Source organism: Gossypium hirsutum, chromosome D08 (genome assembly GCF_007990345.1).
Source record: "Gossypium hirsutum isolate 1008001.06 chromosome D08, Gossypium_hirsutum_v2.1, whole genome shotgun sequence".
Classification (NCBI taxonomy): Eukaryota; Viridiplantae; Streptophyta; class Magnoliopsida; order Malvales; family Malvaceae; genus Gossypium; species Gossypium hirsutum.
Genome location: NC_053444.1, coordinates 58,385,017 through 58,457,105, shown reverse-complemented (window position 1 = coordinate 58,457,105; position 72,089 = coordinate 58,385,017). Strand labels below are relative to the sequence as shown.

The window sequence follows — 72,089 nt, the reverse complement described above, 5'->3', positions numbered from 1 at the left end:
AAATAAAGCTTTCCCACAAAATTCTCACCAAAGAAAAAGTCTCTACTCCCCCCTCCTCGATCCCTATGATAGTCAACCTATTTGAACTAATGAGATTCAATAAATACCCAAATGGGAAACTTGGATACAACTTCAAGGGTTCAATAGATTTGCCATTTTCAGGTTTGATTAATGAAAAATGGTGGGTTTGTTGCAGAATAAGTGAAGGACTAAGTTTTGAGAGATACGATGAATGTTTTGACTTGATTTGTCATCAAATTTGAAATTTTTATGTAGAAGAAAGGTAAAAGAAAGTGAGCTCGAAACCATGAAAGGAAATTACAGAAAGTTGGGCATAAGGGAATAACATGAAGTAGAAGATTTGCCATTTTCTTTTAGGATATATATTTTTTTAAATTTTTTATAGTTTTTTAAATTTTTATTCTTTTATTTGAACAATTCCAATTTGTTTGTTAACATCTTTACATGGTGATAGTAAATTGCACACAAACCAGGGTTTAATTTAGTTGCTTTCCCAACTATTCTTAATTCGTGGCATCTGATAATTACAAAGTCCACAATATCTACAAACCATTTTCTTATTCTAAAATTATGTTATCTATATGTCAACAATAAAAAAAATGGTAGATTAGACTAATCCAAAGGCAGAGGCATCTCCCAATCTTGAAATATTTAAGGAAGGTCCATCCAACTTTAATCTTGAAAAGGTTGCTAAGTTGTTTGAATCAAAAGAAAAATCACATAAACAAGGAATTTATTCAACAATCACAAAATTACACCAAATAAACTACCCTTTAATGCTTTTAATCGGTTTGCCAATGATCCAATCTAATAAATTTATATGACTGAAACTTTTGGTACCTTGAAGCATGTCTGGTGTACAAAATTGTCGGATGGTAAAAAAAAGAATCACGTGAAAATTTGTAAATTTAGATTTTGTGCACCAATTGGGGTATTTGCAACTCCTCGTAATCATCCACAACAACCTGATTTCGAAATTTCAAGTTGGTTAATATCCTCCGTTACCATTTATCAAAATAATTTTATTTAGAAAAAATAAAAGTGATTGGTCCGTAGTACCTCGTATCTATCACCGCAGTAAGTGTACTCAACATGTAATTGTTTAGGTTCCCCAGGGCAAGGATCGCAGAAGCCCATAATGTCTAACTTCTTTACACCACCATGAAGTTGTGTCCATACAAATGATAAGTTATGGTACTGGGATCTATCGATTTTCAGATGCACGTGAAGCCAATAAACAAACTACAATGTATCCATAATCAAATTATCCAATTGGCTTCTATATTTACAAAATACATGTTTCAAGAGTCTTAAAATTGAAAGAACCCATGTTGGATGGTTTCTGGTGCACAACTTCCATAGCTTATTGAGTGGGAATTTTGTCTGCCAAATTTCTTGAGTTATTGGCTAATTAAACACAATGCATTATCACAGTAAACCAGATGACATACATTATCATATAGTCAAAGAAACAAACCTTAAGTTGCCTTAAATCGTTAACGAGGAAATTTAGAGATAATGTTACATTCAACATTTGTAAGACTAATTCATCGTTTGCTTCTCTCAGCTCATCTCATTTCTTTAAAGCTTTACGATTTCTATAGATTGCGTTAGTAATAACAAGTCCACATGTTTCTTGTTGCTTATTTCTTTTTCTGTTGGCCACATTCTCTAACAACTGCTAAGCTTTTGCAGCTGTTTTCCTTGCCTATCGGACCTTTATACACATCAAGTAAAAATATATTTTTAAAATCATTTGAACACGACTCATTAACTTATAAAAAAGTATGCAACACCAACATTTAATCTCAAAATTGTTATATGCACCACCTTCTTGTCGAAACATCAAGGAATTCAATCATGGCTTTGAAAATTATGGTGAAAGACAACGTGGATTACATCTCAACTTTCATTATATGAGAAATACTATGACCAACTACATAAGCATATAACTAGAAATAAGTTACATAGTAATATACAACAAAAAAAGATTTCAAGTATTTAGATGAAAGTAATAAAGAGGCCAAAAGGCAATAAAATTAGGAATCCTAATGCATTCGGATAAAAATACCTCGGTGGCAGTCCTTTCCATATTTTCTAGGTAATATGGTTTAAAAACAAATTTCTACATGTGTACATATAAAAATAGTCATTTATGTAAAAACAAATAAAATTACAAAAGATAAAAGCAAGAAAATATAGAGACATAACTAGTTTATCCTCTGTAGATGATATTTAGCTTGAATTGGGTACAAAATAACTTCTAAAATAATAGTTCTTATACAAGAATTAAGAGTATATCCATGCACCTAATATCTAAATAACTTATTCAATTTATCCTACAGGAAATGGAAATAAAGAACACTATTCAAACTGCATAAGCAATTGGCCTAAATTGTAAGGAGAAATAGAAGTGGTTACCTTTAGTATAAATTAAATTGATGTTGGCATTACAAATGCCCTAGTACCTAACACATAGTTAAAGTGCCTAGAAAGCAAAATTTGCACATAACAAAATAAGCCACAAATTAAAATGCAAGACTTTTAATCACTACGAAAGATCAATCTTTATTAAAAATATCTCAACAATAAAAACTAAATTTCTGAAGTTATTCCTTGCAAAAAGTCTACAACTTCTTTTACTTAAACCATACTTAGGTACAACATTTGGTTAACAGTTAATATGCTTCAGTACACGGATATAAAAGTTCATCTATATACACATTTGTGTGTAACCCATAGCATATCATGTCATAACATGTATAATTTCCTAGTGATATATTACTCAAGTGTACACCATTTGATTCTAATTCACCTAGTAGAAAATTAAGTCATATACACTTGCAATTACATATTTTAATTTCTACTACATATTAACAACCAGAATTATAATTTCTATTACACATCGACAGCTAGACAAAATTTTCTAAACAATAATATCATAAAGTTACATAACATAGTTGCTGGTTCAATTTTAAAGCATTTAAGTTCCGAGAACTGAAAATAGTGCAAAGATAGACTATTATATCCCATATGAAATTCTACACAAGCACAAATTCCAATTTCGAACCAATCCTTGTTAAACTCTGCACTAGAAGAAAAGTGCCACACATCAAAGTGTCAAACAAAAAAAATATCTATGATCTTTTAAAAAGGTAATTTTATGCTTCAGATAGAAAAAAACTCGTGAAATATGTAAAAGGACATCAATATTCTTACAGGAATAATTAACTTTTGACTTCCACGACGCAACTCTAATTTCCAAAAAATACCCTGGGCAACAAAAGAAAAGATTTAATGACCTTTATGATTTTTGCCCTATATGACAATTTTATCATACATATAAAGCATGAACTAACTAGACAAGTATATATAACACAATAGTGCCAACAAAATGATAACCCTTGGTTTGGTGTAGGAACACAATATTTCGTCATTGCTATAATTACTAATAAGTAGGACTTTACCAAATTATGGCATTATAATATGCAAGAAAAAAGAAATTACCCGGATCCCAATTGTATACAACATGCGAATAGTGCTAAAATTCAACACTTTCCTCCCACCACTAATTTCAACCTCAAGAGAAGTGCTGGAGAGAAAACAAAAGTCAGTGTAGATTTTTATGCTTAGCAACCACCGTTCTAACTACCTAAACAAAAATAGTTACTCAATTTAAAAAGTAAATTTGAATTCTTCAAGGTGCTACAGCTAAGTGAGAGCATTAAACAACTTGGTATCTTGGTGTATAAAGGGAATGTTAGTAATAATACACTTTATGGCTTTTTTGTATTCCATTAAAGTTGTTAAGTATGACTCCTATTTTAGTCAAATTTGAGAAATAACCTTCTAGTTAAACTTTGTTTATTTGTTTCAATCAAACTCTGATTAGTCTAGATTATTTTATTATTATTTGACCTATGAATTTAACCTATAAATATGCTCTTTTACGACATTAGAAAATACACCCATTAGATATTAGAACTCATAACACATTTAGAGAATTTTGTGTTTACATTTTGAGGGTTCTTCGTTTTTGGGTTTTCGGGGTTTAGTTTTTATCTCCATCTTTTGTACTATTCGTTCTTTTGCCATATTGTAAAATTATCTTTACCCGTGGTGTTTTATCCTATTTGGAGGTTTTTTTCACGTTAAATTTATGTGTTCAATTTCTCAATTTATTCCGCTATTTTTTACTTATTGCTTAATCCGGTCGATCCCAACAAGTGGTATCAGAGCTAGTTTAATTTTCATAGATCAGCCCATTTAGAGATGGTAGCAACAAGGTTTGAAATTGAGAAGTTCGATGGTGAGATAAATTTCAATCTATAGGAAGTTCGGATGATGACAATTTTAGTTCAATCCAGCTTGAAAAAGGTTGTTACCAGGAAAAAGCTTGAAAATTTAAATAAAACAGAATTGGACGAACTTGATAAAAAGGCTTTGTCTACAATCCAGTTGTGCCTCGCGAATACGGTATTACAGGAGATATTGAAGGAGAAGACCTTATCCGCATTGTAGAAAATGTTAGAAACTCTTTATACAACTAAGTATCTGGCTAACCGTTTAGTGTTGAAACAACGTCTATTTACATTTCGGATGAACGAATGTGAGCTTCTTAGAGATCACATCAGTCAATTCATTCCTCTTTTAAATGATTTAAAAAATGTTGAGGTTTAGACTGACGATGAAGATCAGGTTATGTTGTTATTGTGCTCTTTACCCCATTCATACAAGTCTTTCAGGGAGACCTTGATTTATGACAGAGACAAACTCTCGTTCGAAGATGTGAATGGTCATTTGTTGAGTAGAGACAAACTCGAAAATGAGTTTGGTTTTGATAGCAAGGAAGATAGGCAAGCTTCCGTATTGGTAGCATCAAAGAAACGTAGACAAAATGTGTCACTATTGTAAAAAGTTAGATCACATCAAAGCAGATTATTATAAACTGCGAAATAAAAGAGTTGCTGAGAGTAACGAGAAAGATGTAGCTGGTGCTAATTTGGCCGATGAAAGTGGTGATGATTCTTGTTAGTGTCAACGAGCGATAACTCCAAGCTTAAGTCCGAGTGGATTCTAGATTTGGATTGTTCTTTCCACATGTGTCTCTATAAAGAATGATTCTCCACATACAGTTCGATTGAAGGTGGAGTTATGCGCATGAGAAACAATTCATCCAGTAAGGTAATTGGTATTGGTACTGTTAAAATTAGGATACACAATGAGACGATTAAGACACTCTCATATGGCAAGTATGTACCTGATTTACGAAAGAATCTCATCTCCTTAAGTATTTTAGACTTGAAAGGATGCAAAATCAACATCGAGTCGAGCGACATTAAGGTATCTCGTGGAGCTCTTGTTTTGTTAAAAGGTAAAATGACCGACAGTCTTTATTCTGGAAGGTTCTACAGTGGCCGGTGAAATCGAACGTCCCTCGTCCGCTATGGAGTCAAAGTCAACTTGTTCGGAGTGGAGACATCTTAGTTATAGGAGGGAAAATGTATGACTATTTCATTGAAGAGGGGTTCTCTTTTGGATGTAGGTTTTGAAAAGTTAGGGCAGTGTATTCGTGAACATCAAACTCGAGTTAGTTTTGATTTTGACAGTGTACAAGTTGAATGCTAGAAGTCTTCTAGTTTCTAAGCACAATTTCGACTCAGTTAATTCCCTGCATAGTTCAAGATATGCTCGTGGCGGGATTTGACAAAGATGGCGTTGTGGAAATATGAGTCAATGTGGAGATTTGTTAAGTATGACTCTTATTTCAATCAAATTTGAGAAATAATCTTCTAGTTAAACTCTATTTATTTGTTTCAATCAAACTCTGATTAGTTTATATTATTTTATTATTATTTGACCTATGAATTTAACCTATAAATATACTCTTTTACAACCTTGGAAAATACACCTATTAAAGATTAGAACTTATAACACATTTATAGAATTTTGTGTTTAAGTTTTGAGGGTTCTTTATTTTCGGGTTTTCGGGGTTTAGTTTTTATCTTCATCTTTTGTACTCTTCGTTCTTTTTCCATTATAGTAAAATTATATTTACCCGTGGTTTTTTTTATCTTCTTTGGAGGGTTTTTTCACGTTAAATTTATGTGTTCAATTTCTCAATATCTTTTGCTATTTTTACTTGTTCGCTGCTTAACCGAATTGATTCCCAATAAAAGTATTTGGAATAAGCACATATTTGAAAGCCTACTTACTTTATGCTGATTTGTTAGTTTGCTTAACATATGCAGATAAGCAAACTAATCATTTAGGTTGGAGTTAAGCACATCTCAACAACTTTATTGAGTTTACAAATAAATTAAGCAAACATGACAAGTGTACATTGACTTCAAACTGTGTTTCAATTATTTTAGCCTAGTTATTATCGAACGCCCATGATACTTTCTCCTTCTCATATTGGGAAGCATCCCTTTTAAATGTATGATTTTAAAAGAACTATTAAACCACTTATCCACTTCCAGTGGAATGACAATAGGGGAATTGTTTCTATCTGCTATTGGGACAGCATTCTGCAAGAAAATGACACTTATGCAAAAGATTTTAATATACATTTGTTGAGTATCGTCCTTATTACAATATTGAATACCATCTAAGCATATCTCATTGTCCAGATCATGCAATATATCATATATGTAAAGCTCAAAAATAGAGTGGAAGAAACATGTCATTCTAAACAGTGCACTAGATTTTATCTACACAATATAATAGAAATTCAGTATCATCATAAACAACATAAAAGAATAAATACCAACTTGCCTAGCATATCAATCATCAATATCAATTATGCAAGCATACCTTCTATACCTGTCTACAATACGAACATGAGATTAAGGAACAACGATGAGTATAGCAAGCGAAGATCCCAAAAGAATGTGTGCCAAACTGCGATTCTTAAGGTGAACGGAATTATGAAAAATAAATGCAACTAGGATCATGCTGGAAAAAAAGTAATAAGCAAGAATACGAGGCATTAGGGAAAATAAGTTGAAAAGGTGGACTAAGAAAGGTAAGAGTACTAATGATATGTTATCATTACAATATGCAAAATGACCATCCATTTGTCCTTATCCCCATAGGAGGTTGAAACAACAATATTGACAAATGATAATCAGCATCAATATGCCTACCAATTATAGCTCTAAATTTTATAAGCTTTTTGACAAATTTCATAGTTGATCTCTATTCAAAGTCAAGTTCCAATGCATAAACAAACATAGGACACTAATATTTCACTAGAAAATTCGGGATGCTAATTGACTATTTTAAGCTAAGAGCGTAAAAAAATGTAACTTTAAGGGTCTACCCTAGTCCAAGAAGAAGTGAATCTAAGTACAAAAACTGCACAAAAAGTCTTTTGGATATCAAAGGCATCTTCTAGCCTATTTAATTTATATAAATTTTGATGTTTTCTGAAAGGAAACTACACTGGTATTTTCTTTCTGTTAGTTATTCTGCAATAAATTTGGTGACAAAAATAGTGAACATTGACTCACATTCACATCTCCACCAGCAGACATATTATCTTCTTTCATTTTCCATCCAACCATAATAGATGACTCTAGACTTAGCACAAGTTCTATCTGTAAAAGTAATGAACACAAAAAACCAATTGATTAAGAATAGAGCCCAAACATATCAGCTAAAATTAAGAGTTAGCCTTTCACAATTTCCCGGTGAAGAATGATAAACCAACTTAAATTAAAAACAAAAAGGCATACATTTCCACTTGCTTTATCGAAGAGTTGATGAGTCCAGGAATTTGAAAGATTAATTGAACCATCATGTAGAGACTTTGGAATGGCCATTGTGGTAGTTGAGTGTAATGATAACTGACTAGGAAAAAAGAGAGGAGAGAATGAGGATACAAAGTAAAAACTACTACATAGTAGACAAATAGAGTTAAACCCCAAATGCCTGTTGTGTTGTCTGCACCCCAATAATACTATGTAAGCCAACTGATCCTATAAGTTCTATGGAAGAAGTTGAAGAAATTCCATGCCTAAATACAGCTGAGGCAACCATACCACCGAAATTTCCTTTGACTCCCAAATTTCCACCAATTGCAAAAGTATTATGTTTTGATAATTAAGAATGAACTTCACTAGTCATAACCATTCTAAAATTTAAAGAAAAACAATTCAACTAAATCATTCAAAATGAACTAACATGAACTAGTCATAACCATTCTAAAATTAATGTAATGCAATTATAAAGAAACATGAACTAACAAGCATTCAACTAAATCAATCAAATTAAGAACACCAAAAAAAAAAAGGGGCAATACCCTCCCATAATGCCATCACCATTTTAGATATTGAGGCAGTGATAAATTAGCCAAAATTGTACCCGTAAGTAAAAGAAAATGAGCCGACATCTCTTTTTATTCATCCACGCGTCTTAACTTTTCGAGTTGTTCTTTTATCTCTTCCAGTTTATTCAACTTTGGGCCAAGCTCTAATCCAGAATTCAAACCTTCCATACCATAAATATCGTATATTTGCCTCTTGTTTTCATCAGATAATATCTTATATGCTTCAAATATCCTTTGGAAATTCTCCGTAGCAGTTTCCTTCATCTAAACTTTTTTTTTTAAAAAGAAACATTAATATCGACTTGAAAAAGTATTAAAAATTTTTTTGAATAAGGAAAACTTACATGTGGAGCTTGATATTTGTCAAGGTGATAAACTTGAGCCTATTGTCGATAACTCTATGAACTTCTTCATCGGGGGCGTCTGGAGATAAGTCTAACAATGCGTACATTTCTCTGTTCGGAGGTCCGTTGGCTTCATCTTCCTTCATTTGTTTTGCTTCAATTTTGGAAGCAGATGATAAAAGTTGGGATCTATTGTATGTTAAGTAAATAATTTTTTTAGAGAAAAAATGATTTTTTTTCATTTTTGTTTAGGATTAAACATACAATTAGCCACTAAACAATAGAAATTTTTTTTGATTACTTAATTAAAAAAATTACAATTTGATCCCTAATATTTTGAAAATTATTTCTTGTCATTTTTGGATTTTTTTTCATGTAGTGGGCAATTATTTTTTTTACAAGAATAGATAATGGATATTTTTATATTAATAATACAAGAAAAAATTGGAGGATAAAAAATAATTTTCCCTCATTCTCTCTCACTTTATTTATTTTTAAAAAATTTATCTACTTTTATTTAATTTTTAGAAATTTTAAAATTTTTAAAACAGCTTTCAATTTTTATCAATTTATATATAATCAGAAACACACCAATAGTTGACTAACTATTTATATAGTTTACCCTATTTTTATTATTATTGCATTTTAAACTTTTACTTTTATTTTCAAGAATTTAGTCTATTGATTTTTCGGATTTAAAAATTCAGGTTCAGTTGTTACTGTCGAAACCATGTTTGGATTTTAAAAAGCGGGGATCGACTTTTAAAATGAAAACGGCAGTCGCCACCGATCCCTTTTTTAAGGTGTGATTGGTTCACCATTGAAAATAAATTTTAGGTCTGTGAGATTTGAGAAAATAGGTTCGGGAGTCGATTACGCACGAGGAAGGGTTAGCGCCCTCGTAACGCCCAAAATTGGTACCGAATTTGATTGTTTAATGTCTTAGTGCCGAGAATTTGAAAAGATTTTAAAATACGATCTTTGAAGTTTAAATTTGAATAAACCAAAATGGATAATAAGACAGACTCATTTTGAAGAAATAAATTGCTACACACAGTGAGTTAGGGTGCAACAATTCGATCTTTGGAATTAAATGTGTACCCCTTTTTTAAGAAAATCATGTATTCGAAGAAGGATATTTGATTATTTAAGTCGATCGGGAAATCCGAACCCAATAAGTTAGGGATCAATTTTCTTAAAATTCCTAAACACCAAATATTACTTTTATTTTAAAAACGAGATAACAAAATGTCATATCCAGTAAGTTAGGATCCAACATTTTGAAATCTAAAGAATTTTATTTTAAAAATATACGTCTTAAAAAGAAATGGATACTTGATGATATAAATTCATCGAGAAGAATTGAAGCCCAGTAAGTTAGGGCACAATTCTCTCGAGAATTACTTAACACCAAGCCCTTTTTTGAATTTTGAAATGAAACGATTATAATATCTTAATGAAATGATATTCTTACAAACAACATGATTGATTAACAATATACAAAGCAAATGATGAATAACAAATTAATTCTACAATTTGGAGCAATCAAACATATAATGCATCAACATTAATAATCAAATAACTAATAATCAATCTTACAAATAGCAAAATAATAATAATTTAATCACAAGTAAACCAATTAAAATAATCGAAATGAATAAAAATTTTATAAGTTACAAGTTATAATACATTTTATACACATTTATATATATTAAAATAATCCTATATAAATTATACATATAATAATCGTATGATATTATTGTAAAAACAAAATGTTGAATTATACTCTAAGATGTATTGTTGAGATATACGAAGTAACATATCAAAGATATATCGAGAGTGATGAAATAAATAATAACCTATCAAATTGGAAAAAGTAAAAGTACATAAAGATTTTACAAAGGTTAGTAAATTTAAAACATATTGATAATAATTTTAAAGGAATTGTGTATCACATCTTATAAACCATACTAATAATAAGTTTAAAAATAATATTAAGCCAATAATAAAAATAATGTTAAAATAATATATGAACATAGTAACAGGTTTATTCATCAAACTTTGAAAGCCAAATTAGAAATGGAGAAAACGTTTTCTTTTAAATTGAAGATAGTAACCAACAAATTTTAAAATCAAAGCGTCAAATGAAAATAGAATAATAATGTTAAGAAATAAAATAATGTATGTAAGTATATATGTGAAAATAAGCAACTATGTATGTTAAGATAAAATTAATAATAATAACAATAGTAAAAACAACAAATTAAATGATTTTTAGCAATAATAATAAATAGAGGACGAAATTGTCAATAAAGCAATAATGTAGGGTAAAAATCTAAAACAAATAAAAAACGGGTCCAAATCGCAAAACGCGCATAACATGGGGACCAAAAGGGGAATATTCCCCACCCTCCAAAACGCGGCGTTGCAAGCTGGACCAAAATGCGACCAAAACAACATATCGGGGGCGAAATCAAAAAGAAAAAGGGGGTTGATTCAAAAATTCAAAAAAGGAGAACACGCGGATCTAGCCGCGTCTGGGTCGGGTCATCGGGTCGCGGCTTAAACCGCACCGTTTCATGGCCATTGAATCCGGCCCAAACGATGCCGTTTCAAAAAATCGGTATAAGAATAAAAATAAAAAAGAAACCCTAACTAAACCTAATCTACCTTTTAATAAAAGAAACATCAAGAAAATGAAGGGGTTCACAGCGCCGCTTTGGCAAAATGCCGTCCCGGGGCCCTCTCCCCTCACCGCGACTCCGATGACTACGGAGGGAGCAAAGGTTCGGCCCCCCAGGTATGCTTCCCCCTTTCTTTTTTCCTTTTAACAGATAAACACAAGACTAAAGAAAGGAAACTAAAGAGAGAATCAAAGCGAAATAGAAAGAAAAATACTTAGAAAAATCACCTTTTTTTATTTTCGTATTATCAATTGTATATCTTTTGCTTTACAACATTCTTGGGCTTTTATAGTGCCTTTTTACAGAAAAAAAGGTAAAATAAAAAAATCATCCCCCGCAATCGTCCCCCCGCTTTCTTATTTTCTTTCTTCTCTCTCCTCTCTGCTTTGTGTCTGTTTTTGCTGCTTTTTGTGTGCATCTCTTGCAGGTACGGAGCGCAGGGTCTGGACACGGCACGTACGGAGGCGAAGGCGCGCGTACGAGGTAGCAGACGTGGCACCGCGCACATGGGGGAGGCGTGGGTGGCAGCGGCGCAGGAGACCTCTGCTGTTGCTAGGGATTTCAGTAATCGGGCCAAGGATTTGGGCTTCTGTAATCGGGCTAGGGATTTGGTTTAGGGCTTTGGCTAGTTGGGCTGGGATGTATTGGGTAATTCGGGTTTGATTTTGGGTAGTGAGTTGTGTTTAGTTCGGGCCTTATTGGGCCCAGTGTAAAAGGACTATTTGGACATTTAATTTGGTTTTATATTTATTGTTTATTTATTTCTGATTTGGGCCGAGCAAATTTGGGCTATTACAGTTACTATTATTAAAATTCTTCTATTAGATTCATTACTATGGCATTTTGAAATTTTAAAAAAAAATTTAATTGGTAGTCATGTAATAATAAAAATAACATGAAAAATACTGTTTCAGTTTTTTTTTAGAATAATATTATTAAAAAAATTGGCATAAGTGTTTTATTGAAATGATACTTATTTAAAAAAATTTCATGTAGTGGGCAAGTTACTTCACTACATATTGAAACCGGGAGAGGATAATGTATGACAAAAATAAACTTCTAGGCATCCAGTTGTAAAACTGAAAAAGGTTTTTATGAATTTGAAAATCCATCTTTTTTGAAAATTGTAGCCTTGTTGGTACTCTTTTTGGTAAAGCTTTTTTTTTGTATTTTTATTGTTGAAGAAATTTTTGAGCAATGTCAAGAAGCAGTAGCCACTGGTGTCTGACATTGCTCAACTCAAAAACTTATCATGTTTTAGTTGGCCAAAACATTCTTTAAGCTTTGATTCTAGTTGATACTTTAGAAGACTATAAGTCCATCCTTGGTATCCAAACTACATATAGCAACATTTCTTAGAAGTTGGTTTGGATTTGGATTAAGGAATCAACTTGCCAACTTTGTTGACATTGGATCAAATCGGGCAATACTTGAAAGTATATCCTGGATATTCAAAACTTACCCTGAGCTCATTAGAAATATTCTTTATGTTTATTATCTTGATGATTCCATAAGAAGATTGGTTGTAATTGATATAGTATATTAGCAAGTCTCGATTCCTTACAAATGGAGGAGACTTGTATAGGTGATATACTGATTTGAAACACTTAATCTTGTCCATTGAGGAACATTTTTTGTGAGTTCATTGAGTACAAAATTAAGTGTGCTACTTGGTTAATGTCTTAAGTTTTCAGGGGGAAACTTAGTGGAGAGTCATCTAGATCTTAGGTACAAAAGTAATAAATCTAATCTAATAAGTGTTAGAGGTGAAAATCACTTACTTTATGAGTTGCTAAGATAGTGGATTGTTTCGCTAGGAAAGGCCCAGTAGATGTAGGAAAACTGAACTACGCAAACATATTGTGTGTCCTTTGTTTACTTTCCTTGTTTATACTCAATGCCTGAAGCAGTTGACTCTAGTCTTTAGCACTACTTTCAGCACGGTTGGTGTTTTTCTTGCAAATATCATATTAGAAATTTCATTTGGTATCATAGCCTTTCACTAAACACATGTAGTGGATTTTTTGGTCTTGATATTTGCTTGCAATGGAAGGTTTATCAATGACACCCCGCCTATGGTCAATGGTGCTAATTATGCTTACTAGAAAACAGAATGATGACTTTTATCAAGTCAATTTATGAGAAATATTGTAGATCGACTCTTCTTAGATGGGAGCATCCATACATTGAAGTTGATGGAGTCAAGACACCAAATTTAGAATTAACTTGGACTACTGAAGTGGAAAAGCTTATCCACTAAAGTCCAGGTGGAAAGTAAGATGACCAAGTGACCTTTTCTTTGTGATTTGAAGTTGGCTGCCTAAGAGGGAAACATTACCACCTAAGTGATGAGTAGGTTGTTAAGGACGATTTTTCTTCACGTTTGCTTCCACTTTATTTTTTCTAAAAGATATCTCCAAGCTCCCTCACAACCTGAACAATAACCATATGCACAATTAGTTTGGAAATAGACACAATAATACAATCTTAAGATAAAATTGAACTTGAATGAAAATATTAAACATAACTTTTATACCTAAAATAATTAAATTATAAAAGAAAATACTCAAATTCTACATAAAACAAGAGTAAAATAACTCTATTTTATTGGGTTATCAATTAACAAGCCTTTAATTGATTAATTTTTCATCAATAAGGGCTATATTTGGTGCAAATTTTTAATGAGAACTTAATTGATTTGTTGTTTTTTTATGAATGGTTTTTTCAACCTTTTGGTTTTTTTATGTATAACTTATAATCTATTTATAATAAATACGTAAATATAATAACTCAAACCTAAAACTTTTTTCTCTCAAAACCTAATAGTTGTTTTGTCTATTCTCTATCTTACTTGTGGTAACGCCGTCCTTATGTCACGGGCTGCAGTTTAAAGCCCGTGACCATCACACTAAATGTATCAAATGGAGGTCTATTGCTCAGATGGGGATCATTTGGCCTACGAGAACTGGCCCGATTCAAAGAGCTATTGGAGAAGCCTGTCAGATTGAAGCCTGGTTGGCCCGATAATGAAGAGATGGCAGCTTAGGCTAATATGGTAATTAATCTTAGAAGATAGATGGAATCATATCTTGTAAAGATTAGATTAGATGTGATATGGCATATCTTGTAAATCCCTAAAATAAAGGGATATGGTTAATCTCGTCCGTCGATGTAAATGTATCTTGACCATCGGTTTTGGGGGAGCTCAACTATAAATAGAGAGCCTCCCCTCAGTTGTACTCACTCCATTCATTGTTTCATTATTCTTTGTGAATAAGAGAAATAGAGAGCATTTACTCAAACACTTTGCGAGTGTTCCTTCTGTTGTTCTTTGTTGTTCTTCTTTTGGCATAAATCGCTTCCGCTCTTCAATTTGGTGCCTTGGAGGAGTTCTAAAAGAATCCTCACTTGAGTTAAGGCTGACTTGGGCGAGTTTGGACGAACAAATCGCCTAAGGCCGTATGAATTACGAGACGAAAGGTCTAGCCCCGTGACAAGTGGTATCTGAGCAAGGTTTGAACCAAGAAATATTTGAGTTGTTGGTTCAAAGGCACCGTTGGGATGTCGAGAGAAGAGTTCGAACAAAGGTGGGCGAGGAAGTCTTTGAGAGAGATGTTGTCGGCTATTGAGGAATGCATGGGTAAACTTGAGGAGTCAATGGAGGACGCAAAAGAGTCAGACAATATGCTTGGGGAAAGCATTGATGACTTGAGGGAGCAGTCCAGGGACTTTGTGACCATGTGTCTCACTTCCCAAAGGGATAGCGTGCAAGAGTTGCTAAATTCCCAAAGGAAGAAGCTGACGGAGAGAAACGATGCTCTCGAGGCCATGATGATGGCTTTGAAGGGGGAAACAATGGCCACGACGAGTGCTTTGAGCACAATGATAGAGGAGCTCAAGGGAGAGTTAGCCTTGTGCCGAGCAGTCGTTGGGAAAGAAGTGGTAAATGCAGCACTCAGTAACGAGGATGTCCCAAAGTCGAAAGAGTTTGTGGGGACAAGGTCTGCATGCGATGTGGACAATTTCTTGTGGAGGATGGAAAACTACTTCCGTGCCAAAGGCATCATGGATGATGCGGTTAAGGTAAACACTGCTTCAATGTTTCTTACTGACATTACGCTTTTATGGTGGCGAGGCAAGACCACAGATAAAAGGCAAGGTGAGATTGGGACGTGGCAAGAGTTCCAATGCGAATTGAAGGGACAGTTTTACCCAGAATTTACCGAGGAAGAAGTTCGGGCAAAGTTGCAAGGGATAATGCAACGGGGCACAGTGGGGGAGTATGTTTGAAAGTTCAAGGAACTCATGCTCCAAGTTTTAGAGGTGACCGAAAGAGAGGCATTGCTTGCTTTTCAGAATGGATTGAAGTCGTGGGTTAGACAGGAGGTGGAACAAAGAGGTGTCCAAAAGCTATTGGAAGCCATGACGGTAGTTAAGTCCGTGGTCAAGCTTGGTCTAGGGAAAGACAAGCTTGGGTGTTCCAAGTATGAGGAAAGGGGCGTATGTGAAATGGATCACAAGGAAGATATTGTTGATGGCAATAGCAACGGCGATAATGGTGGTAATAGGAAACCACGAGTTGGGAAGAAGAAACTCAAGAGGAAAAATGACAAGCTGAAATGCTTTCTTTGCGACGATCCACACATGTTAAAGAAATGTCTGAAAAAATCGCGCTTAAGGAGAAGCCGGTGGGTAAAGCCTTAGTACTTGGTTCGAGCGCAAGAGGTGTCGAAGCTAAAGAGTCCGAAAGCGAGAAGAAGCCAGTGGAGTGCTTCTTGTGTCATGGTCCGCATAGGTTGCGGAAGTGTCTGAGAAAGTCTGTCATTGAGGGGAACGATGGAGCAGACAAGGAGCCCAAGAAGCTTGGTTCGAGCAAAGGAAAAGCCGATAATACGGAATCCCAGATCTAGACACAAGCAAAACACAAATTAGAAATAAAACGAGAATAAATAAAATTATTTAAATAATAATAATAAAAGAAAAAAAGGATAGATTTGCCCCATGGAACCCTTGGTTAACTTGTAACCAAAAACGTCAATGATTGAGCGGCTCCCTATGAAACCCCTAAAAGAAGCACATCTAGAAACACCGATGAACGAGAAAGAAATTTGAATATTTGTAACTCCGGAATACCCTCGAGAGTAACAAACTCCAAACTAAATAGCAAGAGAAGAATCACTCTACTCTCAAAAATTTGCCTCACACAAATTTGGAAGAAAACAAAATACTCTCTTTTTATTCCACCCCCCAATGTGTAGAAAGCAAGCCTATTTATAGGCAAATTACAAGAGTAATTGAATCCTAATAAAACTCTTTAAAATTATCTAAGAAAATAAATAAATAATAACCTAACCAATAAAATTACTTAACTCATAAGTGATGTGTCCCAACCAATGAGAATTAAGTAAATAATAATAATAATAAGATACATAAAAGATTAATCTACCAATTTATGGGCTTTCACTATTCCAAGATTGGTCCAGTGAATTGCATTCCCGTATTTGTCAACGTCACGAACATGATGAATTAAATTTGTAGCAAAAAAGTCTTGGACAAAAGCATTCATCTTTGATTTTAATTGTCGTGCCTTGCTTCGAGTGATTGGACCACTAGGAAAAATAACCCCTTGAGTGTCACCTCCTTGGCTCGTATCAGTCGAATCCAAGAGGGCAAAGAGGAGCGAAAAGAAACGAGTAAAGTGTTTTTTATGTCGTGGTCTACATGAGTTACGGAACTGTCCAAAGCAAGCCGGAGTCAAAAGAAAGGCAACATTTGAGCTTGGTGAGTCATCAGAGGGGCTTCCACCCAAGGAAGATGTGAGTTTGTCATCGGACTTAGAGGAAAGAGTTGCGATGAAAACAGTGAAGCTAGGACCAGTGAGGCTCAAGTTGAGTGAAGCATCGGAGTTGGCCGAGTCATCGACAAGGCTTCTATTTATGGGAGAGGTGGGTGGTGCATCGGACTTCAAGGAAAAAGAAGTGATGCATGTGGGACAGTTGACCAGAGTAAATGCAAAGGTACATTCTGAACACTGTGATAGTGTTTTGCATTCTAACTTGTTTTTTAGCAAAGAGGCCGAGAAAGTGTGGGCAAAGCGAAGCCAAGTGTAGTGAATCAAGAGGATTATGTTCGAGTCAAGTTAGACTGTGGACAAGAGAGTGACATAACTTCTTGTCATCGAGATGTACAAACGAGCAGGACGGTTCGAGTGAAGAAGCGACGTAAGCTGAAGTAAAAGTCCCGAAGGAAGGGAAAAGCTAAGGTGTCGAGACGAGACCGAGGCGAATCAAGTCAGTGCCTTTCAGAAGTAGCAACGAGGACGTTGCGAGAATGGGTGAGGGAGAATGTCACGGGCCGCAGTTCAAAGCTCGTGACCATCGCACCAAATGCATCCAATGGAGGTCTATTGCTCATATGAGGATCATTTGGCCCACGAGAACTGGCCTGATTCAAAGAGCTATTGGAGAAGCCTGTCAGATTGAAGCCTGGTTGGCCCGATAATGAAGAGATGACAACTTAGGCTAATATGGTAACTAATCTTAGAAGATAGAGGGAATCATATCTTGTAAAGATTAGATTAGATGTGATATGGCATATCTTGTAAATCCCTAAAATAAAATGATATGGTTAATCTCGTCCGTCGATGTAAATGTATCTTGACCGTCGATTTTGGGGGAGCTCAACTATAAATAGAGAGCCTCCCCCTCAGTTGTACTCACTCCATTCATTGCTTCATTATTCTTTGTGAATAAGAGAAATAGAGAGCATTTACTCAAACACTTTGTGAGCATTCTTTCTGTTGTTCTTTGTTGTTCTTCTTTTGGCATAAATCGCTTCTGCTCTTCAATTTGGTGCCTTGGAGGAGTTCTAAAAGAATCCTCACTTAAGTTAAGGCTGACTTGGGCGAGTTTGGATGAACGGATCGTCCAAGGCCGCACGGATTGCAAGACGAAATGTCTAGCCCCGTGACACTTAAGGCTAGTTGTCACCACCTCCCCCCTCCCCTCTTCGACTCATTTCTTTTCCTTCCTTACTTTCTCCCATTTTTTTTCATGTTTCTTTGTTTTTCCTTTTCTCTATCGCTGTCACCCTTGATCTCTCCACCCCGCCACCACCACTCCTTTTGCCCACTTTTCTCCCCATGCACATCTATTCTCTCTCTCTCTCTATAATTTTTATATTTTTATGAGAATTAAATTGTAATTTCATCATTTTAATAGCTTATATCTTTAAAATTTTTTAAAGTCATTAGATAAATTTAGCCCTTAACTTTTACATCTTTTGTCAATATGACATTTATTTATTTTTAGATAATTTTGGCCCTCAACCTTTTAAAAAAGTCGAATTTGACCATCAACCTTTCAAAAAAGAGTCAAATTATTTTTAACATAAATACTAATTAAAAATTTAAATTTTTAAACATGGAAACTTGCATGGTAGCCCATAGGGGTGAGCATTTGATCGAATCGAATCGAAAATTTTCGAGTTAATCGAGTTTTCGAATCTCATTTTATCATCCTAACCTTATTTGAAGTTTTCTTGAATCAAGTCGAGTGAGATGGAATTCGAATCGAATCGAATCGAATATATTTGTTCGAGTTAAATTTTATAAAATAATTTTGGGTCCTTGTAACCATTGTCACCCATCGTAATAAATTTTGTCCACCTTAATCAAATTTTTTATTAACTTTCATCACCTCATAATTTATTTATTAATTTTTATATACTGGTTAGCTTATTTGTTTACTTAGTTGTTTCAATTATCTTCAGATTCTTGTCACTATGTATTTTGGAATTAAAAAATATATTAAATATAAAAATATGATTTTTTAATAAAAGTTATTTTAAAAATAAAATTTGAAATTGATACCAATATAAAATTTTAACACGAATATTTTATGGTATAATTAAGAATTCAATTTAATATAAATATTCAATATGACTAAACAATTCAATAATATAAATAATATAAAATATGAAATTTAATTTAATAATATAAATAGTAGATATAAATAAAATTATTACTATTTATGTTTAGTGATTTTTTTGGATAATTTTGATTTTTTATTTGAGAGTAAAGGGTGAGAAGTAAAAGTTTAGGGGGAAAATAAAAAGTTCTGGGGAATAAAAATTTGAGGGAAAGTAAATAGGGGGAGTAAAATTTTGGAGGGAAAATATTTAAAAAAAATTGGTGGGGGAGGGTTTGGGGTAGATGGGAGGTGGGATGAGAAGAGAATAAAAGTTTTAGGGGAAAAGTGGGAGGGAGTAAAAATTTTGGGGGGAAATAAAAGGTTTTGAGAGTTTTTGGGAGTAAAATTTTGAGAAAAAGTAAATGGAAGAGTAAAATTTTGGTGGGAAATGGATTTTGGGTAGATTGGGGGTTGGGAGGGGAGGGGAGTAAAAGTTTTGGGGGGAAAGTGGGAAGGAGTAAAAGTTTTGACGGAAAAGTAAAAAAGTTGGGGGGTTTAGGGTAAAAATGTAAAATATTATAGTTTGATATTCGAATTATTCGAATTATTCGAGTTATTTGAATTCGAAAACTCAACTCGATTCGAACTCAAAATTCGAAAAAAAAATTCGAGTTGATTCGAATAACTCGATTCGTTTAACTCGAAATTTGAATTTTTTTCGATTTTTTCGAGTCGAATCGAATTTTGCTCACCCCCAGTAGCCCATGTGTACTTCATGCTCTTTTTTTTAATTTTATGAGCTTTTTATAATTGTTTTTGAATTTTTTATTTTTTAAATATTTATATAAATTTTAAATTATTTGTCAACATACAAATAAGTAGTATTATGCCAGCATGAAATACACGTGAACTACCACACCAATATCATTAAAAATAATATTTTTGTAAGTATTTCTCTTAAAAAAATGGTCGAAACCACCTTTTTTTGAAAAATCAAAAATTTTGTTATCGACTTATTAAAAATGAAAATGGGTAGTCGCCACCGATCTTTTATTAAGGTGTGATCGATTCACCATTAAAAATAAATTTTAGGTCTGCAAGATTTGAGAAAATAGGTCCGGGAGTCGGTTACGCACAAGGAAGGGTTAGCACCCTCGTAACGCCCAAAATTGGTACCGAATCGATTGTTTAATGTCTTAGTGTCGAAACTTTGAAAAGATTTTAAAATACGATCCTTTGAAAAGAAAATTTGAGTAAAATGAATTGGACGATGAGATTTACTTATTTCAAAGAAATAAATCGTCACACTCAGTAAGTTAGAGTGCAACACTTTAAATCCTCAAAATTAAATTTATCTCTTGACTTTTAAAACCTATGTATTTTGAGAAGGATATCTGATTATTTGGGTCAATCGAGAAATCAAAACCCAGTAAGTTAGGGTTCAATTTCTTAAAATTCCTAAACACCAAATATTGCCTTTATTTATTTGTTAGAAAAAATCCTCGTCTCGAGAAAGCAATACGTCATATCCAATGCGTTAGGACACCACGTATCGAATTCTCGAGAATGAGCTTTTTATCTGGAATTTCTAAGTTTAAATTGAAAAAGGGATATTCGGTTATTTAAATCATCAAGGAGAATTGAAGCCCAGTAAGTTAGGGAACAATCCTCTCGAGAATCTTGGATACCGAGTATTTGAAAACTTATGGATAAGTCGATTTCGATATTTAAACCAAATACAACTCTTTAGACGAAATAAAAATGTGAATGAACGGTAAATCAGACCACGAGGTGCTAATTCGCAAGCTAAAACGTATAATAATGAACGATAAACAATCAATAAGTACAAGTGAGCAATACAAAACACACGAATTCCATGATTTCATGTCACATATTATACAAATATTAACGATAATATTAAAAATTGAATTGGAGGTTTATATAATGATATAAAAACAGTACCATACATATAACAATAATTTAGCGTAAGTTAATGAGAAGATATAAAATAATATTATATGAGAGTTTATTTATATGAAGAACAATTAAAAATCGATGAAATATAAAGGAGAATTTTTATAAATTAAATGAAATACGTTAAAGATATGTACAAGTAAAAAATAATAATAATAATACTAATACAGCATAACTTCTAAGTAATAATGCATAATAATTTTAGAATAATAATACACAATAACTTCAAAGATATGAATACATGATACAAGATGAAATAAAAATAATAATGCATCATAAGTTTAAAATAATAATATGTAGTAAACTCAAAATATAGTACATAATCATACGATAACTCTTATGTTGAAGTATAAATGTTAAAAATAATATTAGATTTAAAATTACCTACATTTAAATAATAATGGGATAATAAATATTTAAGGAAAGAAAATATAAAACAACTTAATAAGGGTTAAATTTTAACTTAAAGCAGAATTAAAGGTAACAAATGGAAATAAATCAAAATGCGGGGGCTGAAACGAGATACGCGAATAACAGGGGGACCAAAAGGGAAATATTCTCGTCCATCAAAACGCGACACTTTAGCTTGGATTAAAATGAAACAAAAATGAAATAAGAGATTAAATTCGAAAATAAATAAAAGTACTGGATTGAAGCGCCCTTGAAAAGTGGAGGGACCATTTGCGCAAATAAGCCATTGAGATGAAACGCGCGGATCCTTCCCTCGGGCCGGGTCACCGCGCGGGTAATGGCCAATACAGCACCATTTTGGAGCCACTGAGTCTAACCCCAAACGATGCCGTTTCGAATACCTCCAAATATCACTCTAAACCTTAAATTAGAAAAACCAAGTTACTTTCCTTTTCTTTTCAGAACAATCAGCAAACCTATGCCCCGTCTCTTCTTATCCGACGCTTTTAGCCCAGAAACCCTTACCGAACTCTGATCACGGCGAAGGAGACAAGGATTCCACGGCAAAAAATGAAGGGAATCCCTTTTCTTTTCTCTTTTAGTATGGAAAATAAAAAGAAGCAAAGAAAAATAATAGAGAAATGCAGAGAGAAAAAAATAAATAAACAAAAAAAAATCGTGAATCCTTCTCAAATCTGATTTTTTATTCAGTATGTGTGTCCCAAAAAGAGGGATACAAGGGGTTTTTGTTCTTATAGCCTCTTTCGGCCAAAGAAACTAATCAAGAAAACCAACTGAGCCTGAAAATGAAAATAAAAATCAAAATCAAAAGAAAAAATCCTTCGTTTCCATTTTCTGCCGTGTTTTTGTTTGCGTTTGCAGGTACATCATATAGTGTCAGGGGGCGTGGCGCGTACAGAGGAGTGGACGTGGAGGCGTGGCACGTGGTGGTGGCGCACGTGCGATGGAAGGCTCTGGTGGCTGCGACGCTATAGGCTCGTTGTGGCTGCTAGGGTTTCGGCATTTGGGGAATGTTTTGGGCTAATTTAGGGCTGGATTAGGCTTTGGGCTAGGCTAGTGTTTGGGCCATTGGGCCATTGGGCCCGTTGTTTGTAATGGACATTTAGAAAAAAATGGACTGCTGTCATATATTTTTTTATATTGTTTTTAATTTGGTTTTATTTTTTTGGGTTTAGGCCGGGCAAAATTTGGGTATTACAAAAATAATTTGACTTTTTGAAAGGTTAACGGTTAAATTTAGTTCAAAAAAAGAATAATGGTCAAAATGACAAAAGATGTAATCATTGAGTGCTAAATTTATCATTATGCTTTTTTAAAGGACTAAATCAAAGTTTTATAATTTTGGAAGACCAAAATATAATTTTACTTATAGTAACTTAGAATTTTATAAGGTAAAAAGTAAGATTTCCCATTTTAGGGGGACCTTGCCAGCCCCCCTTTTAGCTCCACCCCTAGCAACGACTCCCCTTTGTTGTCGTTGGTTTTTCAACCTTTTTCTTTTTTGAAGGAATGGATGGTTTCTCATCAGGATTGTTGGGCCTATGTTCAAACAACCCCTACCTCCTAGCGCTCAGAGTTGGTGGAGCAATCTAGGACGTCTAATGTCGTACTTAAAGGCTACAATGGTTGAGTGGTTTCCAACCATCTCCATTGCTCGTTCTTGATGGGTTTCGCCCTCTACCTTACTAGTGCTTAGTAACGAAGACCGTTTTAGTTTTATCTTGTTTGGGGCTAGGCGGCTACCTTGTTGAATTCAATCTTTTTATCTTAGTCTTTGTCATTTGATGTAGGCCATTGCTATACCGTCTATGGTCTCCTTTCCCAAGTCGTGTGTAAGGGTTTTGGTAAAGATCATTTGTGGCCTCTTTCTGTAAGCTGAGTGTGGCTTCGTTTATCTCGATTGTGTGGTGGCCATGCAACCCTTATTTTATTGGAAAATGAAAAAAAAACAACAGTCAAATAGGCCAAGATATTAGTAATTTGAAGAATATTCAATAACATAAAAACAACCAAGTAATCGGCACTTGAGAAGAAACCATCATTTGTCTTATGTACATTAATACGAAATTCTGACATTGTTCTTGTCAAAGGATAAACTTGAATATGGGTTAAAAATATATCACGAAAACCATATTCCAAAATTAAAAGAATTCTTCACCAAAAGACACGCACACCAAGTTGATATGGTCACCTGATCATCCATAGATAAAGTCACAGAGCTTTAGGGCTACAATTAATTGGTTTCAGTAACTTAATACATGACCCAATAGTATGTAATTCACCAAAACAAAGCTACAGACAACGTTTCACCAGCATTGAAAAATATGTGGTGATAATCATTCAAAGTCTAAACTAAGCAAGCAAATGTGTATGTTTTTGTGGTGAAAACTGGATATGGTGAATTAATGGCGGAAATCGAGGACACACAGAGGTTAGGTTGGCTGAGCAACAAATATAATTAATAATATAAAGACATGTATATATGTCGTCTGCATTATTCCCACATTGATACAAAAAAGGCCTGAAAACATCATTCTCTGGGAGGACCATCCGAAACTTCAAGGAAATTTCCCAGCAGGCCCCACTTCTGTTTCAAATGTATTCAAATAGATATTTGTGACATAAATAATTAGGGGACGCTTCTAGTCGAGTTGCTGCATGATCTACTGTTCTGCATGTATTGTATGGTAACGAAAATTGTACTCATACAATCATAATTGGTGTTTACTACTTAAAACTAATATTTACATCCAACATTTTATTTTATAAGGATAAGGTAAAAAGAACTATTCAACAAGGGTTAATTAAAAACTTCTACATAAATATCTTGTCAGTCAAAGATATAAAAGAAATTAGATAAATACTATATATTTTTTATAGGTTAAATTATACTTTCATATTTCTAAGTTAAAATACTCATTAAATTTAGATTAGAGAGTTATAAAAATTAAATTCATAATTTACCCATACTGCAAAGAATAGCAATATTACTTAATTTTTATTTTTGTCAATTTTGTAAATATAAATACAAAATAAATTATTACAATCTCAAAACTTTAAGCACAAAAAGGAAAAAAATATATATACATGGAAAGACAAGTTTTAAAACACACGACTCCAGCACGGACAAAGCCGCCATAAATTGTTTTACTTTGAGCTTGCTCTCTGGTACATTTTGTCAATATTTCATTAGGTAGAGACTCTTCTTTTTTCTTGTTTTTGTTGTGAGTTGATTCGCTAGCTTCCATGGGGATTTGCTTGGTAGCATTAGCCAAACTCCACCTCTTAACTCCCGCTCATAGTATAAGTGCTCCTTTACTTGCAGGCTTCATTTGCCCTTTTGTGGTCAAACTTGCCTTCAGATTCAGGATTGTTCGTCGAGTTTACATTGATATGCTTTATGCAACCAGGCTCTTCTTTTTTCAGTTGAGTCAGATAGCTTTCGATGCTGGCGGTGACCGTCAGCCATCTCCGGGCGATGGTGAGCGATGGCAGCGAGCTCTTCGATTAGTTTCCGAACGAATAACCCATGTGAGAAGATCTCCGGTGGCAGATTCCGACGAGGATAGCTTCCATACTCTCACCGTACTTTCACTTTAAACAGATGTTCATTTAGGCTGAGTGAACATGAGAGTATGAATATATATCTACCTAGATTTTTCACTTGTTTTCTTTGTATTGTATTTTATTTAATGCCTTAGGAAGAATGATGTTCATGATTCTTCTGCCTTTCCCATGACTTACATTGTCATGGTTAATGAAATCATATATATGTTAGAAATGTTGTCGGCTTCTGTTGATTTCTTTAAACAGCCCCATTAGTTCTCTTCAGAAAATGGTTAAAACCAGTTGTGACCTGAACTACTGGATTATTTACTTTTTGTACTTTTCCTTATATTGGATGAACCTCTTATAAAGATAAATAAAGTATCTTTTAATTATTCGACAGTTCCAAATATTCTTTTTTATTGTTAAAACAAAGCCCTAAGTGTATGTAAATAAGCATTAGTTAAATTAGTAAAACAAGTTATTTAACAAAGCAGTCATCGTAATGAAATCAAAGCTAAAACCAAAACTTTCCCAAGTTTTATACACACACAATATATGTATATATAGCTATAAGGTGTACATGGCTTTGCAGATGGTGGTTTTTGGCTACTCTTTTAGCTGGTTTGGCATATTCTTTCTACTTAAACTACCTTCAATTTCAGTCTTATTGGTAAAGGTTGTAACTTATATAACATATACCGTGGCGTTAGGCCCAGATGGGTCAAATAGCTAGCCTTCGATATTGAACCAGCTCTTAGCAGCAACCGCATATGGTAGCAACTAGCAAGCTCTGCAGATACTGCGGGATAGTAGCCAATGGGAGGATAGGTGACCAGCATCTGTTGAGACTACTTCTTTTCATGCCTTCACTACGCTTAAACGTCATTAGATGAGCTTCCTCATTCCATACTTTCTTTTCTTGTTTTTCTGATCCTTTGTTAACCACTTTATTTCTGTAATCTTTTCCTTGGGAGTTTAAGACTGCTTCCTAGAAATCTAATTTCTAGTATCTTTTGCATCGAGTTCATGAGAAACGTGTTGAATTTTGTGTTTATACGTTGCTATAGCCTACTTCTAGTTCTAACTCCTCTCATCCTTTAAATAGGAAGAAAATATATCCTTAAATCGGAAGTAAATATAGAGTTAAGTGCGCTCAAACTCATATTATGAATTTTCAGTTATGAATACTTAAAGACAAGGTATTTGATATTGTTTTTAGGATAGGTCCTTCAAACTTCTACTTTGAATAATGAAGGTACAAGTTAAAACTCCAACATTTTCCCCCTTAAACTTGTTCCTTTATGAGCTTTAGCTCCGTACAACTTTCTCAAGTATCGAAAAACTTCCGCTTTCAGTGGTTTTGTAAATATATCAACAACTTGATTGCAAGAATTCACTTGAAGTAGTTGGTTAACTTCTTTTGCTTTGACATGTTCCCTTATGAAATGAAACCGAATATCAATATGCTTAGACTTTTCATGATGAACCTTATGAAATAGCCTTCTTAACCAAATAGCATGACAAATACAAGAAATTGCAACAATACATCATGCTTCACAAATTGATAAAGCAACAATTGATTGCTTCTTTGAAGACAAGTGAATGCAATGCCACCAAGGTAGAACATGAACCTGGTAGTGCTATTGCGATCATCATAGCTTGTGGCCCAGTCTCTATCGCTAAAACCAACAAGTTCTGTAACTTCTTTTGATGAAAATAGTAACCCATAATCAACTATCCCTCTGATGTATTTGAGAATTCTCCTAGCTACCTTTAAGTAAGAAGTCTTTGGATTCTCCATACCTGCTAACTAAACCAACTCCAAACAGTATACCAAGACGAGTACATGTCAAGTACTTAATACAACCCATTAAATTTATGATAAGTTGCATTCATAGGTTTTTGGTCTCCTTCCTTGGTTAATTTGATGTCAAACTTCACCGATGCGTTTACAACTTGACAATATTTCATTGAAAACTTCTTAGGATCTCATTAGCGTATTTTATTGTGAAAAAAAACCTCCTTCATCTTATTGCTCTTTAATGCTATGAAGTATGAATCTAAGTATGTCATCTCAAACTCTTTCCCCAATTAGGGAGATGGCTAATCTTGGCTATCGGAGCAGTTAGCTTCACGGGTGGAGATATAGATGTACTCCTTGGAAGAATGATACATTGGACTGGACCTAAATTCAATTAATTCTGAGTCCGTTTGTGAATTGATTCGCTTGTGACGTTCATGGTGTGACTTACCTAAATCCTGAGTTAGTCAATAAGCATGTATATGTAACTCATGTGCTTTGATATAAGTGGAGGTTTATACTCTAAAGATGATTGAGGCGATAGTTGGTATTTTGCGTACATAACTTGTGTATGGCAAGACTTTACTAGCAACAATAGAATTCATAGCTCGATTAAAGAGTTAACGATATCCTCTCATTAGCATTGTGTGGATTGATAAATAAGGAACGCGGTTATGGATTGCTTGTTTTTGAACGAGCAATTTATCACAGTCATTTAGTTTACAATGATCATAATAATCATTAAGAAGACACAATGATGACAATGAGATAAAATAAGATTGTATTGAGTGAACGAATTTAACTCAAAGGAATCAAGAATATCATATGAGGGTAACTCATATTACGAGGTCATTAGACAGAGCAATTGGATGAATTGCTTTCATAAAGAGTATATAATAAATAGTTTTTAGTCATGGTACTTCTTGTGGATTGACTTAATGATTAAGTAAATTGTGAATTATCAGAACGATACTTCTGGACATAATTGCGATTACTCGAGCCTAGTTGTATATGTTCGATTGGTCCCTCCGCCAGCTCAACAAAAGCTCGATTAGATTGTATTTGGCTCATAAAAAAATTCTACGACTTTAGAAATAATATAATTGAGTCGATTTATTCGATTAAATTAATCAAATTAATTAAAATAAATATGATATTTTTAAAATTAATTTTCAACTCATACAATTGGCTGGTAATTGAACTTGAAAATTGGACCCAAAATCGAAAATAGAACTCGAGAACCAAAACTTAAGACCGAAACCCAAAACTAGTTGAATCAGGACTTATGAATGAAACTAGGCCGACGGTCCAATCGATGGTTGGATCGGACCGATCGAGAGATCACTGGCCTAGGACCAAACCGGCCAGGCCCGTTCGGGCAAAATAGCGATGATTTGGGGTGTCGAGGGAAGTGGCACCGACGACAACACCACCGAGCATGTTGGCTGCGACGGCAGCGAGCCGACGACTGGAAAATGATCGACGGCGATGGTTCTTCGACGGTAGAGAAGTGGAAAAATTAGACTCGTAGTGGGACTCTACCGGATAACTTAATTTCAAATTAACTTTTTCAAAGATAATATTATTTTAATAAATTTAATATTTAATTTAATTTAATATTTATCTAGATAATATTTTGAGATATTAATATTAAATTAATATTTATCTATAGATAATGGTTTTGGGTTTGAATTTTGTTCCATCCCCAACAGCAAAAGATAGTCAAAACCCAATTGTGGTGGCTCCTCAATTGGGGGTTTGAAAAAGAAGAAAATATAGGTTGGTGGTTTGGACGTGAAAGATGGTTGCGGTGTAGACGGTGGTGGGATTGTTGGGATGGAGGGATGGAGAATACAATTGATTTGAGATGTATATGTTTAGTGCTTTAAAAATTAGTTGTTTTATATTAATTATAAAATGAGATGGAAATTATGTGGAAAAAATTCATGATTAAGAAAATACATGTCATGAAGTTTATTGATGATTCAGCAAATTGTTAGTATTTGAACGGTTTTGAATTAAAATAAAGTAAAACAAAATGATTTTTGTAATTTTTTAAAGTCGAATGACCTAAAAGGAAATTTTTTAATAGTTAGGTGACCATTTATATAGTTTACCCTAACGATCATTCGTTTAAATTATGGAATTATACCGTTTTCATTATCGATCTTGTCAACAATTTTTTGACCTAGTGATAAGAATATTATATTACAGGCATAAGAATTTAAATTCGATCTTAATCTTTCCTTAATTATCAAAAACATCTAAAAGAGAGGCATGGTGGGGCGCCCTTATTTGGAGAACTAATATATTTGGATTTCAAAAATCATTGATTTATTAAATGCAATTTAAAATTATTTAAAAATTTATGAATTTGAAAAATTAATATTTCTTTATTAATTTAAATAAATATTATATTGATTTACTAATACAATTTATGTAGCAAATGAAATATAAACCCATATTTGAGGTATGAATTCCAAAAGATGACATAAATAAAAATGGATCCATCATATACAAGAGGTAGGACTTTTCAGAAACTAAATTCGGAATTAATGTTAATTAAAGACAATTTTTTATTACTCATACTTATGTATTTTGACTACATTAAAGGGAGAGAGAAAAGATAAACACCACACCTCTCTTACTTATACAATCCAAAGTTTTTTCTTCTTCTTTCTTTTTTCTTTAATTTTGTATGATATATATTAGATACAATAATTTTGTAAAAGAGATACAAAGGTTCCATAACAAGCCAATGCTATAGCTCATACTTTGGCTGGTGTAATGCAAAAATTCCGGTATGGTCTTATAAGGTTCTAGGAGATCTCGACATAAATCATTGAGCAATTTCGGATTGATGGGCAACTTGTTTATAGTGAAACTGATCTTTGTGAGTGATTTTCATATTTCTTTACCAAAAAAATAATTATTGAATCTAAATTTTAAAATCTAAAAAGTAAAATGATTAAATTGCTTGAAATAAAAAGTAAAGGGACTGAATTAATTTCAAATTTGTGAAGAATAGAGGGACTTGTGACAAATTTTAACCAATAAATATAGTTTTGCATTGTTTTCAAGATACTATAAATTAATGGAGGCGAGAAGCTACCTTTCTCCGCAGCTCCGCCCCTGGTTGAAACTCTTTACATATTATCTTTATTTCTAAATATGTTCTCTTGAGTCTGACCTTGAGATCGCTTAAAACCTCCCAACATTTTTGTATTTACAACCAAATAAAGCTTCAAATTTAATGCCAACTTGCAGCTTACCTTCTCTGCTTCCTCCCTCCCTATAATAATCCTACTGCCTTTTATTCTCTTCCATTTCTACATGCTTTGAGCTTACCTTCTCTGTTATATCTACTCTTTTTCTCTTCTTATTTTTTTTTTTGTTAAAAAAGAAAAGAAAATTTGTAAACCACAGCATAGGAAGGCAGAGAAAAGACTGGGTTGGAGCGGGGTGAGAGGAAAAGAGGTGGTTGGATTAATGAGAGTGATGGTAGTGATGGTGGGGGTGGTGCAGGCCACGGCCTTCTATGGGGTTAATCTGAAACATAAGAATAAGGAGCACCGTAACGCTTATGCAACGGTGTACATGGGGAGACCCAGAGACTATGAGTTCTACGTGGCAACACGTGTGTTGATCAGATCGCTTATTAGGCTCCAAGTGGACGCTGATCTCATCGTCATTGCCTCCCTTGACGCTCCCCTCCGCTGGCTTCGTGCTCTGTAACTCTGCCTAACTTTTTGCTTCTTACTTGTCTATTTTTCAACAACATGTTTAGTTCAAATAATAGAACAACATATTTAGTTCAAACAGTGTTCCTTATTATAATGAAAAAAAGTTGATTACAGGTTCTGTTTTTGTTGTGTTTCTGTAGAGAAGAAGAAGATGGGGCAAAGGTGCTGAGAGTGGAGAACGTTAATAACCCTTACAAGGGTCAACAGAGATTCAAGTTAACACTGAACAAATTATATGCATGGAGATTAGTGGACTATGACGGAGTTGTCATGCTAGATGCTGACAATCTCTTCCTCCACAAAACTGATGAGTTGTTCCAATGTGGCCAGTTTTGTGCTGTCTTCATTAACCCCTGCATCTTTCATACTGGCCTCTTTGTGTTGCAGGTAGTAATTTAAATTTTCAACTAAATTCCATAAAAGCAGCTTTGGGTTCTAAAAAGTATTTCATGTGCAGCCATCGTTGGAGGTATTCAAAGACATGATTCATCAACTGGAAACTGGTAAAGCAAACCCTGATGGTGCAGACCAGGGGTTTACTGGTGCCTACTTCCCTGACTTGCTGGACCAGCCAAAGTTCTATCCCCACCTAAATGGCACCACCTTAGATGGGCACTACAGACTTCCCATGGGCTATCAAATGGATGCCTCCTATTACTGTGACTAAAATAGTGATGGTCTAATCTATAATGCTTTGACTTGAGCTACAAATCTAACCTCAAATGATATCGGTGATTTTCATTTTTAATGATATCCAGATCTTAAACTTGGTTGGAGAGTACCATGTGGACCTAACAGCGTGATCACTTTTCCTGGTGCTCCATGGTTGAAGCCATGGTATTGGTGGTCTTGGCCTGTCCTTTCCTTAGGCATTCAATGGCATGAAAATCGTCGTCAAACTCTAGGGTAAGATAATATGTAAAACTAGTGAAACACTGATAGATAAATAAAGCCTATACAGCCATCGAACGATTGCTTTGAGTTTCATGATCTTGTACGATACAGGTATGCAGCTGAAATGCCCATTGTGATGATCCCATCGGTAATCTTTCTCGGAATCATCACGATGACACGTCTAGCTCGCCCCAGCATCTCCAAGCTGTGGTACCGGAATACAGATAAAAGCTCATCTTTGATGCAAACAGGCCCGAAGTTTATAGCAATATGGTCAATTATTGCAGCCTATATAGTTCCCTTCGCCATCATTCCTCGTACAATTCATCCATTAGTAGGGTGGACATTGTATTTCCTTGGCTCGGTTACTCTTTCATCTGTAGCAATTAATTCATTTTTGCTGCCAGTGGTTCCAATTTTGGTTCCTTTGATACGGGTTCTGGGGTCACTTTTGGTGATGGCATGTCCTTGGTACCCCTATGGAGTTACAAGAGCTTTAGCTGTTTTCGGCTATGCATTTTGTTATGCCCTTATTGCTTGGGGTTCAATGGTTAAGGTTACGGCACGACTTCAGGTCTCACTTGAAAAGAGAACAAATTTTCCCAAAATTGGGTGAAGAATCTTAGGTACACTTGAAAGTTGTCTTTATTTTAACCTGAGCGTAGGACCACCAACATTTCCCTATTTGTCCATTATTAAAATTATAAGAATTTATAAGGGCTTTGATTTTCCCACCACAGCCTATATAGCATGCCCATTTTCATGAATCATCAACAAACCCTTGCTCATTACTGATAACTATATCCCATGGCATAATCATATACAAAAGCTTTAACAATAAACTAGGATAAAAATATTGAGCATGTCATTTCTTGAAGGATCAATTAACTTAAAAAGTTGAAGGAAAGAAACTTTATTTCCCAAAAACTTAGAAAGAATATCTATTAAAAAGAAAGAAACATAGTATGCCACAGGATATTGCCTCATATTATACAACAGTTCTGCTGTGAATTGAGCATCTCTGGGGATCTGCAAGAGTAAAAAGTGTTTGTTAGCTAAGAATATACAAGAAAAATGCTCCAGACGTCAAGTCGACAACAGCAAAAAACTACCTCAGGCCATCCTACCCCAGAAACATATGGAATTTGGTAAGGCGATAAGAGCCATTACCTTCATCCCAATATTCAGCATATCTACACAATTGATTCATTAGTTGAGTTACTCTATGGTAATCCTTAGGAAACCACTTCCCTACATCATTTTATCTTGCCAAATGGCCTTTCACCAGATATTAACACTCAAGGGAAAGAGGCAATAATTTTCATAAATAAAAGACAGGCAGGCTGCCTGCTCAGCAAAAACCAGAATATTGCACATGATAAGAGCATTTACAGCTGGCCAAGATTGGATAAATCAAATTCAGGAGCAAGCTCTTGCACAATATCATTTGGTGGCTGACCGCACTCTTGCATTTTTTGCATCAGGTCAACAATCCTGGTAAAGTTATTAGGATCATTTTCATAAACTCCATTAAGCTCCTTTATCAGCTCATATTGGCGGGAGTAACGTTCATATTCTTCTTTACTCAAATTAGCTTTGTGCTCTTCTAACCATTGCGGGTATCTTTCTCCAATTTCCTTCATAGGTTCATGAAGAATCTCCTTAGATAAAAGTTGTTGCATCATAGTCTCCACAATCGATTCCATGTCCTGGTCAAACCAAAAGAACAATTATCATTCCTTAGCATATGCTGCTAATGAAACCTACATCCTAAACAAAGTGATAAGACATGCTGGAACTAAAATCAACATATTAGATGATAAAATATGTGTAATAATGAAAGTATTCCCTTGATTGTTTAAAGCAATATATGTCCATATGCATGTATTAAGAGGTATATGCAAACAACAATCAGTAACTTATAACCCTATTACTCGATGACTCAATAGGCTATATAACTCAACAATTTGGAAGTTTCAGATGCAAGACAACTAGGACATGTTAACCAATGAAAACTATATACTTCGAGCATATAACACACCAGGCTTGCCAGCCATGTGAAATTCTAAGAGTGATGAGTGCTAAAACACAAGTACCTCCTCCTTAAGGCGGACCTTTCTCTTAGGGCTTTTCCCACTGCCTCCTATGTTGCAAAAAATGGAAAATTGTTCATACAGCCAAAGCCTTAGATTGAATCTCATTCTCATGCAGTATGTATCAACAAAAGTTGCCCTTTTCTTTCATGAAATGCTATTAGCCAGACAGGAAGTGGGTTGAGAGGGGGCTGGAGGAGGTTTACTTCAAAGTCCCATGAATTGCAGGTACTTTGAGCAGATTAAAGGACATAACCGTACTCCTATATGATGTAAGTCATATAATGTACATTTCTTATATGCAAAGAAGAAAGTAGACAAGCAAAAGAAAAGTGGCACAAGGCAAGCCAATCTTGTACTGATTATCGTGTAAATTAGAAGTGTTCCTGAGAGAGGAGTATGCTAACATCTAACTTAGTTCCTCCCTCTCCAACAAAATGAAACTGTCTTAATAACCAACTAGCAACAGGTGAACAGTATCCAGAGCTGACGATTAACCTTCAAGCTGATAAATCTCACTCAAATAATTGGATAACATTCTAATACATACTAGCAATAGTGAGACTCCAACTTAAGGAATAAGGATTAAGGATGAAGAAGGACACGATTCGCTCACAAATTTTAAAGCTAATGAGCCCAAAATTACAACTACAGCAAAGCCAAACCGAGCCATACAATATCTACTAGGCATTCTACAATAAAAACTTCAACACCAAAAAATATATATGAGATAGATAAACAAAGCCTCAAAAGGAACAAGAAAACAACAGTTAAGCAAATATACCTGAGATCCAGCAAGCTCCTCAAACTGCTTGACCCAATCCTCCATCATTGCATCCTTACCAAAATCATCGGCACCAGGTTTCGACATTGATTCCAGTCCCTTTACAGTCTCTCTGGTTTGTTCTCTGAGTTTATCAAGAGCCTCAGTGACATGGGATTCCTTTAAAACCTTTTGCTTTCCCTTTTTCTTGCTCTTCAAGTCAGGTAAACCCATCCCTAACCCTTGAACCCCACTTGGTAAAGAACCAGATTCTTGCTTCTTTCCTTCACCATCTCCTCCACCTAACCTATTAACCAAATATAAAAGCTAAAAGCTAAATCCAAGATATCTGATGAAATATCTAACTTTTGAGAATAAAGTTAGAATGAGAATTTTTAGCTTAAGGCCAAAATTTTAAACCTAAAACATAAAAAGGGTATTTTGGGGGGGACAAGATAAAACTGTTCATAGTATGCATATAAAAATACATGAGAGAAAGAGGATACTTTTGAGGAGGACGGGTGAGGTTGAGATTCTGGAAATCATCCAAAGCACCTGAAAAAAACAATGGATTCAATGTACAAGTTTAAGAAACAGAAAATTAAGGGGAGGAAAACACAGAGAATATAGACATACAAAGATTTTAGACATAGAAACATACTATCAAGAAGTTGGTCTAAATCATCAGAGTGGTCAGCCATTTTTGCTATCAGAAACTTGTAACTTGCTGCTTCTCTATCTCTGTATATATAATATAATATAATATGTAGGTAAACGTTGAAGTAATAGAATTTGTGTTTTCGTTTCGGCTATTTGGGGATTTGGGTTGAGCTGAATTGGAACGGAAGAGCAATTAGGCGGTGCAACCGATATGGGGTTGAGTGAGAGGATCAAGATCCAACGGCTCAGATTGCTTCAAGGGATTGACTCATTTTGACAGGATGATGGCTCAACAGTCACTGGCTGGAATTTGGGGAAAATCCTTACAAGCTTAGTATAACCTTACCTAATTGAAATAATTTGTGTAATTAAATAATTTTTTTCTGTATTCCTTTAAAATATTACGAATATGGTAATAATTGGATGATTATGATTTGGTAATTTTTATGTGCTTATGCAAAATATTTCGAATATTTTAATAATTTGTATAATTGGTAATCTTTTAAGTAATTAAAAAGACCATCAACCGAGTTGTGTATAATGTTTTTGTGTAATTGAGTCACAAAAAATGGCAATAATTTGTACGATTGGAAAATGTTTTGTATAATTAGTGTTACATAAACATTCGCAATAATTTATGTAATTCATTAATATTGTGTAATTAGAAAAACACACAATGCTTTATGTATGAAAATTATAATAATTTGTTGGAGGTTGTTAGGGTTTTTGGTTTAAGTCTAGGTTTCAAACCTTGAACCTCGAACTCTCAACCTTAACCTACGGGTGTTCAGTCGGTTAACCGACCTGAAATAACATTAACCAAATTAATCGATCTTTTAAAATTTTTAACCATTAACCGAATCAAATTTTTTTAAAAAAAATTAACCGAACCGAAATTTTTTGGTTAATTCGGTCGGTTAACCGAATTAACCGAAAATTATATGTTTTTTTTATTTTTGGTTAAAAATTAACTGAATTAACCGAATTACCCGAATTGAATCACTACGTAATTAAAAACATTACATAAGTATTTGAATTACTAACATTACATAAGTCTTGAAATTAACACATAATTGAAATTTTATTTTTATTTATTAAATTATTTATAATTTTTATGATTGGGTTGGGCTGGGTAATTGAGTTGGGTTAGATACTTGGGTTTGGATTGGGTTTAGGTGAATAGTAGGCCTATTTATATATTATAATTTTATTTACTAACTTTTTTCGTTAAACTGAAAAAATTCGGTTAACCGACCGGTTTCGAGCCGAATTAACCGTTAACTGAAAAACCAAAAAATAATTAACTGTCCCCCGACCAAAAAAATTCGGTTAACCGACCGATTAACCAAATCCAGTCGGTTAACCTAGATTTTTCGGTTTTACCCGAATTTTACACACCCCTACCTTAACCCTTAACCATAAACTCTGAGTTTAAGATTTAGGGTTCAAGTTCGAGGTTCAATGTTCGAGCTCAAGATTTGGGGTTTAGAAAAGTTCATGATTTATGGTTTAGGGATCTATATTTTAAATCTGGGGTTTAAAGTTCAAGGTAAAAAATTTATCAAAATTATGTGGTAATGACATGAAAAAAATTGCTGAAATATCATTGAATAATTGGAAAGGGACCATGGATTGTGCGGTGAGAAGAATCTTTTCTCTAATTTGTGTAATTCGGAAATCTTGTGTAATTTGACAAACATTATAAAAGTTGTAATAATACGTGTAATTGAATAATATTTTGTAAAAAATATATAATTGAATAGTGTTTTGGGCAATGGAAGAACAAATGACTGTACAATGTTTGCCTGTTCGGCCTTTTCGTTGCTTTTTAGTGAAAACAATCAAAAACAAAACTAGCTCCTTCAACCATGGGCTGTAACAATACAATATGAAACCTAATAATACAACTAAATAAGCAACTGAATTTCGAAACATAATGAAGAAAGGGGGAAAGGGTCAACATGTTTTAGCCTCGCCCAAAAGAAATGATTTGTTTTTTTGCTTTCATTTTTAACCGAACCAGTTCAGGCGATTGCTGCCATTTTGATGATGTGAACTTGGAAGATGCAGGGGGCAGAGAATTAAAATTCGCGTCTTGTATTTGTTGTTTGCAGCAACAAAACTTGGATATGTACATCTTGACATTTCTTGGCTCAAAGTTCTACCTCATGTAGTTCATCACCGAAACTACCATTCCTTTGACCCAACGAAGATGGAGACATTCCTGTTGCTTCCCCTAATTGTCCGATTTCAGCCTTACTAGGAGTAACTACATTTCCAAAGTTGCTTCCGCTCCATGAGGCTGTTCGTCTTGAGAACGGTGGAAAACCATTGGCAGTTTTTGTAATATTATCCACGCTAGGAAACTTTTGTATATTCAAGGCAGATTCATAGAACTCATTCGCATTGGATGTCGTAGGGTTATTACTAGTTCCATTTTCTTCTTGTGCATTTTCGGCTATTGCCTCCATCATTTGCTCGTTTGTTGATGCAGGAGTGGGAATAAAGAACTTTGCATTTGCTGCCATTGCAGGCTTAACAGAGGGAACAGCAGGTGATTGGAATAAATTTGCTTGGCCACCACCACCTTGGTTGAATGTGTCCACATATCTATCAAGAATTCATAAACATATAAATATACTCCCTTGGATTCAAGTAACACGACAAAGCCAAATAAATTCAGCTTCTAAACCACACTTGTTTTCCTAGTTTCACCAATAACAGTGATCTGGGAAATCTTATATGCTTATGAATTTATAGATGCATATTCACGGTTATCTAAAACCTTATCACTTAGCTGGTTATTACCTTTTTCTGGGCAAGAAGCTAGTTATTGTCTAAGTCTAATGGAACTCTAAATTTCTTCCTTATCTTACTTTCAACATTCTTTATCCTGATCCTTCTTCCACCAAGATTGATCCCTATCATCATAACTCAAGCACGACAAATGGTAATGACAAAAGAATAGAACTTATGGAGTACCTTGCTCGAACACCCATTCGTCCACGAGCCGAGAATTGATTGGAGATGGTAGGAATAGGTGGGACCCCAGAAGCAGGTTCTATTGGGGTTAGATTTTTTAATTCTGGGATCCCATTCGAAGGAGAGACCTCGCTGTTCAATGCAGAGTTCAAGTTGTAGTCAGACCTTCCATTCTGGAATGCAGCAGTGGTTGGAGGTGGTGCCAAGGCTGGTTCTTCAGCTGGAGGTTCAGCACCTTCCTCAACCCATCTCTTAAGTTTTTCATCATAGTAGAATTTGTTCTTTTCACCCAGCTTAGCCTTCAGATAAGAATGCAAAATAAATTAAATAAAACAATTAGTACATCAATAGTGATAATGCATGCCCATTCAACAGAAAACCAACAAAAACTAGAGATATATTACAAATAATAACAATAAGAAAGAAGGAACTACCTGTTTATCTGAGCGAGGCCTTAAGACTAATCCCACAGTCTTCTGGAGAAGCTGTGAGCCAAAACCAAAACCAAAGCGAGATGCCCCTACCGACCCTGATGCTTTGACTTGTGTAGTGGATGCTTCTGCTTCCTTTGATGAATCAACCTGATCAAATAGAAAATCAACAAGACCTTATTAACTTCATTTAGGGTATGATGCACAGCAGTTGGCACCAGATATAGTTCTTCAACCAAAGATATGTGTAAACCTGTCTTGGAGTTCTGCCAAAGTCTGGCTCTGAAACACTTCTATTATGCATTGTCATTTTGCCATCAGCCCCCCTGCCTGCCCAATCACTTATAGGCTCCATTGAAGAAGAGGGCATCAAAGATGACATAGCCATTGTTGATTGGCTAGCAGATACTCTTGGTCCAGTTTGTTGGTGGAACTGATCATTACCTTGAAAATTTCCGTTTGATGCTGATGGAGCAGGTGGTGGTAGACTCCCCACAACACGGTGTGCAGTACTATCAAAAAAATTTAGCAATTTATCAACTAATTTAGCTGGAGCTAAATTTGCAGCATACCCCCCCTGCAAGATGAAAGCAAGCCCAATATGATTAGAGAAAGAATCGATGAGAAGCAAATCTGAGAAGCTAAATAATTACCTGTTGATGGATTCTTATCCTCTCCTCTAGAGATAAAATTAATTGTTTCCACGTTTCTACCTCAGGCGCTCGTCCAGTTTTCAGAGATTTTAATATGGCTTGACAGTACCTGAACTAGCCCCATCATGTTAACAGAATTGAAGGTAGAGTATGTTCAGAAATCAAAAGCAAAAAAGAACATAAATATACTTACTTCAATGAATCTGAAATTTTTCCAACTTCAGCCAGCATGTATGCATATACAAGCTTGTAAGGCTGAAATGGTAGCAGGATGAACTGAGGATTTCCTAGAACCTTTGAATATTCATATAACTCGGTCCTCTGTGAGAAACAAACAGAAAAAGTTAAACATAAACAGAAAAGATTTGCACATTTTATTCAAATAAGAAATTACAAAAATTTCATTAGGATGATCATGTACATGCATACACATACATACATGTATGTTCTATGCATGCATGTATACATAGAGGGAGAGAGATGCTGAGAATGCACAGCAAATTTGTTATTTAGGTTTTAGCCTAATCAACTTTGCTTGAAAGCATAATCTTTCAATTACTTTTCCCCTAACAGAAAAAAACTGTAAATCAATCACAGTCGAAATTCTGGTACACATGACAAAGTCCTGACACTATGCTTGAAATAGTTTTCCAGACTTCCATAAATTACAAAATAATAAGTCAATAATTGAAGGTCAAATAAATTTGAAGAGCACCTGGATAGCTTCTGCACTAGCATACGTTCGGGGAAACTTCCAGTGATCTGTTCCAAGAAGACACAGTCTAGCACTATCCGAATATGACTCAAAGTTTGCTTCAGCAACTAAATAACAGATGTGCGCTGCAGTTATCTATAAATTAAAATTCTCAAGTAAGACCCATAGTTATAAACGCCAAGTAAATATGCTAGAGAGCACTTCTGTGCAGCCAAAAAGGGAGAAAATGAAGATAGAGTAAACAATAATGCACCTCACTTCTTTCCCTCCATAGGCAATCTCCAAGATGAATAATTACAAGCTCATCATCTTTGGTTCTGTTAGCAGTGATTACAGCCAAGTTCTCTTCCCAGTCATCGAGCATGCAATTAGCCCCAATCTGCCCACAAAAGATAGCAGGGGAACTTAGCTTCACATGTCAAAAGCATTCCTATTAAAATAAATTCAAACATATGGACATCAAATGAGAAGAAAACAAATTATAAAGGCAGCAATAGTTGAATAAAGCTCAAAGTCTCCACAAATAACGTATTCCTCTGCCAAAAGTATCAAACGATCATTCTAGAAAAAGCTACACACAATAGAAGCATCATAAGTATGAAATGCAATCCGTTTAATTAATTACACCGTAAAACTGATCAGATCATATTGGTTGTCTTCATAAAGTAACCCTCTGAATATGCATTTCTCCTTCCTGATAAATAACCTTTACAGCTGAATTTCATGCACCGATATATCACCTGAGTATGCTGTTCAGACACATTCAAGCTATCAATGCTGGTGCCAGTAGAAAAAACTTCTGCTGGTTGCCCGGCAATTAGCAGGCATAATGTCCGTAAAGGAGACCCTGCTACCAGCTGACGAACTGCCATTTGCTTCACGGTATCAATGTAGAACTGCAAATGATCCAAAGCCACCACCCAAAAGAAAAGGTAAAGAGATATATTGAAGCTTCAATTGAAATCTGCCTCATACATGAAAACCAGAATAAGTCCCAGGCAATAGCACGAAGCAGAAAACAAACCTGATTACCAAGTTGTGATGCAAGGACAAGTGCAGGTCCCCACAATTGACCTTCTTGTGCATGCTGTAGAGCTTCTTGCTTTCTACCAGAAATCAGAAGATTCTGTACCTCAATAGCAGTTGCCTAGAACATACATAAAAAATAAATATGATAAAGCAGCTTGTAGCAGTAACAAATAACAATAGTAAAATAAAGTTGATGGCATACATGAATTTGCCCTTCAGACGGCAATTGCTGTAAGCAGTGGCTAAGAGTGCCATAAGGTGTGTCCTTCCTCTTTGCAGATGCAAAGAGCTTAGCAACTGCTGATTCTGGAGTATCAGTCTCCTATCAAAGGATACATTCCAATTAGAATGAAATAAAATATAACATGCAAAAGGGGGAAGAAAAAGTAGTGAAAAACAACAGTCTCAATTTACTTGGTTGAAACTAGAAAAAGAAATCTTCAGAAGATCAGTTATTCAGTGAATTCTGTGCTAGAACGCCTAAGGGAATTGGATTGAATTTTTTTTTTTTTAAATCACATGAAAGGCATCTTTACAAGATATCTTTACAAGCTAAAAACTGAAAAATAAATAAAGTGAGAACTGATGGTTAAGAAAGAAAAGTTAAATTACAATCATAGTGTATACCTTCAATAGAGTGTCAGCACCAAAAGGAGACCGAAGTTTTCCATAATGCTGGTAAGCTATTTTAAGCAATGAGAGAAGCAGCTTCAAAGCTTCACCTTTTCTGTAGTCCATGTCCAGTGATTCACAGCTGGCAATTCTTTCATCAATCCACTTGTTCAACTCTTTACCGCTTACATTTCCACCAACCAATGGACCGGGAAAGGATTGTTGACACAGAGTACGAAAATAATCACAATCCGTCAATACAGCACCAGAATGATTTGTGTTTCCATTGACAACTTCCAACAAATTGAGAACAGAGATAGAGGCTCCTAAAGAACCCTTCAAAAAAAACAATCAGACAACATTAGCATCGGGGGAAACAAGCATTATAGCAAGAGCAGTTCATGTTTGGCATTTAAACTCAATAAGCTTCCCCTGTGCTTCAAAACTGAGCTTTATACCTTCAATAAAGAAAGATATTTTTGTTTTATGGAATTTCAAACATTAGACAACTTCAGAGAATCTATTTTTAATTTCAACAGCCTCTGCCGGACAAAGTAGATGTCATTATATACATACACATGCATATACACAAAATTAAGCAGTCTAACCTGGGCACCAAATGATGAGTTCTGCAGAGGACTGGCATCTTTCATTACTATGAGTTTTCCACCAAAACCAAAAGTAACTAGTGCATGTGGAGGACGTCCGGCAGATGATCTCCCTGTGTTAGAAGCATAAGGAAACTGCTGGTCACTCTGAAGCGGCTGCTGGGAAACATTTATAGACTTCTGGCCCCCATAGAAATCATTTGAGAAATGCATTTGCTCATTTTGCTTTATATTTGTTTGATTAAACTGGTGGTTGAATTTCTCACTAGGAATAAAGCTCCTTAACCCGGTAACTCCATTGGCCTCAGCATGAACCTGATTAGCACTATGGAGTGACTGAACTTCCTGCAGAGCATTATGGGATGACTTGAAGTGACTTACAAGGTTGCTCACTGCCATATTCGAACCAAACGATGTATCCGGTTGGTGGTTTCCAGTAAAGCTAGAAACTGTGTCAGTTTTGGCAACAGCCCCAGGTTGCCACATATTCAAACTAGGACCATTAAAATTACCAAAGGAGTCTCCCCAATTACCATGTCCACCAGGGCTTCCAAGGCTTTGTGACGCATAGCTATCACCTTGCCCATATTCACCATAAACATCATAACTGTTACTTTGAGAATGCCCATCAGTAGAAGCAAATCCATTTTGAATTTGCTGATTACTACCTTGAGTCATTGACTGAACAGAAGCATTATAGCTCTCCAGTGACCGCCATTCTTGGGCAATTGTGTCATAATACCAACCAGGGTATTGAGGGTCAAAAATCATATGTTCTGGATACCCATTATTCACTTGTGAAACCCGATTCCAATTTGCCAAACTCTCATGGACGCCATTCTCCAAAGTCGCCGTAGTCCCAGCAAGAGACTGAACTGTGTGCTGCAAGAAAGAAACCCCTGCTTGCCCACTGCCATCACCACCCGAACTCTCAAATGTCCCTTGAAATTTCCCCTCGTAACCATCCACCTGATACCACTGCCCTGTATTTGTGTCATACTTCCATCCGGGATACATACTCTCCCAGTACTGAATGCTATTATAATCTTGCTCATTTCCATTATCTGCTGTAGAGGCTCCACAAACTAGGCCACCATCGTAATACTGCCCATGACTATTAACCGAATTCTGATCTAACACATACGTTGTCATACTGGCATCAACTTTCCCAGGGAACTCCCCTGGGGAGTTCTCCCCTAAATCATTGAAAAAATCAGAATATGAACCGAACCCATGCACACCATTCTCGTTAGAATCAGCATAAAACGAATTCCACCCTACTTCTTTAACCCCAGAATCCATAGATCCAATATTCTCAGTTAAATTCAGATCCAATCCAACCTTTGGCTCCGCCCCTTCATTGCCGTGATTATTCGAATCTATCACCCTAGTGTCAAATCCTAATGAATCATTACCGTCATCTCTTGCTTGTGCACTAGCTGGTGTAGGACTTGCATCCACAGGATCTTTTTCCTTTTCATCAGAACTGTCAGACACGCTGCCAAAATCTTCACCGACTGTCAAATTGGCGAAGGCTCTAGCTTCGTCCGAGTCATTACCCTCCGTAAATTTTGATACCGTGGGGCCTAAGTCATCGTCATCATCATTAACCAACTTATCGAAAAAATCTTCATCTGTCGTATCCTCCACATGGAATGGAGGATTCGAAGCCATCGACAAAATCAATTAAAAGAAGATGAAAAAACTAACGGTCTAATAAGCAAAATATTTGCTCCCGAAACTTTCACGTAAATTAATGGGTAAGATCTTCGGAAATCGAGCTGAAACGGTTACGAAAACATCGAGATCCAACCGCTAAATGCCCAAATCAGACGAAATACAGGAACCAAACAAGCAAGATCTAGGGTTTTGACAACTCTGCAATCCTAAAACCATAAAATCAGGTGAAACTTTTTCAATAACAAAAAAAGAATAAGAAATCCAGACAAAAACGCTTTTAAATTGGAAAGAACAAGATAAATCTAATAGAAACAACAAACAGTCAAATCACAAAAGAAAATACTTACAGATTCCACCAAAAATTAGCAGGGACAATATGAAAAATTAGAGAGTGATAGCAAGAGAGAGAACGAAAAATCGATTTTGCAGCATCCACCCAACAAGAGAGAGAGAGAAAATATGAAGAGCGAGAGAGCTTTTTTTCGGGTTGTTTTTGTTATTTTAGTTTTTTAAATTTTTTTTTCCTTCTTTTTGTGTTTTTTTTCCCTTATTTGTTAATAATTTTACCGCCAGATATTTTAATAAATAAAACTCACTCATTCTATGCTTCCGCTCCATTATGGTAATTAATAACTACTCATCATTAAAATTTTATAATGGCTCCAATCTAATTTTAAATATCTTTAGATATATTTTAATTTTTTATTTTATCTATTTTAATTTTTTATTTGATAGAATTGATAGGGTATAATTGAGATACTGATTCTCAGAAATTATTCGAGCTCAACTTGAAAAAGATTTTGTTAGGGATCGACCTGATTAAGCAACAAACAAATAAAAATAGCGGAAGAAATTGAGTATACAAATTTAACGTGAAAAAAACTCTTTAATTACTATAATGGCAAAAGAGCGAATAATATAAAAGATGAAGATAAAAACAAAACCCTGAAACTCAAAAACAAAAAATCCTCAAAACGTAAACATAAAATTCTCTAAAAATGTTAATGTGTAAAATAGCATATTTATAGGCTAATTTCGTAGCTCAATTAATAATAAAATAATCTAGACTAATTAGAGTTCGACTGAAACAAATAAAAAGAGTTTAACAGGGAGATTATCTCTCAAATTTGACTGAAATATGAGTCACACTCAACAATATCGAATCCGATTCAGTAATTATTGAGTCGAGCTCAAGCTATCGATCGTGTCGAATTCAAACTTAGTAATACTCGACTTCAATTGATTGTGAGCCTTTTCGAACTTTTCATATTTGTATATTATAAAAATACATTATTGCCCTTAATATATAATATTGACCCTGAGCTTAAGTATTGAGTCAAAAATTGGTAAACGAACTTAATTGAACTCGAGCTCGAATAGCTCGATTATATCTTGAGCTTAAAAGTAAATGTTTGATCGAGCTGAGCTCGAGCTTAAGCTTGGAAGTATTCAAGCTCCACTCAACTCAATTACACCCTAGCCATTGGTAATATTAATCTTTCAGGTCGTATTGTTTATAATTAACATTTCTAAAATAAATTACCTAAAAAATTAGTTCAAATAATTTAATTTGTTAAAAAAAATTTTAATGATATATTTATATTAAGGTTAAAATATGTTATAAGTATTTGTATTTTTCATAAATTTGGAATTTAGTTTATGTATTTTTATTTTAAGTAATTTAATATTTCTATTTTTTAAATTTAAAAATACAAGTCTAATTGTTAAAATTATGTTGTTAAATTCAAGTTCATTACAACATCATTTTTTTTTATGTACATGGCTACTAAGTATGTATATTTTTTAATTTCAAATTGTCACACTAAAAAATAACAAAAAAGTAATAGTATTAACAATTGAACCTGAATTTTGAAATTTAAAAAATGACATTTCAATCTTAGATTCTTGATTGAAGGAAATTTTTAGATTGTTGGAGTCTTTCGTTGATGTTAAGATTGAGTGGGTCGCTCGTTCGAGCAATAGAATGGTTGATAGTCTTTGTAAACTTGCTATTAACAAACGTTGTACCTTTCTTTTTAACATGGAGTATCCGAGCGATATCCATGGGCTCGTACACTTGTTGATGCTTGTTAATTTAAGGTAGCGGCCTTTGGACCCATTTTTGATAAAATAAAATCAAAAGTAAATAGATCAAAATTTTTAAAATGAAAATATAAAGAATAAATTTTAAGTTATATAGAATAATTTTTTTAAAATTTTTATTAAAAGTTTTTAGTGTATACCGACAAAAATAATTTAGTGTAAATTTTATTTTAAGTCCAACAATAAATAATGCAATTTACCGTAAAAATTTTCTAAAAATAATGTGATTTCAAAGGTTCATCTTGTTTGAAGGATGAGACCCTAATTTATATGGTTCCAATAGTGAGGGCCGAAAAGAAGAGGCAAAACGGCAATTGATTAGATTGGTCATTGGATTAGCTTCGCCAACTTATCTACATTTATTGTACCTTTCGATAAATATTAAAACTATGCATAAAATTTTAATTTAACGTGTAGTTTGATGAATAACATTTGATTTTGTATAATTATATATATTAAGTTTTTATTTTAGTTCAAATTTATATATAAAATTTTTATTTTGATTCAATTATGTACATTTAATGAATTGAATATATTAATTATTTTTTTATTGGATAAGTATAATTATTTGTATTTGTAATATGTGAACTTAAAAATATATTATATCGATAATGTTGTGTGTTATTTATGAAAATTGAATCAAATCAAATCAAAGTGTCATGTATAATATTACACGAATAGTTTTAAGATTTATTCCTTTCAAGTTTTTATTTTCAAAAATAATATTTAATGTATTTGATAGATTTTAAGAAATAAACAAAAACTTGAATTTTAAAGGTTAAAAATACAAACTTGAGTACTTAATTATTTATATTCAATATATTCTCAATACAAATAAACAATTTATCTATATTATTTATGAACCTTTTTATTGAGCTGGTGTCACCCATCAACCGGGTCTCAACTCAATTAAGAAAATGTTGGAAAAAAATGGATATTTTGAAAGTTTTAAGGCATATTCTGGATTAGTAAAGGTGGAGATTTGAATAAAAAAACTATGGTTTTATATTCTACTCTATGAGATATTTTCAATGGTATATCATATGCTCAAAATGATTGAGTGATAAATGAGAAATTGATGCTCAAAGTAAGCCACTTCTAAATTATGTTGAGGAAAATGGAAAGCCTAGTCCTACATTGGTTAGATATCAATAGTGGAATATTCTTATATATGTGAACTAACTTGATAGTTATTGAATGATTAAACTAATATTTTTCTTTGTGCACAGGGGGTGCAAATTCAAACTTGTTAGGGTTGGGGGTGTAATTGTATGGAATATCTAAATTGATCAGGCTTTGTGGATATTTTAACCCAATCTGTATCCTTAATTTTCCTTGCCTTAGCAAAGCTTATCTTTTTGGAATCCAAAGGACTTAATGCCTTTAAGTAAGGTTTAAATGTCTCCTTGATGCACAGGCACATTTTGGCTCCATCAGTCAAATATTTCCAAAAATTTCCTCTCTTGAATTTATTTTAAAAACCTAATAGTCTGACAGGAAAGATACACACTGAATTTTCCAATTTTTTTGAGATATATTTTCCTTGCATATTATTCAATCTATTTTCTGGTGATAGACGAAGGCAATGCCACTGTTCATTAATCATTGCAGTTGTGCTACTGCCATACTCATCTTGTTGTTGTATCCTAGGAGACAGCCGACCGACATTTCTCCAGCACCAAAGGAACGGTCGAATTTGTCTTAAGGAGAGTGTCTAAACAGGCCCCAACTACCAATATAATATTTCAATTTAATTTTGTTTTCTATTCTCCAATTATATATGTATGATATTATTCTTGTTCGATCTAGTGATTAATATAAAAATTTTACATTATTGTTATTTTACTAACGCTTTTACAACATAAAATTACTTTAATGCTCCTTCATATTTAAAATAATTTATATTTTTATTCTAAGTTTATATTTTATCATGTGTTAATCATATTTACATTTATTTTAATTTAAAAGTTCGCAACCTACACATATTTTTATTTTCAATAATTTTTTTCTACAATAATTTAATTTTAATTATAATCACGTATGATTTATAATTGATTTGTACTGAACTCTTTAATAAATAAAAAAGTTAATTGCACAATATATCCATAAACTATGATAGTGATTCTGAATTAGTTCATAAATTTTATATCATTTTAATTACACTTTTAAATTATTGAAGTTATATCAATTAGGTCCTTATTCTACTAAAATCATTAAATTAGTTGTCAGATGACATATCTGGTCTTACGTGACATAATTTAAAATGAAAACTTTAAGGAAAAAAACTTACAAATCTAGATGTTGTAAAAATTTTGATTTTGAGGTTTTTGAAGTTTTTATAGAAACTTTATCGGCTTTTTTACCTACATCATACAAAAATAAAAAAATAAATACCAAAATGGTATGCCACCCACTTTATTTACAGAAATGGTACTTGTTTTTTTAGTCCAATCATTAGCTGCTAGTAAAAAAAAATTAAGGGTTGAGGGTCTGGGATAGACGGCATTGGTTTATACAGGTATGAAATACAAATACCCATATTTTGGAGAGTTTGGGTGGTGCCTGCTTGATAGATGACACCGATTGAGTGGTGTATTTCTGATAGGCGACACCGATCTGACAATTTAATCGTTCATACAATATTTCAGGGTTTCACAAGTTATGAAGATTATAACCATGGTTTTAGGGGTTGTAAAGACCCAAAATTGTGCTGATTATTAAAAAAAAAAAAGTAAAGATAGGAAAAAGACGGTAAAAAAAAAGAAGAAAGAGGAGGGCTTAGTTTAGTGGAGAAGATAGAAGACAGAAGAGAAAGAAAAGACACAAAAAAAGAGATAGCAGCTTGGTTTTTTAAGGTTTAGTTTTTTTAAAGGAGATAGAAAAGGAAGAAATGGCAGGCACCCCACAACCCATCAATGCTGACTAACGCACCACCCAAACCTAAAAAATATAGGTATTTATATTTCATACCTGTATAAACTAGTGCCGCTTATCCCATACCCCCAACCTTTATTTTTTTTACTGACAAGCTAATGATTGAGCTAAAAAAACAAGGGTGGTGTCACCTCTCTACCATCCTCAATATACCATTTCTGTAAATAATGGGGACGGAATACCATTTTGTCATTTACTTTTTATTTTTGTAATATCTAGATAAAAAAGCTAACTTTGTCATTCACTATTTCTTTTTCAATTTTATTTTATTTTTTAAATTTAGTTACATAAAATTTAACATATTATTTAATGATTAAATTAACTGTTTTAATAACAAAAAAATTAATTAACATAAGTTTAATAGTTTAAAAATATAATTAAAACTCTTAACATTTAGAAAATAAGAATCATCTAATAAAATTAACTTATAAATAAATAAATAAATAGTGATAGTGAGAATAATTGGCAAAGAGGTTAATTTAAGATTCTCGCTTTTTTCTAGTTTGCTTGGGCAGCAAAGCCTTAGGCACTGTGATTAAAGTGGTCCGTCGGTTGAATTCCCAAATCACAAGCCTTATATTATCTATATACCTACATATTAAATGAAGGTCTAACTCCTTAAAACACGTGGCGTACACTCATCAAATTTTTTTATTTGTTTTATGAAAAATGTTAATTTTTAATTCTCATAGGTTTAAATTTGAGATTTGATTTCTAATATAACATAATTTTTATAATTTTATTAATTAATTCAAATATTTAATATTATTAGTTTTTCAATTAAAATATTACATGGTTATATATAATTTGAAAGTGAACTTTTAAATCGATAAAGTTGAGAGATTAAATTCTTAAAATTAAAAGTTGGAAGACTAAATTCTAAATGTATGAAGTGTAGAGCTTAGAGTCATGGTTATTTGAATCGGTTGAATCGACTAGGGTAATAGTTAGGAGAGAGTCATCAGACCGGTTGTCCTTTGAATCAGTAGAACCAAGTTAGAGTTCGGTTGAACTAATTTTTTATTTTTATGTTTTTAATGACTAATTTAATTGAACCATACGAATCAATGGTTTAATTAATTTGATTACTGCTTTAGTTCTAAAAACTTTACTTAAAATATATTTAATCTTCAAGTTTTTAATCTACAATTTAATACAAACAAATAATTAACTCAATGCAAAGCGTGTTCAGACCAACCTCATTATATATAACTACTAATAAATTTTGAAGTTTAAATTATTTTGTGAGTACTTACACCACAGTTGAAGAGTTAATCTATATAACTATAATTATATAAAAGAAAGGTCTAAAGGGCGTTTCTTTTTACACGTGTACCATTTTTTTCTTTTGTTTTACATTATAAAAAATATAAATTTTCACCTTTAGTTGTTATATTAGGTCTAAATTTAAGATTTAATTATTATATTTTTAATTTTTAATATAATTTGGTTTCAATATTTTTATAATATTATTAGTTAGACCAAATAATTAATAGAGTTAATTTTTCAATTAATATATTATATAATTTGCATACATTTTTGAATTTACCTTTTTTTTACACTATAAGTGATGTTCAAATTTTAGTTTTGACCCTTATACTAAGCTAAAACTTGGACTGAATCCATATACTTCAATTTTTGCCATAATTTGTTTCATTTATTTTTATAATGTCATTAGTTAGTCTGAATAGTTAATATTGTTAACTATTTTAATTATGTAACACCATATACCCAATCCAATCACCTGACTCGAGCTATAAGGTATTATGATTGTTAAACGTTACTATAATACAATTATTCAGCATAAATAATCACAATTATATTAAACAACATTAACACAAGTATGATGTGATTTACAATCAAAATTGGGCATTAATTAAGCATACAAGACCTTTAAACCAACTCGGAATCAACTCAAGACTAAATTGAAACTTTCACGAAAATTCAGGTAAAAAGTGCAAATAGGGGCCACACGGCCACGCTATAAGGCTGAGATCATGTGGTCCTAAAACATGGTCGTGTTGCATAACCGTGTGACAAACTGATGCCATGTAATCTTGGGTCACACAACCATGTCGCCAGGCCGTGTAACAAACCGATGTTGTCTGAATGAACATGCACCAAAATCAAACAGACCACATAGTCGGTCCATGCAATCTTGTATGGCACATGGCCGTGTGGCAGACTGTGTCACAGACTGTGTGCACCTAAACATGTTTTCAAAACCAAGTCATTTCACCTATAATTACTTAGATCACAAGCCATGCAATTACCATCTATTATACCTACCTAAAATGCATCAAAACTTACCAAAATATACCAAACAACATCCAACCTAAGTGCCTAACTAATATGCCCTCATTGGCACCACAATTCGAACATTAAAACATAAACCATTCAAGCATAAATAATTTAGCATTTCATATCCAATCCAAACCACAACTATACTTTATTTTCACAAAACTTAAACAATATCAAATAAGGCACTCCAAATTACCTAAACCGTATATGCCCATTCAACCATTCAAAAATGTATTTAGGTACCAAAACTTACCTATGCCATCACACATCACAACCAACCAGCATAACCATTAAAGATTTACATAAAATACATATTTTATATCTCAAATAGCACTAAAAATGACTAAAGTGTTTATAAACATACATAGTCAAGACCCTATTTACATACCACGTATAACTGGGTCAAAATAAACAAATAGCTACCGAAAGATTTGACGGATAGTGCGATCTCCAAAAATGATCCAATCTACAGCTCGAATTGGACAATCTACAAGGAAGAAAAACAAACAAGATAAGCTTACTTAAAGCTTAGTAAGCTCGTAAAATTCAATCACATACTTGTCAATTAAAACATACAATTTAATTTAACATGTAGCAACAATCCTTGCCGTATTTCACATTACCTATCACGCCAAATGATTAGTATTATACACATAACATTGGCAAGATCACAAGATACATGTTTCATATACCATTTCACAACTAATAAATATTTAGCCATTCATGCCATGAATTTCATTTCTCAATAATCCATTAACTGTTTTACCCAAAGAACTATAGTAAATTAACTTTGGATACACAGAAAAATATCTACTCACACGAGCTGATCATCGGGGCGTTAACCAATACACGATGTTGCTTACACAAACTGACCAAAATCTGCAACAAATGCTAGATTACACTATGACGGTTACTATACGCCACATTCCAACTCGCCAGAAGACTATCACGTGGCGGATTACACTAGCCAAACAAATAACTTCATAACTCTATGCCTTAAATTCGGATCCGCCAAACTCGAGGTGTGACAATTGTTGGGACCTCCGATACGCCCTGTGGCGTAACAAAAAAATATCCCGGCGATTCATAGCCAAGGATCTATGTACGAGGAATGAATAAGGTTGAAAATATACCTTCTTTACTGAAAGCGTTGAAAGGATGCTGCTGATTCAGTGTCGATTCCAAGCCACAATGAAAACGTCCCGGCCTCTACGTAGTCCACCCCTTAAAAAATGAACAACCACCTTCTCTTGAACTTTTCAAAGATAATTAAAAATAGTTGTCAGACCTTTTAAATTATTAAGTTGGCAACCTCAGCACACTAAGGGATTTTCTTCCTTTTATCCTCTTTGATATCACATATTAAAAATGAAAACCAGGTTTATTCCCTTATTAATAGAGAAGACAAATTGAAAGTTAGAAAAAAGAATTATATTCTTTCCAAAAGAATATATCATTATTCCCTTATTAATAGAGAAGACAAATGGAAAGTTAGAACAAATTAATTATATTTTTCCAAAAGAATATTAATTTCCATATCTTTTATATTTTGACCGAAATTAATTAATATATTTATTTATATTAATAAATTCGATAAAATATATACAATTAATATTTTGTATGAATCAAATTCATATATTAATTATATTTCTTCCAAAAGAATATTAATTTTCATGTCTCTTATATTTTGACCGAAATTAATTAATACAACTGTTTATATTAATAAATTTGGTAAAATATATAAAATTAATATTTTGTATGAATCAAATTCATATATTAATTATATTCTTTTCAAAATAATATTAATTTCCATGTCTTTTATATTTTGACTGAAATTAATTAATATAACTGTTTATATTAATAAATTCAGTAAAATATATACAATTAATATCTTGTATGAATCAAATTAATATATTAATTTTATCTATGTTCTCTATTTGTGTACAACAATTTTGTACATATAATGTGTTCAATATTTAACTATCAAATTAAATTAATTCAACAATTAATTTAATTCATGTGACTACTCAATACAATACGAAATTTATTTAGATTTTGTTCGTTTCAACTATAGGGTGTGACCCTGTAGGCTCTTGTAATGTTGGTAGTAATAGTAGAACGTTTTTAACATTACAAACAATGAGTGACATCTAGCAATTCATTATTGCCACCCAAGTTAGAAGAAGTCATGATTCGACATAACTTTTCTGTGATAATCTTTTCATGTATTATATCATTTTATCCTTAATATCTAGATTGGACACAAGTCATGAAATAGTCACACTTGTATAGTCCAATATCATATTTCTTGATTTTCTGAGTAGACTATAATAAACAAATAAGTGTGATATCTCATATCAACTTATTCGAGCATGACTATGCATTTCTAGTCTCACTCCATCAAGAGGCCTAAGATATTGCTCACATTATGTAGGAGGGATAAATCCTATCTTGATCAACCATATTCCATTACATGATTATGGTATATCCAACACTAGTCTTTATAGTACAACCTATTACAGTAGAGGTTTTAACTGTATCAAAATATATGACTCATGATGTTGGGACAATGATGATCTAAAGTCTGAGGATCATATACATAGTTATCACTATGAGTAATATTGTGACTATTACATAATAATCCAAGAAACATACTCATAACAGGTCAGTTCAATATGTTGTTCTCTAACGCATACTCATGTATTAATTTTGACATCCCTATGTCAATGACAATTCTTTGTCATCAATCAACTACACATTAGTCTCAATGCATTATTGTTGTCCAAGCCCACAATAATACTTGACTAATAACCTTTTTAAGAATAATCATATTTTCTTAGGACTTTATTACAATCTAGTTTATTTATATACATAAAAAAAGAAACTAAAATAATTATGACAATTGTCTTATATTAATAAATAAGGTAAAACGAGTATGTGATTACAATCATCTCATGATTGATCTTTGGGCATACTCTAACAACAATATGTATGAGAAGGGGTATTTCTACAAAGGAATTCTTCTAAATTCTGCTTATAATTTCCTTCTCATTTACATTGTCTTTCTCAAGTGCTTTGAAGAAGAGAAAGTTAAGGAAAACTCTGCATGCGGCGGTGAATGTGAGACTCGAGTCTGAAAAGTAAAGAATCCAGTAAGTTGGTAAGCTTCTAAGTCTCTATATACTTGTGAATTAGAGGAAAAGAGAAGTAAGGATCCCTAAAAAGTTTTTGTATAATTCGAGGTTTTAAGGTTTGAATACCTTTGGTTTAACCGATATATATGGTTATCATGCTTAGTTTTTAGGATGAATGATGCTCTAGAGTTTGGACAAGTTAAGTTGGCGAGGACGAAGGATTTAAGGTGAGTAACTGTACTCTACTTTTGGGTGATTGATGGACGTTGTGCTGCTTGTGTGTACTACGTCTATGCCTGCTTTGAGATCTGTTTGATTCCTATGGTTGTACATAATTACAGTGAGCGAGCATGTCATGCGTACTTATGGTTGTGTGAATTCATGGAGGTCTGCAAGTATGTTCTGTGTGATAGAACTGTGTATTGATGTATTGAAGTGTGGTGTACTCCTTGTTATAATAGTATTTAGAATGTTATGCGTGAAATGTTTGTTTATAAAATGAGAAGTACGGAGGGAGTTCATTTGACGGGTTAGTTGAAGATAAGAAAAATGAGCAAAATAGATGAATGGTTGGATTGATAGGGGACATAAAGGTGTTTGACAACATCGCAGAACGTATATCTATTGGTCCTTCGAGGCAACACCGTGTAAATGGTATATAGGTTCTTTATGGTGACACTATATAAACGGTATACAAGTCCTACGGGACGACAACTTGAAAGGGATTTACTGATTGTCCGAAATCAAAAGTCCATGGTTAGCCATGACATGATCTAGTGGCAAACAGATATACCTCGTTGCAAAATAGAGTTCTGCAAGATGGAAAACATGAAGCTTGTCAATACATAAAAGGGGAGGTTACTGTATGACTCACGTAGCGAGTAGTTTGACAAGATAATCATGGTGCATCTGAGGACGCGAGTAAGTATGCTAAATAGATGAATCTGCCAAAATGCGAAGGTAAGAGAAACTAGTAGAAGCTTCTTAAACGCGACATACGTAGAAGGAAGAGGTATTTCCTTTGAATTATTTGTAAATATGTATTTGCCATTAAGAGTTCGTCAGAGTTGATGTAGAGCCATCTTGGCTAAGTGTTTACGGAATGGTTCATCAGAATTAGAATTCTAAATGGTAATTGATAAAGAGGTCGCCAAAAAAGTGGAAAGTCCACCAATAACCACTTGAAGGAAATGTCCGTCTGAAATTAACTGATAGGTAAAGTCTGCCAGAGAATTTCAAAGAAAGAGGATGTCCGTCAAGACTTTCTAGTGCAAGTAAGTCCACTTAAAACTATCAAAAGTGAAAGTCTGCCAAAGACAATCTGGGAAAAAATAATGTAAAATAATAAAATTTGGGAAAAAAATACGAACAAAGGGCTGAAATACGAACATGTTGGTGCTGCCTCTGCCATAGGCACCATTGGTGCCTCTGTGGCTGGCCCTCCATTCAGATTTTAACTATTTTTTTGTACCATTTTGGTAAATAAAAAAAGGTTATACTATTTTGGTATTTTTTATTTTTTTAATATTATTTTAGTAGGGCAATTTACCAAAAAAAGCCGTTTTTTTTCAAAATTTACCGAAATGGGCAGATTTTTTGATTATTTACCGGAATGGTCTATTTTCCGGGAAATCGCGTCCACGTCAGCGCGATGTCAGGGTACATGTCAGGACATCGCGTCCACGTCAACGCGACCTGCTGACGTGGACGCGATGTCTTGCCACGTAGTGCGTTCCTAGGGACGTGATTTTGACGTATTTTTCACGTTTGGTTTTTTTGGCTTTTAGGGTTTAGGGTTCAGGCTTTTTAGGCTTTTTAGGTCCCGGAATAAATTATTTCGAGTTGACGTTTCTGGTCAAATTGTATAAAATTGCTTCTACGAAGATGCTATTTGAGAAGAAATTGTGAAATCGCGCCCTCGTGGACGCGATTTTTCTACAGTAGGTCATGTAAGAAATAATTTTTTTTGACGTTTCTGAGTAAATAGTATAAAATCGCTTCTACCAGGATGCTATTTGAGAAGAAATTGTGAAATCGCGCCCTCGTGTACGGGATTTTGCTACAGTAGCAAGTTTGGGCTAAGGCTATAAATTAGGCAGAAAATGTTCTTAGAATGCATAAGTCATAGCAGAAACAATTTAGAGAGGCTAAGAAAGTTAGAGTTTCAAAATGAGTGAACGTATTAGTGCTGTTATTTACTACGATGGTGAGGTTTGCCACACCGAGAATGGTGTTGTTTTTTTGTTGGAGAATACGGTGCGACTGTCATTTAACCAGAACATAGATTTGACAGAACTTCGTAAAAGAATTAAGCGTAAAATCTTCGGAACGACGCCAATGAAAGTTCTGTCAATCACGTATCGATTTTGTTCTTGTGTTAATCCCGTGACATATGACTCGTTCGACATAAAAGGTGCTCGTAGCTTGGAGGCAATGGTGCAGACTCATCTTGCTAGTGGAGCAACTTATATTGAGTTATATGTACAATTTACTTCACCAACTGATGTACTTCCGTCCGGTGTTCGAGATGTATACACGACCCTTGGCCGACACTCGGTTAGCGGGTTACAAAATACAGAACAGCCCATGTTCGGTAGCGGTGTCGAATGCACATCCCCCGCAAGACACTCTGTCGGTGGATGGGACATGTACATCGGTGGCTCGACGTTTGATGCTGGAAATACGTACTGGGGAACTGCATCAAGTTCTAGTGGATGTCAATCTACATCCAATTGGGGACGTTATCAAATACCCAAAACAAGGGATGACGTACCACCTACGACGTCAACCGGTGAGGGGACGTCATATGCTGCAGATGATTGTGGGTTAGAAGATGACTCCGATGCGGATCCACCTCAAGAGCCCGGGCCGGATGGTGCAGAAGTGAGATTATTTTCTAAACTGGAGCCTATTCCAACAGAAGGTGAAGATGCTGAAAGGAGTTCAGATGATGAAGAAAATCCACGATTCGGAGCATACTCACCTCCAGCCCACATGCATAATGTCGATCTGTCAGCAGATGATACGTTAGAGTTTCCAGATCTACCACACTAGTTGCGCGATCGTACAAGTTCGGGGGTAGATTTCGGTGAATTTGAAGTTGGTAATCAGTTTACCAACAAGGATAGTTTTATTGGTGCTTTGAAACAGCATAGCATTAAAAACGACATTAAATCAAAATCTGATAAGTTTGAGGCGAAGTGTGCGGTGCAAGACGGCACATGTTCATGGAAAATCGTCGCCTCGTTAAGGAAAAGGACAGGGTTGTGGGAGATAAAAAAGTATAAAGGTCCACATACATGTGCTGCAGGTACAGGATTGAATTTATCTGAATAATAATTTTATTTTGCAATGTTGCATTATTTAATGTACTCCCTCTATAGGTGTTTCACAAGACTTCAGTGCCGGTGATAATTGCCAATATTCGTAGCCAAATGGGGTACACGCCCTCTTACCGTAAGGCTTGGATAGCTAAGCAAAAGGCGTTGGAAAATATGCATAGTGGGTGGGACACCTCATATAATGAAATATGACAGTGGTGTCAGGTGCTAGAGAGATACATTCCAGGTGCCATCACAGACCTTGAAACGAAACATGCTTACTACAACGGCCAATTGCTACGTGGATGCCAAGTGTTCAAACGCCTATTTTGGACCTTTAAGCAATGCCGGGACGCATTTCCATATTGCAAGCCGTTGGTACAAATTGACGGTACCTTCATGTTCAGTAGGTATACTCATCGGCTATTGGTTGCAGTGGCACAGGACGGCGGTAGGAGAATTCTTCCAATTGCATTTGCAATAACACCGGGGGAGTCGTTTGATAACTGAGATTTCTTTCTCTCTAGGTTAAGGAGGCATGTCTGCCCCCAACTTGATATCTGTGTTATTTCAGATCGGACTTGGGACGATGATCCACCTTCAAAAAATAGTGTATGTAGAGGTGTTTGCATCATGAACAGCGACGGTGTTTGAAAGCCATATGTTGCTGGCGATTGGTAAAAAGGAGAGCTCCCCGAAGGTATGTGCGATCCCTCCTGCGCCGTTGGCCTAGATATGGACAGTCCGCTCGGAATAACAGGAAATGGAGTTGAACCAGGCATTTGGCTCCAACCTGCCATAGTATTCAGAAAAGGAGAGCTCTCCGACGGCCCCCATTGCGATCCCTCCTGCGCCGCTGGCCTAGATATCGATGGTCCGCTCGGCATCACAGGAAATGGAGCTGAATCGGGCATTTGGCTCCAACCTGCCATAGTATTCGGAAAAGGATACATGTAAGGGCTAGGAAACACACCTGACATCATAGGGAAAGGCGGTTGCGTGGGTATCATCTGTTGAATTGCTGCGTCAGGTGACTGCGTCGATGCTCTCGTTGGGTCCGGTGATTGCATGGCCACTGATGATGAGCTGGGTGACCGTCTGGGCCTCGTTGAGGGGCTGCCTTCGTAGTCTTCTCGTCTAGGATTTAGAGGCCCGCGCCTTTCCCTTCCGATACGTATTTGTCGCTGCCTCTCCTCTGGCGTAAGTAAATACGGCTTGCCATACTTCCTAAACCATGGCATGTATTCTGGAACGCACGCTAACTCCAGAACGATGATTTGTTCCCGAGTAGGTAGATATTCATGTCGATTTTCCCACATTTCCATATACTTGGACCAGTATCTAGGCCAATCTGTACCTAATAGTCGAAGGTCGATTTTGTGGTGCTCGTCAAACTCCTAAGGTCTGCAGGAATGGGTTATCTACATCCAAACTGTCGTAGCACTTTGTCTATCTGGTGGGGCTCCACGGTTGCATAGTTGATCAATACCACTTTCACATGCCAAACGTTCGGATTTTGTAAAAACTCTTCCGGGATTACTACCCGAATTGTCGGATCCTCGTATGGTGTCCATTGAAACTATATGAACATGATAGAAATATTAGTTATATACATAATACTAAATACTAAATACTAAATATCAATCGACTAACGAATGTATGGAAATATCTATTTGTAATAATACTTACTTCTGCTTCCGACCGTTGCTCCAATAGAAGCCGTGTATCTTCAAGTTCAAACGATAATCCACGATAACTTGCCGGATGGTTCCACCTAATTAAATAAATTTTTAGCATACTTTTATTCTTACAAAATCTACATAATAATTCCAAAATGTAATATAAAATTTACCTCGTTACGAGTGAGAATGTATATGGGTGGTTCACTCGAGGACGTAGAAATGGAAAGCGAAACCGTGCCCATGATTGCAGTAGTGACAGGCAACCTCCGATGTTTGCTCTCCTCGGTCGCGTCACCCCGCACATCTCCCGATATAATGTTGCCAAGACGGCAGACCCCCAACTAAATTCACCGGCTCTTCTAAAATCAATGAGTTTTAGCAGCCACCTTAGATGTATACGGCTCCGTGACGTGTCGGGCATCAGATAACCTCCAATTACTTGAAGAATGTATGAGCGACCATATCGGATTCTTTCAATTTCGGTTGAATTTGCATTCGGATTAGGGAAGGTGGCACGTAACCAGCCCATCTCGACCTTACCTCCATCCATTTTTTCCGGAATAGCACCCAATAGCTCGTAGCACACCGCCTCCAATTGCTAGATTGGGCAGACCCGGTGACTGGGTGCCTGTCCACCGGCAATCCCAACTGCATGCTGACATCTTCTAGAGTGATAGTGCACTCTCCACATGGAAGATGAAATGTGTGCGTGTCGAGTCTCCACCTCTCGATCAACGCACTAATCAATTTCGGGTCCAACTTGTATCCCCGGCCTACTGTCGCCACGTGCCAAAAACCCGTTTCCCGCAGGTAGTTCTCTACTAACGGTGATGGAGGAGCATGCATATTCCGAATATTGCATTCCAATACCCGATCTTCAGACTTTTATAACAAATAATAAATTAATAATAATATAAAAATATATAAATAAAAAATCTTAAATAATAATTAAAAATTAAATTTAATACTTACCATTTTCATTTGCTCCACCGATATGTGATTCCTATCAAGACGAATCAATGATTCGGCGATTGATGAAAATATAAAAAAATTTAAAATTATTTTAAAAAATGAAATTGAGGGGAAATTGAAATTAAATATGGATTTGAGAGAATTTTCGAAGGAAATTGAGAGGAAATTGAAATTAAATATGGGTTTCAGAGAATTTTGGAAGGAAATTGAGAGAATTTTGGAAGGAAATTGAGAGGATTAGAGAGGAAATATTAGATAGGATTTGTTTGTGAAAAAAAAATAAAGGGGTGGGGGGTATTTATAGTTTTTTTTTGACCGTTGGGGGGGCAACGGTCAAATTTTTTGACCGTTGGGGTACTGTTCACGCGCGGAGGACATCACGTCCACGTCAGCGCGACCTGCTGACGTGGAAGGAAATCGCGTCTTTGAGGGTGCGATTTGCTTCCACGTCAGCAGGTCACGCTGACGTGGACGCGATGTCCTAACATGTACCCTGACATCGCGCTGACATGGCCGCGATTTCTCGAAAAATGGACCATTCCGATAAATAATAAAAAAATTGGCCCATTTCGGTAAATTTTGAAAAAAACCGACTTTTATTGGTAATTTCCCCATTTTAGTAAAAGACCATTTAAATGTTTCTTTTTTCAATTTGAAGTATTAGGTTCGTTTTAGAGTCTTTTTTATGGGCAATGCATTTATAGGACTATAGCGTAAAAATAGTGATAGCTGTGAGATTAGATATTTTAGCTTAAGCTAAAAAGAAAGCTAAACGTATTACACAGGAGGTCCAAAGGGGCCCTTAGATTTCGTAATTAATGTATTTATTTAATTTTTTTTATATTTTATCATATTCTATATGTATTTAAAGTATTTTATATTTACATAATTTTGAATATGTTTAATATTTTATAATTTATGTAAGGGTTGTTTTTACCATGTTGATGTAGTGCTCTAAGATTATTCGATATTATCATATGAAAATTTTAAATATATATATGTGTCTTAATTTTTAAGTGATGGCATAACATAATCTTAAAGTGTCCTTTTATCAAATTTTTACATTTGTTAAGCTTAATAATTAAAATGAATCTAGTTGTCAAATTCAAGTGCAATAGACAAAAAAAAACCTAATTATTAAGTTGAAGGCTAAAAGTTAAATTAACCCATTAGTCTATACTTAATATCAATTTATATATAACTTTTTTTTCAATACAAAATAAATGATTGTTAGTTTAAATAGCCAATATCGTATCGATGTGAATATCGTTCTTGTTTTAGTATTGTTATGTGCTTATATTAATATGCTTTAGTATATCGTTTTGGGTTCATCGACGTTTTTAAATACTTTTCACATATATATTTAAAGTTTAGTTTTTAATTTCTTCATCAATTATATATTATTTTGGTCAAAAATAAATTATATTATATACGTGTAAATATATCTCAATTGCATCTACATAAATATATAAATATATTTTAAAATTATCAATTAATTTTAATAATTTAATTTAATACCTAAATGCAATTATAGAAAAATTAAAGTGGTTAAGATAAAAAAATTAAAAATTGTTTAAAAATATCAAAATTTTGTACCGACATATATGGGTTACTAGAAGCCAATATTGATTGAAATTGGTCAAAACAAGTGGAATATTAACTGAAATACAACATAAACTATATGGTATCAGTTGAAAAGCGAAATGATATGGTATCATTTGAAAAAATAAGCACGGACTACCATGCTTTAAATATAAAAAAGTAATATTTTTTAATATCCTCTATATCCACTTTATAATACATATTCGAGATTTATAATTATTCTTCCCAATAATGTTATTTTCAAATTTTAAATTTCTATCCACTTCTCCCTCGTTGGTTAGAAGTAAATTGTTATGATATTAAAGTTTTAATTTAGAATAGCATTTTCATTTTTGGGTACTTAAAACAATTGAGTACAAGAAAAGGAAAATTAGGCTTCACATTGGGGACCTCTTTTGCCTAAGTAAGACAAGTCTGCAAAAACCAAAGCTAAAATCAGGAGCAAACCAAATGGACTCATACGTTTCCTTTAAAATAAGAATGCTCTTTTTCATGTTTTCACGACTATTTCTTTACAAATCACATCGTCTTCTACATTTCTTCCACTTGGTTTGCGGTTGAGGACAGCTATAAGCAGCTCAACGGCAATGCAACGCGTTACCCCTATTTTATCAATTTAATTATTAATTTCGGATCAAATTTTAAATATTTAATTATTGTATGCATAATGAGGTGTTAATAGAAACACATAACTTTCTGAAATTTAATTTGATGATTGTGTTTTTACATGTTAGATGGTAAAAGTATTATAAATGTTATTGTATTAAGAGTCGGATTCTATTTTGTCCGATGAGTAAAATAGTCTCTACACGTTGGATCAAAGTGTAAATTGGTCTTTTTTGTTAAAAATTTCATTCTTTTGTACTAGTAAAAAGTGGCGTGACTGACAAAATAATAGGGCACTGACACGTGACTTGCCATATGTACCACATGCTGATATACATGGACCAGTTTTTAATATTAAAAATAAATGAAATTTTTTTACAGTATGTCTGATTTGTTTTTTATCTAACATACATGGACTAATTTTTGGACCAACATACAAATTGACTCCTAATACAAGGACCTCTACATAACATTTACTAGTAAGTTATTAAAATATTTTAAAATATAAATAAAAATTCAATATTCCTAGTCACTCAACCACCTCATGACGGCCGGTGGCCACGGCGGCGGTTCACCGGACATCATGGCCGGCCTAAGGGCCATCTTCAGAGAAAAAAGAGAGAAAAGAAACTTTTTTTTAAAGAAAAAGGGAGGACATCTAGTAACCAACTAGGTACCAATTTTGGGCGTTATGAGGGTATTAGTCCTTCCTCATACGTAACCGCCTCACGAACTCATTTCGTGAAATTTGTAGACCGAAAATCATCGTTTTAGTAAATCTAACCTTTTATTAAAATGATCAAATTTTGAAGTGATCTAATCACACTTAATAAAAAAAATTGGCAGCAACTCTGTGTTCGTTTTTAAAATAAGAAGTCGATTTCCAAAAATGGTTTCAACATATCCTTTTCAATAACATTGCTTTTACATAATGAAATATAGTACCTGTTACGTAAGGTTGTTATTTTATTTATTTTTATTTCTTAAAATCAGAAACAAAATGCAAAAAAAAAAGTGTTGGCTGATACAATAAAACTATACATATTATTTTGAAATAAATTCAAAATTAGATTTTTAGCATAAAAAATACATGTTAGAAAGAGAATGTTTAATCAAAATTTTATTGATAAAATAAATTCTAGTGTGGTATATTCCTCAATTATTTATTTTAAATTGATATTTATTATTATCATTGAAAATGTTTAATTAATTTGTAGTTCATTTTTGTAGCGGAGAAAGAGAATGGTATTTTTTTTCATTCCCCAATAATCCTATTCCAAATGTTGGTCATGGAAATTAAGAAAAACCATAAATAGATTGGACACAATGGCAAATAAAATAGCTTTTATGTTTTATTTTGTGTTTTGAACATATTGGAAAATGAATGAATTTAGATTACCTACTCAATGTTACAAATATTTTAAAATCAAGGTACATATGAAAATATTATGAAATAATGAGTACAATTGGTAGCAAATATTTAATGCTTTTATTTTTTAGATATTTTTTTTTACTGCATGAATTTAAATTTTTTACTATAATTTTCTGAATAGCATAACTATTTGTTAAAAATATTATTTGCATTTTGCAGGTTAAATGGGCCATGGGAAGACTTATAAGAGGAACAGAATATTTTAAGTTTATAAAATTCCACTTTTGTTTCAGTTTCATGGATCAAGTATGTTCTTATTGTAATATAAGATTTCATCGATTTGTTATTTGTAAAAAAAGTATATTTTTCGGATGCCTTATTATTAATATTTTAATAATAAATATATATTATAATTTATAAATATTCAAGAACAAATATAAAAATATTAATACAAATAATATAAAATAATTACTATAATATTGTAAGAGTTTTATATTATTTCTTTCATTGAAAAAAGCCTATTAAGTAACGCTTAAAAACCCTAAATTTTTTTCCTCCAAATTGTTTTTTTTTTTTGCCTGGCGGCAATTTGCGATTATAAGCAGAGGGGCAGTTGTAAAGAAAAAACGGGAATTTTACTATACACAACAAATCATAAAGTAACCAAAAACTAGAAGCTAACGTAGCCTACCATGCCTCCAAAATTCCAGCTATTAACCTAATTATCTTCCATGTACTCGGTATTTTCTACCAAAATAACGTATCCCTCTAGGATGGGCGAGAGGGGGACATACCTGTACAAAATGGAATAACGTTAGAGACATCTTAAACCCATGCAACATCCCACGAGTCACTCAGAAGCTAACTTACTTTTCAGTAGCCAGCTCTGCTCTCTCACCGGCAGCCAGAAGGACAGGGGTTGAATGGGTCTGGAAACCAGTGATAGTTTTGGGTTGGCCAGGCTGGCCTACAACATCAACAGCCTCCCCCACCCGAACGGGGACTGAAATAGGTTCTAGGTTTTTGTCCAAAGTCATTAACATCCTTGGCTGTACAAGAAAACAACATTATATGAGACCAAGAAAACCTGCTGCATTAACAAATACATACCAACACTGGAAAGCAAGTAGCATACTGGTATATTGAAACAAACCTTCATTGCCAAAACAAGGTAGTAAAGAACAAAATGGTATTTCCCCAGAATAATAGATTTCATATCAAGACATGCGTGTAGCATTGTAACCAAACCAGCTAGTGCAGTCCTGGTGATAACAAAAGACAACAAACTTTTCACAAGGTCCAACTAAAATGAAGCACGCAGAAGCATTTTACAGAAAGAAAGCCTCTTCCCCAAGTCAACAGTGTATATAATTTTGTGAATATTTATTTATGTGGAAGAACTACTTACGGTGAACACAAAAGGCGATTAGAATGATAGGGATTAAGTGTCAACAGACCCTTCCCCATATGTACTAAACCTTGAGCAATTCGCACCTGCAAAAGCAATTCAGACTTAGTTTCTATAGCAAATGCACATGTATCGTGCAAGAAACTACAAAGATAAATACAAAAAAAAACATACACAAAATAAAAGGCCAGGAACATTGTAATAAAAACTTGAAAGATTGCGTAGCATGCCAGCTATGCGAGCATTATTAGTTCCAGCACCTATCAAACCCAAGGAGATAACAGCAGCCTGTAGCACCAATATAAACACTTAAATGGGAGCTGATCGAAAACAACAAAAAATATAGAGTTCAACCATATTACCATTGCAACTTCTAAATCTGTATCATGACTAAGCCTACTTAAAGTGTCCATCACATTGACCTGTAGAATACACGTGCAACAGATAAAATGGTGAGAAAGAGGCGTATCATAACAACAACAACAACAACAAAAAAAAAAAACAAAAGATTAATTATCTCTCTGCAGCTTTCCCAACATTTTGAACTCTAGGATTTTAGAGTAAGGTACAGCAAATTGTGAAATAAGTAGTTCAGCAAGAAGTAATCAAATTACCTTTGGGTTTGATATACACAGAAGACCAAGAGCCAAAGGAACTGCTCGCCGAATTTTCTGCTCACCATACTGCAAAAAATGCTTCAGTGAACGAATTGACATCTCAAGACCTATCTCTTCAGCCATTGCTACCATGGCAATCCCAAGCACAGCAGAACCTTGGGAGGTTTCAGCGTTTTCAAGATGTGAACAATGACCAAGAAGCTTCTGGACCTGCATATAATATAGTTTTGCCAAAATTATGCTAATTTTAGTATTGAATAACATTTTAATGGATTTCAGAGAATACCGTCAGAACATTCCCAGTTCCGGCATGGGCACAAGAAAGCAATGTGACATCAACATAATTTCTCATCTTTTTCGAAAAAGATTTTGAGACCTCCGAAGTGGCCTCCATACCTTCCTGTTAAGTAAGCATTTCTGAACAGTTAGGATATATTATTCCAAATTAGCATATCACAGTAATCATTTAAGAGAAACAAATATATATATCAATAAGCCCCCAACAAGTTAATCACCTGTTTCCCAAGGTATATAAGACCAAGAGCAAGGACTAGAAGCCGACTTAGTGGCTGCCCTAGTTCTGACACACTTCTGCCTGTTAAAGCATCTGTAATTGCCTGCGCAACCTCCCCATTACTGGAACCCACGAAAACCAAACCCAATGAAATTGCAGTAAAGGCAATGACATCGTGGGGGACATTTTCATGTTTAAGTATGGCAATCAGGCTGTTAAGTATCTATCAATAACATTGGTAAGCTTTCTTTAGAATTACTTATGTACAGTCCACAATCTCATCCAAAAAACAAAAGATGAATATAATTGTTAAATGATGTGCATCCAATAAAAAATCACAGATAAGAGAGAGAAACCTGCTCATCTTGAGCACCTGCGTATGCAATCCCCAAACCCATAATTGCACCAATTTGGATTGAAGAATCTTCTTTATTTATATATTCACTCAGAAGTGCCAAAGCCTAAAAACAAAATAGGACACATATAGCAAACATTATACTCTCTGCATAAACCAAGAGATGAAGAGTAGAAAGAAACTCACAGGATCATAATCATTAGTAACACTACAGTTGACGAGCCCAACTCCTAATAATGCTCCAGCAATCACGAAGTTATCATCGCTATGTAAATACTTGTCAATCTGAGCAAGCCCAGAGTTGACATCCCACAATAGAATCATGCCCTGTTATTTGGAAATCCTAATATTTTAATTGAATTTCCTAACAGGAAACTGAGTAACAATTTATGTGTGCCCATATGGATGTAAATTTTGTATTTCAATAAACATACCAAACTTGCTACAACACTGATCTTCGCATGTTCTTTGTTTTTGAAAAGCCAATTTCCAGATGAACCATCACTTGAAAAGTCAGCCAGGTCTGTCATTAACCTGTCCTGCAGGGGAAACGTATTAACTGATAGAAAACAACTAGGCTCCTATGCTTTCATACTTTTAAGTTTTGCAAACCATACCTTGCCAAAACCTGCATTAACAAAAGCATTGACAAATGTAGCAGCCAAATTTTCTCTAGCTGTATCAACATTTGCACCAGCAATAGCACGACCATCAAGCAAGTGAGTCTAACAAAATCGCATATGCCAGTCATCAATTTGATGAAGACAAAAGATAGCCAACACGGACAAAGTTAATGTAAATAAATCTTAACCGAGTGTTGAAGTCCAGACCTTATAGACGTCTTCTGGACATTTAGGCTCCATAGCCTCAATATCACGAGCAAGGGTGAGATAACCTTCACTTAATTTAACGTTGTTGATGATAGCCTGTGACAGTTCTCTATCTTCATCATCCTCAACCATATCATCATCAAGTTCAAAATTAATCCCCTGCAAAAAGTAAATAAACTAATACCTCTATTCACCTACATGACTAACAATTCTAAAGAAATTTGAATTTAAAAAAACCCCAAATTTAAACATGAGAAAATAATCATCCATAATTAGAAGAAACTATGAACCGTCTCATATACTCGGAAAAAATAATTCAAATCTAGTGAGCACAAAGAATCGAGGAAAATCAAATGTAGAACTTACTTGTCGAGCAAGAATGTAGCAAAATTGCTTCTTCATCAATAGATCATCACAAGAAGTGAACACCTCGCAAACATGCTGTAAGAGCACATTCTAAATTGTTAGGGAGAATTAATAAATTCACAAATGAAACTCATACTGACATCCTGAGAAAGGAGTTTTTCAAGAATGCTACATTGCATGAATCAGAGGAGCATAACAGAAACAAACCTCCAGGTTGTCAAGGAAAAGCGCAATCTGAAGTGCACTTGCAAATTCGTAAAACACAAGATATATTGAGTATGCAGTATCCATAAATAAAATGTCATCTGGATCCGGAAGATATCTGCAATGTATTGTCAGTATGAAATGTCAACATAAGGAGAGAAAGATGAACTGTAGCATTTATGCATAACACTAAATCAAATATCCAGTTGAAAACTTTTAGTTCAGAACTTAAAACATAATAAATTTCGAAGATGATTGATGGAGAATACTCGATTAGAATTTACCAAAGAAGCATACAGTAGGAGAACAACAAATAACACTTCCTATAAATTGTCTCATAAACAAGTTGTTCACAAGCTTTAATTTCCAATTACCTCGCAGCACTAGTGAGGTATAGACAGGTTTTCCTGAAATTTGTAATATCAACATGCTCAGTTAAAGGGTCAAGATCGTCAACCTGCAATTGGATGTAAACCATATGTTTCAAGCTCTATAAAAGCAAGAGGTTCCCCAAATAAAAAATTGAAGGAAAGAAAAAGTTGATGAATACCTCCATCAAAAGATCAACAGCTTCAGACTCAGCATTGTGCTGTACAGAACATACAAATATGTTAGAAACTGGAAAGCATGGCAAATACTAGAAAAAAAAAATCTTCTACAATACATCAATTTCTTCTTGATATAATAAGATAACTAAACCTTCATGTGAAAAGCAACAATTTGTTCCACAAGCTCCATTAGATCGTCAACTGGGGCATCTTCACTCTGTATTGGCGGAAAAAGCAAGTAAATACAATATCTCACCATTTAGGAGAAACCTATAGAGACAATTGTTTTACAGTGCATCACTCATAAGACTACTAGATGTCTATAAATCGTAAGAGTTCTAACCTGTCGCATCAGATACTCTTGCGAAATTTCTCCTGCCAATATCCTAAAAACAAATAAATTAACAAGTAAGGCCAAAAAGGTTTCTGCTAGGTTTTCCAACAATATGAGAAGGAAAATATTCACATAGATCATCCTTTAGATATGGATTCTAAGAAATGAAAGTTAGATTAGCAAGACAGATAAACATAAGCTATTATAATGATCTAAACAAGTTCGGCCAACAATAGCGAATGAAACATTTGTTATACAAATTTTCCAGTAGCAAAGGGGTAAAATATAATAACTTATCAGACCAAATAAATGCTCACCTCACATATTCATGGCCCCATGAACAAATGTCGCATTCTGAACCCAACAATCTGTACTTCAAGCTCTCCTGTTTGATTTTCAAATAAAAGAAATGATAGATAATTTGGAGTAAAAGCAAGAGGGGATTGAGAAGATAAAACAGAACTTATGTAAGTATGATAAAAAAACTGAGGTCTACCCGCTTGACCTCTACAGACATGGTCAATGCCATCACAGATAATATATCAGCTAGGTATTTCTGCAAACAAATAAAAGTAATTTAATAATGTAGGATGTATGAAAAAATAAATATAACTAGAGAAGAAAATTCTTAAAATAGAAGGAAGTTCTTGATTTTTAGAATATAGTTAGTTGTAAGATGAATTTATTAACCTAATTAACAAACAAACAAAACTATTGAAACCAATAATTAAATGCCCTGAATTTCATATATAAAGCAATAATTTCATCTATATTACCAACAAAGTCCCAATATTAAATAATGACTCCATCATAATCATCCTTCCTTGCATTGCTTAGCCAAATTATATTTACAAAAGATCATTAAAGCAAAATAAGTAATACCTTCAAATCTGAATCAAGCATAGTCTCATAAAATGCCTTTAGGGTTCGGTAATGAGGTCGGAGAAACTTCAACAGCTTTGGAACATAAGTCATGGAGCTAATTGAGGTGCGGACTTCTTGCCTAAAAAGGATACAAAACCAAATTGTAAAAATGATGATGTATTTCGGCATTGGAATTACTCCCACAAACAGTAAAACGCATCAGCCTGATCAAATATTAATAAAACATACAAGCATTCAATGAAAACCGTGAACAATAAAATAAACTCTTATTTCCTCTACATTTTTTAACTTCAAATTCGCAAATAACAGATTACCTCATGCTCTCAAGAGCTACTTTTTGGACTTCAGGATCAACATCATAAATTCTCTCTACGCGTAACTCCAAATGTTGCTTAAGAGCCAAGTCTTCTTCTAATTGTGCATGCTAAGAAAATAAAAATCACCTAAGTTATAAGTCAAAATAAAAACAAATGGATAAAGATAACTAAAGCATAAACTCGAAATGGGGACTCACAAGATCCTCCTTGTTAACATCTTTCTTCTTGGTATCCTTAGGCAGAGGCTTGGTTTGGGTAGTTCCGGTGTCATTTTCCCGATAAGCCATGAAAGCTAGGGCATAGGGTTTCTAACTTTCCGGTTGGGAGTGAGAACGAGAATGAGTTGTTTTTTTCCGACGCATCTAGGATGACCCAAGACTCTTTATATAGGATGAGTTTATAGAGTTTAATTATAATTAACTTAATTACTTTAATATTTATACAAGGAGAGTTTCAACTGTGATTAAACTTAATAAAATTTAGAATATTTATCTTTATACAGGGAGTGTAATGTTAAAGAGGTAAACGTCTCAGGCTGCCTCCTCACAAAGTATGGCTACGCTAGAAGCGACTGAAGAAAAGATTTTGTAAAATAATGAAATAAAACTAACATCATATTTTGCAAAATAATAAATAAATACGACTAAGTGAGACGTGTTTAAATGAATTACTCTATACTTAAGTTTCAATTCTGCCAACAATGCTAAAAGTTGTAACCTTTCTCTAATTGGTTTAATCTATACCATTTATAAATTCTACTATGAATTACAGTATGATTAATTGGTTTAATCTATGCCGTGGGTGGGTAAGGGAACGGCCCCTTTTCGACGCGAGAGGACCTTGGGTTCGTTTGGACGTCGGAAAAGAGGGCGTGAGGGGTGTATGTTCTAAAAAAGGACGAATCGATAGGTCTTTTTTTTTTTTGGATTTTTCGAGTTTTTTATTTAGTTTAGAAGGCATCGCCTTCAGATCTGGGCTAAGGGGGTAAAATAGTCTCTACACGTTGGATCAAAGTGTAAATTAGTCTTTTTTGTTAAAAATTTCATTCTTTTGTACTAGTAAAAAGTGACGTGACTGACAAAATAATAGGGCACTGACACGTGACTTGCCATATGTACCACATGCTGATATACATGGACCAGTTTTTAATATTAAAAATAAATGAAATTTTTTACAGTATGTCTGATTTGTTTTTTATCTAACATACATGGACTAATTTTTGGACCAACATACAAATTGACTCCTAATACAAGGACCTCTACATAACATTTACTAGTAAGTTATTAAAATATTTTAAAATATAAATAAAAATTCAATATTCCTAGTCACTCAACCACCTCATGACGGCCGGTGGCCACGGCGGCGGTTCACCGGACATCATGGCCGGCCTAAGGGCCATCTTCAGAGAAAAAAGAGAGAAAAGAAACTTTTTTTTAAAGAAAAAGGGAGGACATCTAGTAACCAACTAGGTACCAATTTTGGGCGTTATGAGGGTATTAGTCCTTCCTCATATGTAACCGACTCACTAACTCATTTCGTGAAATTTGTAGACCGAAAATCATCGTTTTAGTAAATCTAACCTTTTATTAAAATGATCTAATCACACTTAATAAAAATGATTGGTTGCGACTCCGTTTTCGTTTTTAAAATAAAAAGTCGATATTCAGTGAGATAATTTCACAATTTCTCTTTAGAAATTTTTTGAAAAAATTTGTTTAAAGAATTTTATATCTACAGCTTTCTCTTGAATTTAATTATTTGCAAATAATGACCCA

The 72,089-nt window shown here is 34.1% G+C and overlaps 4 protein-coding genes and 1 pseudogene across 7 annotated transcripts; 1 reads left to right on the top strand and 4 right to left on the bottom strand.

The window, feature by feature from the left end:
- Nucleotides 1–929: 929 nt before the first annotated feature.
- Nucleotides 930–8,843, bottom strand: LOC107929352 (chaperone protein dnaJ 13-like; annotated as a pseudogene).
- Nucleotides 8,844–30,183: 21,340 nt separating this feature from the next.
- On the top strand, nt 30,184–32,416 carry LOC107929326 (putative glucuronosyltransferase PGSIP8). Its single transcript, XM_016860713.2, has 5 exons — nt 30,184–30,778; nt 30,931–31,177; nt 31,248–31,449; nt 31,549–31,696; nt 31,796–32,416. The coding sequence occupies exons 1-5, from the start codon at nt 30,537–30,539 to the stop codon at nt 32,298–32,300; spliced, it is 1,344 nt and encodes a 447-aa protein (XP_016716202.1). The 5' UTR covers nt 30,184–30,536; the 3' UTR covers nt 32,301–32,416.
- A 111-nt stretch (nt 32,417–32,527) lies between these two features.
- LOC107929325 (peroxisome biogenesis protein 19-2) lies at nt 32,528–35,533 on the bottom strand. Its single transcript, XM_016860712.2, has 5 exons — nt 35,202–35,533; nt 35,047–35,095; nt 34,562–34,847; nt 33,077–33,393; nt 32,528–32,713 (listed from the first exon to the last, which is right to left on the bottom strand). The coding sequence occupies exons 1-5, from the start codon at nt 35,239–35,241 to the stop codon at nt 32,668–32,670; spliced, it is 738 nt and encodes a 245-aa protein (XP_016716201.1). The 5' UTR covers nt 35,242–35,533; the 3' UTR covers nt 32,528–32,667.
- A 1,393-nt stretch (nt 35,534–36,926) lies between these two features.
- Nucleotides 36,927–44,503, bottom strand: LOC107929372 (protein transport protein SEC16B homolog). Of its 2 annotated transcripts, none has more exons than XM_016860772.2 (14): nt 44,258–44,503; nt 42,231–44,108; nt 41,638–41,958; nt 41,213–41,332; nt 41,006–41,128; nt 40,722–40,877; nt 40,235–40,360; nt 39,982–40,116; nt 39,460–39,587; nt 39,267–39,375; nt 38,867–39,190; nt 38,617–38,763; nt 38,183–38,481; nt 36,927–37,810 (listed from the first exon to the last, which is right to left on the bottom strand). In XM_016860772.2, exons 2-14 carry the CDS (start codon nt 43,902–43,904, stop codon nt 37,354–37,356), a joined length of 4,119 nt encoding a protein of 1,372 aa, XP_016716261.2. In that variant the 5' UTR covers nt 43,905–44,108; nt 44,258–44,503; the 3' UTR covers nt 36,927–37,353. The 2 variants fall into 2 exon arrangements, with proteins under 2 accessions (XP_016716261.2, XP_016716260.2); XM_016860771.2 differs by having other exon boundaries at nt 42,231–44,116; nt 44,258–44,438.
- Nucleotides 44,504–64,413: 19,910 nt separating this feature from the next.
- On the bottom strand, nt 64,414–71,222 carry LOC107929387 (26S proteasome non-ATPase regulatory subunit 2 homolog A). Of its 3 annotated transcripts, none has more exons than XM_016860793.2 (25): nt 70,512–71,222; nt 70,312–70,421; nt 69,995–70,115; nt 69,609–69,668; nt 69,430–69,497; nt 69,122–69,164; nt 68,930–68,995; nt 68,781–68,819; nt 68,605–68,687; nt 68,234–68,348; nt 68,027–68,101; nt 67,661–67,819; nt 67,448–67,555; nt 67,265–67,369; nt 67,017–67,157; nt 66,832–66,936; nt 66,477–66,698; nt 66,248–66,361; nt 65,959–66,171; nt 65,707–65,766; nt 65,519–65,632; nt 65,345–65,430; nt 65,090–65,198; nt 64,807–64,985; nt 64,414–64,730 (listed from the first exon to the last, which is right to left on the bottom strand). In XM_016860793.2, exons 1-25 carry the CDS (start codon nt 70,599–70,601, stop codon nt 64,655–64,657), a joined length of 2,661 nt encoding a protein of 886 aa, XP_016716282.1. In that variant the 5' UTR covers nt 70,602–71,222; the 3' UTR covers nt 64,414–64,654. The 3 variants fall into 3 exon arrangements, with proteins under 3 accessions (XP_016716282.1, XP_040954522.1, XP_016716283.1); XM_041098588.1 differs by having other exon boundaries at nt 67,265–67,364; nt 67,448–67,506; XM_016860794.2 differs by lacking the exon at nt 65,519–65,632.
- Nucleotides 71,223–72,089: the final 867 nt, after the last annotated feature.

Excerpts from the sequence above, each read along its gene's own strand:
- LOC107929372 (XM_016860772.2), bottom strand. The coding sequence starts at position 43,904 with ATGGCTTCGAATCCTCCATTCCATGTGGAGGATACGACAGATGAAGAT. Across the intron at positions 40,117-40,234 it reads TATGGAGGGAAAGAAGTGAG|ATAACTGCAGCGCACATCTG; the intron begins GTGCATTATTGT and ends TTTAATTTATAG. Across the intron at positions 39,376-39,459 it reads AAAATTTCAGATTCATTGAA|GTACTGTCAAGCCATATTAA; the intron begins GTAAGTATATTT and ends GGGCTAGTTCAG.
- LOC107929325 (XM_016860712.2), bottom strand. The coding sequence starts at position 35,241 with ATGGCTGACCACTCTGATGATTTAGACCAACTTCTTGATA. Across the intron at positions 35,096-35,201 it reads TTTAGACCAACTTCTTGATA|GTGCTTTGGATGATTTCCAG; the intron begins GTATGTTTCTAT and ends TGTTTTTTTCAG. Across the intron at positions 34,848-35,046 it reads CTCACCCGTCCTCCTCAAAA|GTTAGGTGGAGGAGATGGTG; the intron begins GTATCCTCTTTC and ends TTTGGTTAATAG.
- LOC107929326 (XM_016860713.2), top strand. The coding sequence starts at position 30,537 with ATGAGAGTGATGGTAGTGATGGTGGGGGTGGTGCAGGCCACGGCCTTC. Across the intron at positions 30,779-30,930 it reads CTCCGCTGGCTTCGTGCTCT|AGAAGAAGAAGATGGGGCAA; the intron begins GTAACTCTGCCT and ends GTGTTTCTGTAG. Across the intron at positions 31,450-31,548 it reads AATGGATGCCTCCTATTACT|ATCTTAAACTTGGTTGGAGA; the intron begins GTGACTAAAATA and ends AATGATATCCAG.
- LOC107929387 (XM_016860793.2), bottom strand. The coding sequence starts at position 70,601 with ATGGCTTATCGGGAAAATGACACCGGAACTACCCAAACCAAGCCTCTG. Across the intron at positions 69,498-69,608 it reads TGTCTGTAGAGGTCAAGCGG|GAGAGCTTGAAGTACAGATT; the intron begins GTAGACCTCAGT and ends AAAATCAAACAG. Across the intron at positions 66,172-66,247 it reads GAACTGGGAATGTTCTGACG|GTCCAGAAGCTTCTTGGTCA; the intron begins GTATTCTCTGAA and ends TATTATATGCAG.